The following is a 72089-nucleotide window of genomic DNA, read 5'->3' on the forward strand; positions in this document are numbered from 1 at the left end:
AAAAAATCATTGGATCAACGTGATTTTATCATGCCACCTAAATTCCACGTAAACAAATCATGTTATGTCAGCGAATCTTAATCATGTTATTTGAACACATTGTACATGTGTAGGTTGAACATAATGTTAATATTTTCATTCAACTAATTTGCATCTTGTTGAATTTATTTGTTTGTACTTCATTGAACCAACATGATTTTATCATGCCACCTAAACAAATCATATTATGTCAGCGAACCTTAATCATGTTATTTGAACACATTGTACATGTGTAGGTTGAACATAATGTTAATATTTTCATTCAACTAATTTGCATCTTGTTGAATTTATTTGTTTGTACTTCATTGAACCAACATGATTTTATCATGTCACCTAAACAAATCATGTTATTTGAACATAATTTTAATATTTAAATTAAACTAATTTGCAGGTTTTTTTTATCAAATAAATTTAAATGTATTATATTATTGGTCAAACAACTTAGTCCAACATAATTTCACCTTGTTGTAGTAATTCATGTGGGGTTTGTCAGTTTAACTAATGTTGATCTTGCAAGTGTTTCTTTCATTCCTAGTACAAGAATGTATTGTATACGAACAAATGTGCATAATAGATAGCATACAAATTCAAATTTTACAATTTTATTCAACATTTGGTCTGAAAAACCGATGTAATGCAGGTGCACACACACACATACAGACTCGTATTGTTTTTACCCAAATGCATGTACACGCAGGTACACACACGCAGGTACGCACACACGCAGACGCACACAAAAAAAAACCCAGGTACACACACGCAGCTACGCACACGCAGGTACGCACAAGCACGCAGGCACAAAAAAAAACGCAGGTACACACACGCAGGTACGCGCACGCAGACGCAGGCACGCATACGCAGGCATGCAGACGCACACACAAAAAAAAAACGCAGGTACACACACGCAGGTACGCACACGCAGGCAGGCACGCATACGCAGGCACGCAGACGCACACACAAAAAAAAACACAGGTACGCACACGCAGGTACGCACACGCAGGCACGCGCACACACACGCAGATGCAGGCACGCATACGCAGGCACGCATACGCAGGCACACAGACGCACACAAAAAAAACCGCAGGTACGCACACGCAGGTACGCACACACACGCAGGCACGCAGACGCACACACAAAAAAGAATATTTGTACGGTATCACCATAGATTTTTTTACCCAAATGCATTTACACGCAGATATACACGGGCAGGTACACACGCAGGTACACACGCAGGTACGCACACACACGCAGGCAGGCACGCAGACGCAGGCACGCACACAAACACACACCATCATCAAAAAAAGATTCTCTGCTCAACAAACATGCAAGACCCTCTGAACTAGTTTTAAACTTATAAAAATAAAAATAAATCTCCACAGACTGTCCATCTGGAGGGAATTCACTCCATCAGCTTATTTTTTATGAACTGTGCCTTTGAGGACAGCCTCTGCCCATCCAGATTGAGAAGAATTTTCTGTACCACTTCGAATGTACACTTGAGGTCTTCTGGGTAGGTTAAGTTAAGGCAGTAAATCAGTCCAAATAAAAGCACGAAGGCCATCCCGATGTTGCCAAGATCGCTGATCACCTCCTCTCTCTCGATGAGGACGCCAACGTCCTCTAGTTCGTCTCCAGGCTCCGCGCCTTCCCTTTTCATTGCATAGACTCCCAGCACAGTTTGTGCCTTGCAGGCGCTGACCTCGGTGTCTGTGTTCTGTGGGATATAATATGTACATCGTTTACATCGAAGAAATGTATTGATTTTGACTTCACCTTGAAGATAACAGTCTATGATGAGAACATGATTGGGTTGATTGTGGGTGTGAATACTTACAAACATTACTCCCATTATCCGTGCAAGTTAGTGTGTCTCTTCAGAGAAACCAGACGCAGGCATCCCACTGAATAGGCAGCTAACGGGTAGTCATCGAGTAGTTCCCCATGCTCAATCAGAGCCACCCCTCTCACATGTGACGTGTCCAATTCAAAAGCTCGAAAATGCTCTCTATACCAACTAGAGAACTTTTTTACAATAAAATGTATCTTGCCTTGCAAAATACAAATCTGCAGAATTTCAGCTAACTCGGGCAGACCAAATAATTGCCTATGGACAAGAATCATTCCTTTGTTGTAATTCATTCCATTGTATGAAGCAAAGTTTGTAATGTGGACATCAGTCTCATCTGGTAATCTTTGCTTAATAGCAGCTGCAATGTCACCTTGCAAAACATCCACGGGTACTGATGAGACACTTGTTACCGACAAAGGTGTCCTATGGTGAAGACAGTGCAAGTCAGAGGCAATTGCAAGCTGATGTTTTCTTGCAAGAGTGAGAGATATGTTTTTGAAACAGTTGGTATGGCGAGCAATCTGTTTGAAGACACTATGTTTTGCCTCAAATCTCATAGTCCATGCATGGACAAGAGGGCCAAATTGGCGAATCAGAGCAGGATAGTGCTCCAAAAAATGATGTTTAGGGAGAAGACGGTTGTTGGGAAAAAGGTCTTGGTATCTCAGGCGATGTTCATCAATTTTGAACTCGAGGTAAGCTATTGACTCATCAGAGTGGACAGGGGCTACAACAAGCTCCACTATGTCCTTTAGATCCAAAACAACATGCCATACAGGTTCATCCTCCGGAACAAGTGGACCAATGATCAGAGGCAACAATCGAAGCAGAGCCCAATTCTCGTGTGCATTTCCACCAATGCTTTTTTTTACAGAGAAAGTCTGTGGTATTGCAGCAGGACGATTTGTTTTATCTGCCCATTTATATTCAAAAGTTTTGATCAAATTGTTAAGTTTTTCTAAAGTGAAATACTTTTTTGAAATCAAAAGAAACAATGAGCTAGCTCTACAGGTATAATGCCCTCAAAAAGATCATGGGCAAGATCTGGAGGATAACCTGCAGTAAGATGAAAATGTGATAGAGCCTTGCTCAGAACACATTCACGTTTAACACCACAGTATGCACTTGCCTTTTCCAGTGCACACTTTAAGTGTGCATCATGAAGTTCCAGCGTTCTGCGCTCAAAACGACCAGCTGTCAACGACTGAATTTCTGTTTTCTTAGCTGTACAGAATCTACAGATGTATTCACCAGAGAAACTTTCTACAAAACCTGCCAGGCCATGGGCACCTAGGTTATCAGCTATTACGCAACTCACAGTGCCTTTGATACACTTATTCAATTGACTGATGAACAAACCATGCTCCTCCAGAATTACCAGATCTTTCAAAAGTGGATCCAACACTTCTTTGAAACCGAATTTCCTCAAATCGTCACTTTTACAAAGAACAGCTAAATAAATTGATGAGAGAGCAGAATGAGAGCCAGGCGGCAAATTGCCCAAAACCCAATACACCCCACAAAGCTTGTGCTTTTTGCGAGAGGTCCCAAGAGGATTACAAACCTCAAATTCGTCGATGTAAAGTTTTATGGAAATTCTCAACTCATCAACAGCTAGAAAGCTATTTGTTTTGTCATTTTCACCATCTCGAAAAGACCTGTAAACTCGTTGATCACCATGCAAAGCTTCTCTATTTATTTGAGCTGTGTGTTCTTCAATCACTTTATCCAGTATTTTATTGTGACTCAGTACTTCCTGCAATAACTGTAATAATGGGACATATTGAAATGACCTCCTTTGTTCCACAGATAAAATATACTCGGTCGCTTCAACAACTCTAAAATGAACCTTGTAATATTTTTTTCTTTTATAGGATGTGGCAAGAGGGCCAGACCTTTCAAAACTTTTAGAGACAGGGTTAGAGACGCATACAGAATTAGCAAGTTCTTCGACAACTGCCGGACCAATATTGAGGTTATGGCTCTTGAAGATTTCTGTAATTGTATGCTTTGTGACAGGTACACTAGCTGAACTTAGAAAATGCAACTCTTCCAATAACTCATCCACACCTTTTGCAGGAATATGAAATATATGTTCTAATTTTAACAATATTGCTGCTATTTTCCGCTCAATAACTTCTGGCAGATTTTCCACAGCTCCAATTTCCTTTACTGTCACTGTCTCAGCCTCAACTTCATCAAATGACACATCAGCTGGATAGCCAGTCCCAACACCGTCAGAGGCAACCGGTCCTTCAACGGGGTTCACAAACTTAATCACACTGGTTTTAAAATCTTGCAGTGTGTGTGGATGATGCTTTCTCTTTTTGTGAGTGTTAAATGTACTATTAATATTGGTTTGGAAAGAGCATCCAATAAATACACAACCAACCGTCTCACAACTTCGCAGATGTGTCCCAATGTGAACAAAGAAATCCCTCTCAGTAGAGAGGTCACTACGTCCGCATACCTCACATTTAAATGTTACTGAATTCAAAGCAGTCTGTGTAGGTTGGAATGAATGAGCTTTATAGACATGGGTTCGGAGTCCAGTCCACGTCCTGAATGTGCAAGGACAATTTACATATATGCATTGATATTGTTGGCCTCTCCCATAATGATGATGTAGTTTATAATGTTTCAGTAATTTGTACCTGCTAATCTCTCTGGTTACACAATGTCTGCACTGCCACATAGAGGTCAGGTCACTGTAACAAAAAAAATAAAAATAAAGATTAGCAAATAATTCATATACAACATGTCAAGGGAATGTGATCTTGATAAATAAATAAATAAATAAGCAGGATATTTATTATGACGAAAAAGGACAGTACTTTGCATCCCCCCCACACATGCATGCCACACAACACGTTAATGGCGGAGTTTTATTGTTATTTTTTTTGCTAAATAAGTGAGACTCAATATTGTAATTTCAAGCATCATTAAAACATTTAAGATATGATCATAAACAACATGCAAACTACATTTCCTCACATGAAATAGCAAGCTACAGGTCAGCACTTTAACATCTTCTGAGCGAAGAATCTAGGAATTTTGCAAGTGGACTTTTTATTTTAGCTTATATATTGATGCAGGTGATGAGTTTGTATTAACAGCACAATGTAGTATCAAATGTTGAACAGATAAATCTGAAGGAACTCTGTTAACAGCAAGGCCTTATAAAAAAAATTGAGCAAATACTCATAAGGCAACCTCAGGAATGAGTAAATTCAGTTTGCAAAAATTATTTAACAGTGATATCAGCTTAATGTTATGTTTATTTATGTTTGTACAAATGGATAAACAATTTGATACAAATATTAACTTACCATGTGAGGCTAAAGGTATCAGCAGACAAAAATCTGAGCAGGGGGACAGCTACTTTTCTGATGTATTTCTGGTGAAAAAAAAAGAAAGATGAACAGTTTTAAAATGTTATAAACACAAGCAATGTTTATATTGTGAAACGAATGGCGCGGTGATTCGTCTTCAAAACGAGAGCTGGTAAATTGTGAAAAATGAATTAAACTGTAATCAGACAATGTGGTTATATGCTACAGACCCTAGTATCGGACAAATTTCGAATTATAAATAATTATAACTGGTAAATGTTTTTTATTATTATTATTCACGTTATCCCCATATCATTTAGCTATTACTGTGTTGGGAAATAGATAAATACAATGCAATACAATACAAATACAATACAATAGCCCCATTGGTGATGAACTCTCTAACTTTAATATGCATAAAGACTGACGGTCCTCACTGTTCCTCACTGTCCTCCTGTCGAACCCGACAAGCATGATTGGCCGGCCCACGGGAGGCCGCGGCCCCTATCTGCCCGAATGCCAGACCGTCGCTGGCTCTAATATATATATATTATCGCGCTGGAGGCAACGCAACTGAAGATGAGAGATGAGACGCGACTAAAATGTTGGTGGTGTGCTATTTGGACATTCAAAATGCATGATATTTTCCAATCATTACCCTCCCGTAAGGTTCTTATGCAACGGAAACATGAAACAATGTTCACTCCTCCAGTAAATAGGACGGACCTTAGCTACAGAGGCGGGCCATCAGGGCCAGCAAAGCCTTCTCTGCTGGACTAGAACCTTTCAGAACAATACATTATTTTTATTAAATATATAATTGATACCTTTTAACACACACACACATATATATATATATATATATATATATATATATATATATATATATATATATATATATATATATATATATATATATATATATATATATATATATTTATTTATTTATTTATTTATTTTTTCATTCTATTTTAATAAGTTTGTTCACATAAGTCTAAATACGTATTTATTTATTTTTCCTTCAGTTGCGTTGCCTCCAGCACGATAATATATATATTAGAGCCAGCGACGGACTGGACGGTCTGGCATTCGGGCAGATGCCATAGGGGCCGCGGCCTCCTGTGGGCCGGCCAATCATGCTTGTCAGGTTCGCACGGCCGCTTCGTCGCAAAATAGATAGAATGAAAAAAAATATATATATTAAAAGGTATCAATTATATGTCTAATAAAAATAATGTATTGTTCTGAAAGGTTCGAGTCCAGCAGAGAAGGCTTTGCTGGCCCTGACGGCCCGCCTCTGTAGCTAAGATCCGTCCTATTTACTGGAGGAGTGAACGTTGTTTCATGTTTCCGTTGCATAAGAACCTTACGGGAGGGTAATGATTGGAAAATATCATGCATTTTGAATGTCCAAATAGCACCACCAACATTTTAGTCGTGTCTCATCTCGTCAACGAAAACTAAACTTACATTTCGTCATAGTTTTTATTATCAAATAACTTTTTTTTAGCTCGTCAACGTGTCATTAACACAACGAAATTAACACTGATGCACACGTGCACTAACACCATGGCTATGACCATGTGCTAGCACTCCCCCACTACCCATGCACACGTGTCTCTCGCATGAGTACTTACAAATCTGGTTGTACACATACATTGCCATTTCTTTCAATACGAAGCACGAAAATCAACTTTGAGAATACTCGGGTGGTCCATGGATGTAAATTATAGAAACCTAGCAAGGCGGAGTTGAGCTACTTACCGCTAACTAGGAAACGAGTGACAGATGTATCATAAGGGCTAATAAGTACAATTTAACACTCACACGGTTAAATAATATACATTCGTGATTATAGATATGAATTACTTACCTCGTAAATTGAAGGATGCTATACGATAAATATGGAGCAAGTGCTAGTCGTCCGTAGGTATCAGTCCGTGTCATCCGGTCGGTCAAGGGCGGGAACGAGCATGCGCAATAGCTCACAGTACAACAGTCATTGTCTTGATTAATCCACTTCACATTGGATTGATATATATGTTTCTAATTGATCTGCATTTTCTTAAAATCAGCTATTATGAACAAGAATGAATCATGTAATGACGAAAAACATGTTTCAATCATTTCATGTTAACATAATTCTAGCTTGCTAATCAATCACATGCCCTAGTTCATTTTTTTGAGTGTGTGTGTGATGGAGGTCAATATAGAACATCCTGTGTGTGTTAGTGGGTGCTACATATTGGTGGTGGTTAGTGAGGTCCCCCCTTCACTTTAGGCGTCTTTGAGTGTTATTAATTATTATTATTCTTCAGTGTTAACCTCTGTTTTCCTCTTATTCCTAGTCTGTTTTACATAGTTTTGAATGATGACTATATGCTCTGTAAGGTGACCTTGGGTGTCTTGAAAGGCGCCTCTAAATTAAATGTATTATTATTATTATTATTATTATCCATGCGCTTATACCGTCTTCTGCGTAGTTTTTTTTCGGGTCCTGCATGCGTTGAGACGGATGTAGAACAAAACATCCACGTGCTTGTGACTGCATATATACTTTGAGGAACAAGGAAGGGAAAGATCTTCTGAAAATGACTGATATGTTGTAATAATATGAACGATGGTAATGATGATGATGAGGACGACGTTGACGATGATGATGAAGAATAATGTTGGACCATCACTGTGTTGGACAGTGATGATTCAGTGACTTGTAGTGAGAGTCCCCCAAGCACGTGCAGAGAGACTGAGACTTAAAATTCCTGAGCTACATGATTATAGGATGACGGGACAAAAGAGCATTTAAGTTATAGTTTGTTGAATGTGAGAGCTCTTCATATGCTTACATCTGATTAATGTATTCATTATCTATCCATCTCTCTCCTCTGTTTTGGAAGGGAGCGCCCAGACAGGAGACTCGTCTATTGCCTCCGGTGCAAAAGGGGGTCCGTTGCACTGTCCGTCCACCTGAGGAGGGTCTGCATGAAGGACAACACGGCTGAAGAATGCAATGCAGAATTGCAGCGTGCCAAAGAGTCCCAGAAAGCGTGGGCCAGGGTTGGTAGACGCTGGGAATACCAGGAACTCTCCGCCATGGTTCCGGATGAAGCGTCTCGCCGCTCACTGGTCGACCACCTAGAAAACAAAGGGTTCTTTGTTGTCGGTGAACCGTTGCGCCCCGCGCATTGTGCAGTGCCCAGGTTGGTTGCGCTCAGGATTTGATTAGCATTTGAGGGGACTCTTCTTTTTTTCATGTCTCAAGTGTACATTGCTTTTATGAATCTGTGATGCATGTCAGCTCTCAGGAGACGGGGCACAGGCCTGAGCACCAGCGTCTGCTGGAGATGGCAGAGGGTCGGACGGAGGAAGCTTGCCATGGGCTCCTAACGGGAGAACGGTTGCCGCATCAGCAGATGACGATGTTTCGCTACTTTTGTATGGCCACCCTGACGATCACGCACCGTGTACCGGTAGAGACGGTGGTGGACTTCAAGGTAACTCATTCCAATGTTCCCTCCAGCCGGTTTCTGTTTCCCTCCAACTTTGACTCTGCTCGGTTCGAGTTGTTTGTATCCTCGCCTACAATAATAGTCCCCCTGTAACAGGTGACTGAGTGGAATGACAGGCAGGTGAGCGCCGGTGTCGGGGCGACTATCTACTTCCGAGACGGTGCGGACAGAGCTGTTATCAGCGTGGACGAGGAGAGGGTGTGCAGAGCATGTCTTCCTTTTTGTTTTCATGTTTTTGTTTTGGTGTTCACATTCAAGTGAAGAAAGCGTTTCCGCGGACGGGATTTCACAGCTTGGCCTTTCGTTTCCCACCGACAGTGGTTAGGTGCCTACTTCACGGTCATCAGGCCGCTCTACCTGTCGTGGCAAGGGGAAGCAGCGGACGACAAGGGCTGCTTCTTCCTGGGGACCACAGGACGTCCCGTGGCCAATCCCAGGTCCGATTTGTGCCGTCTCTGGAGGCGGTGAGTGTACTCTTTTATTACTTAAACAGGGGTGTGGCAATCGCCCTCACTAAGCGACCAGAACTAGCGGGTTGCTTGTGTAACTGGTAATTTTTTAGTGCTAGTACTGTTGGTTGGTTTGTGTTCTTCACGCCAGACGAGGCATATTGCAAACCGCTGAATATATATGCTCTGACTTAAACAGACATTTTTCTCGGTCTCTGTTTTTCTCTTCCCCCTCTCCTCCACGACACAGCTGCCGGAAGATCTGCGAGGCAGCGGGCCCGACTCCGCCGCCCCTTACGGCAGAGGCCGCTGGGACGTTTTCCCGGGACACGAGGTAAAGGCATAAAAGCGCTTTGGATAAAAGCGTCTGCTAAATTCCCTAAACGTAAGCCTCGTGCGTTGCGGCGCCGACTCAAACGCGTCCGACATCACAGCCGCCCGATTGACGCGTGTGCTTTTCTCTTCCTGCAGTTCTGTGTCGGGGAAGGGGTCGCGTGACGACCAATGGGACGCTTTCGTCAGTGAATTCCCCGTGACGATAGGTGCCCTCGCGCCCTCCAAAGAGGACCATGACGGTGCCGGGTTTGGCGATGAACGGACGCACAACTTCAAATGGAGGCGCTTCCAGTTGGAAAAGCGTGTGCTACACGTCGCCGGTAGGCACCGGCTTTGTCTTTGTCAAACAGATACTGTATGCCGTCTGTGAAGAGCTGCCTAGTGTCTCGCTATGACTGCATCTCCTTTCCCCATAGCCAGTGCGTCTCACCGACTCGCATACACAACGCCTCACTCGCTCACTCCCAGTCTCACTAACTCACTGCCTGCCTCACTCACTAACTCACTGCCTCACTAACTCGCTCCCTCTGTTCTTACCAGATTCCGCTGGCAGGCAGCGACCGACGGAGGCCAAGGTGGCAGCCGTTGTAGCCAAGGAGAGATGGAAAACCAATGTCCCCTCCCTCCCGGATGTGCTCGAGGCGTGGGTCTCCGTGGGTCTCCCCTTTAAAAACCTTCAAACCAACCTGAAGCGCCTCAGAAACATCTGTCTACCTATCGTCGCATCAATTGTTTGTGAGTACAGCATAGATTGTTTGTGGCTACAGACTACACAACCTACAAAATGACAACATCACCTGAGGACTCAATCCTCCTGCAAAACGCCCAAAACAAGATAGCTTACCTGACTGATGACATCCGTAGACTTTCTGCTGAGCTGCGAAAGAAAGAAGCGATCCTCTCCAGTTTCAGTGAAACACTCCGGGAGAAGCAACTTTTACTCTCCAGCTTCACTGATATCGCAACAGATCAATCAAAGCAGATCTCCACCCTTAGTGCAGCCCTCCAGGACACGGTCCTCTGGGACCCATCAGGCATCCGAGCACCTGTCTCCTCCACTCCTGGCCCTCAACCCTGGACGGAGGTCATCGTTCGCGACCGAAGAAGAAGGCACACTAGGGCGGTCATACCTGCTCTGCCCCTCGGAAATCGGTATGAGGCCCTCGCCGCAGTCGAAGCTTCAATCGCTCCACCGGCCGGGTCGGACGAACAGCAGGACCTGCCGCGTGCCTCGCCGGCACAGTCATCACCTCCGGCAACTTCCCGCTGGACGCTTGCCAGTGTCCCGGCGATTGGGGCTGCTCCTCCGGTCGTTTCCTCCCTGGGGGCTGAGGTTATATCCAACGGCTGTCCAGGGGTTCCTCCGGTGAAGCATCCGTCCGTCGCCGCATCTACCATCCAGTCCGATCAACCAGGCCAACAGCAAAATCGATATTCCTCATCCCGGCGAAGACTGCTGCAGGAGGCAGTCTCCAGGCGATCGGCACCTGAGGCGGAGCTTCCTGAGGCGGAGCCCGACGGTGCCTCTCCTCTCCAGCCCTCGGTGGAACAGCCGCTGCAGGGAGCCTCTGGAACCACTGCCACCACACACTGTATCCCCGTCCCCAAGATCCCAGTCATTCAGCCACTGTTCCCACCATCCACTCTGATTATCGGCGACTCCATCACTAGACATTTGCGCTTCTTCAACGTTATCACGCGTTGTATGCCAGGCGCCTTGGTTGCTGATGTCCTGGCTGAGCTCCGGGATATGCTACCAACTCTCCCATCCACAATTCGGAGGATTATCGTCCATGTCGGGTCAGATGACTCTGCCCGTTGTCAGTCAGAGCTCACAAAAACTGACTTCAGTGTTCTCATTAGCTACCTTAAGCAGTGTGATAAATCTGTATTTGTCTCGGGTCCAATTCCTACCATTGGACGCGGGAACGAGCGTTTCAGTAGACTTTTGAGCCTTAACACTTGGCTTCGGGACACTTGCGGGGAAACCAACGTGGGCTTTATTGAAAATTTCGATGTTTTCTGGAACAGACAATCACTCTACTTGAGGGATGGATTACACCCAAACACGAAAGGCTCACGCCTACTGGCTGCAAATATCCACTATACCATGACATGCATAGACACATCCAGATGCAGTCACCATGCACAGAAATGACTTCCTGCCTCTGACTTCCGCTCCTCTCCTGTGGAAACTACGATCCCCCTGCAGCTTACAGCATCTAGCGCCCTCTGCTGGCCCATTCCGGCATTGACAACAAATAGAAAAATACCCAAGACTAGGCAAAGTGGAAAATATGGAGGTCATCGCCGCGTATTAAGGAGCTTGCAGAGACTTCTACCCTCAGCTCTGTCTCCTATCACCATGGAGCTGTTTAATGCACAATCCCTCACAAATAAATCCCTCCTCATAAATGACCTTATTATAGAGAAAAGGCTTGACTTCATGTGCCTAACTGAAACCTGGCATAAACCAGCGGACTACTACGTGCTCAATGAAGCATGCCCACCTGGATACAACTACATGGAGAAAGCCCGCAGCTCTGGTCGTGGTGGTGGACTGGCCATCATACACCGGGCGGAACTAAAACTATCTCCTCTGCAAATGCCTGACCTTTCCTCTATGGAATGTCTGGCCTTCAAATGCAAACATCCATACCCCATGACAGTGCTTCTCATTTACCGTCCTCCAAAGCCAAACTCATCGTTAATACCAGAGATAAGTGATCTGCTGACTTCACTCTGCAGTATCTCAACAAACATTGTCATTGTTGGTGATCTTAATATCCATGTCGACAACCCCTCCTGTCTGTTTGCAGCAGATTTCCTGAATGTGCTTGAGTGTCTTGGCCTGCAGCAGCATGTTGAGGTCCCTACTCACACCAAGGGGCACACTCTGGATCTGGTCATTACTGACACTGCCCTAATAAATAACATACAGGTCTACGATCTTGGTGTATCTGACCACAAGGTGGTCTCAATGGCCTTTACTTTTATGCTGCCAACCACTACACTTAGGCGTCAAATGTCTTTTCGCAACTGGAAAAAAATTTACGCAGCCACTATGAGCATGGATCTCCAGCTCATCACCTGCCCAGCATCTGCCTCAGCGGATGAATTAGTGGAGATCTATAATACCTCACTGAGCAGTGTTTTTGATCTCCATGCCCCGGTCAAATCACGCATTGTTAATTTCTCACGGTCTGCTCCATGGTTCACTCATGAACTGAGGAAAATCAAAACAGCTGGGCGTGTCTTGGAACGGCGATGCAGGCACTCTGGGCTCACAGTCCATAAGCTGGCCTTCTGTGAGCATCAAAAGGCATACTCAAATTCGCTTAAAGATGCTCGCTCACAGTTCTACTCCAGCCTAATAAATGAAAACCCTGGAAACTCTAAACAGCTTTTTTCCACCATAAAGCATCTCCTGAAACCACAACCATCCTCCTCAACTGAAGCTACAGAAGAGCAATGTAACAGCTTCATCGACTTTTTAGATCAAAGGTCGACAGCATTCGCTCTGAGATGTCCAGCTCTCCATCTCTGCTTCCCTCTGACGCCAACACCCTATCTGCAAGTGTGTTGTCTCCCCTGCATCTTACTGAGGTTCAGGAGAGCCATGTTGAGGAAATCATCAGGAAAATGAAACCCTGTACCTGTACCCTGGACCCCATTCCCACTGCTCTGCTCAAGTCACACATCCCCATTCTCAGTCCTCTCATCACCAAAATTGTCAACCTTTCCCTTCAGTCAGGCTGTGTCTCGCCGGCTCTCAAGGTCGCTGTCATCCGTCCCCTTCTCAAGAAGCCCACCCTGGACCCGGAGGTCCTAGCCAACTACCGGCCTATCTCCAACCTTGCCTTCCTGTCCAAAGTGCTAGAGAAGGTAGTTGCTTCTCAACTTCAGGACCACCTCAAACACAACAACCTGTTTGAAAAATTCCAGTCAGGATTCCGTTTAGCCCACAGCACTGAAACCGCCTTGCTCAGGGTGACGAATGACCTGCTGATGACAGCCGATGCAGGATCACCCTCACTCCTCATCCTCCTGGATCTGACTGCTGCATTCGACACAGTGGATCACACAATCCTCCTAGAGCGCCTCCACACCACCATTGGACTGTCAGGCTCTGCACTCAAGTGGTTCCAGTCATATCTATCTGGCAGAACTGAGTATGTCTCACTGGGAAGATGCAATTCCAGACAGCTCCCTGTCTCCTGTGGTGTTCCACAAGGGTCTGTCCTCGGCCCCATCCTCTTCATTATCTACATGCTCCCCCTCGGCTGTGTTGTCAGCAGACATGGGATGTCCTTTCACTGCTATGCCGATGACACACAGCTGTACATCAAAACTGCCCCAAACCCCTCTGCTGCCATGTCATGTCTCACTGCCTGTCTTGGGGAGATAAAGGCATGGATGAGAAACAACTTTCTCCAGCTAAACAGCAGCAAAACCGAGGCCCTTCTTGTTGGCACTCCACACCAAGTTCAGTCATCCTCCATAACTCATCTCGCTTTCGACAGTCAGGTCATACCCCTCTCCACCACAGTAACAAATCTAGGAGTTAGGTTTGACCCTCACCTCACCTTCAACGATCATATAAAGCATCTGTGCAAAATCTCCTTCTACCATCTCAAAAACATCGCCAAGCTCCGCCCCACTTTAACCCTGCCAGATGCTGAGAAGCTCGTCCACGCCTTCATCTCCTCAAGACTGGACTACTGCAATTCACTGTTCACTGGGATCACTGGCAGGAACATCCAAAAGCTGCAGTACATCCAGAACAGCGCTGCCAGGATCCTGATGAGAGTCAGGAAATACAACCATATAACCCCCATTTTACACTCACTGCACTGGCTCCCTGTCTCATCCCGCGTCAACTACAAAGTCCTCCTACTCACCTACCAATGCATAAACGGTCATGCCCCCCCTTACCTGCAAGAACTCATCACTCCCCAAACATCAACCCGCCCCCTCAGATCCAATAACAGTCTGTCCCTGCAGATCCCAAACACCAGGCTACGCACCATGGGCGACCGGGCCTTCGCCGCTGCAGCCCCTCGACTGTGGAACAGCCTCCCGGACCACTTAAGGGCAACACAAACACTAGCCTGTTTTAAGACTGGCCTAAAAACCTTTTTATTCATAAAGGCATTTCCTACTTTTTAAAAATTGTATACTAGCACTCTGAGATTCTGCTAGAATGAAGAGTGCTCAACAAATAAAATGAATTATTATTATTATTATTATTATTATAAAGGCAGCCATTGAGGACGACGAAGGCGTCCTCAAGTCAGTGGTGGAGCAACGGTGGAAGGGGATAGATTTCAAGGACTTTGGAGAACACAAGGGCAGAGGTGAGGGAAGACGGGGAAAGCACAGTGCAAACTTTACTGTGATGACTTTGCCTTGGCAGCAAAATAACAGCTGTTTACGTGTTTGTGTTTCTCTCTCGCCCTTCTGTGCAGGCGTCATTGCCACCATGCCGTTCTCCAAGGGGGACGTGATATGCGACTATCACGGAAAGCTCATCTCTGAATCCGAGGGGAAGAGGCTGATGGATGCAGTGCAGGAGGGAGAGATGTGCTACCTCTTTTTCGTCAGGGGCAGGCTAGGCACCAAGCTGTGCGTCGACTCCCAGAACTTCCCCTGCGAGTGCCACCCTGGAAAGGACACATTTGGTAGGCGCATGAACCACTCGGGCAAGGCGGCCAATGTGAAGCCTGTGGTGTTCCAGTTGAGCTTTCCAGACGGAGCCAAAGACACTGTCCTGTTCTTGGCCCAGAGAAACATAGCGGTCAACGAAGAGCTCCTTTGGGACTATGGTGTGAGACGGAGGTCTTTCGGAGAGGAGGGCATGGACCTGACATGGCTGGATGACTGAAACGATTCGCGTTGGTTCATACCATCGCGTTCGTCCCCTTACGGCAGAGGCCGCTGGGACGTCTTCCCGGGACACGAGGTAAAGGCATAAAATCGCTTTGGATAAAAGCGTCTGCTAAATTCCCTAAACGTAAGCCTCGTGCGTTGCGGCGCCGACTCAAACGCGTCCGACATCACAGCCGCCCGATTGACACGTGTGCTTTTCTCTTCCTGCAGTTCTGTGTCGGGGAAGGGGTCGCGTGACGACCAATGGGACGCTTTCGTCAGTGAATTCCCCGTGACGATGGGTGCCCTCGCGCCCTCCAAAGAGGACCTCGTCGGTGCCGTGTTTGGCGATGAACGGACGCCCTACTTCAAATGGAGGCGCATCCAGTTGGAAAAGCGTGTGCTACACGTGTCCGGTAGGCAACGGCTTTGTCTTTGTCAGACTCTGAGGAGAAGCAGGGCTTATCTTCTTATCATCTTCCTCGTCACAGAGCCGAGGAAGATGTACTTTGTTGCTTGCTTCTCTGAGAACATCTTCAATCAGTGTATCTGTGCCACTTTAATTGCCATCTAAGGCTAAATACTGGCACGAGACCGATAGTCGACAAGTACCGTAAGGGAAAGTTGAAAAGAACTTTGAAGAGAGAGTTCAACAGGGCGTGAAACCGTTAAGAGGAAGGGTTTGGGGGTGAAGGTGGCCGGTGGCTTCGGCCTCTGGCTTTACAGCACCCTCTGTAAAGCCAGAGAGTACACAAGCGTTTCTCTGGCTACGATGTGGAGAGGACCCGCAATCAAGGTCCTTGTGTCACTCTGAGAGTCCACACACGATACACCTGAAGCTCATAGAGCAACGGAAAGATCCACCAATAGTGAAAGAATATGATGTTCCAGTGTTTGCTAAAGATAAAAAAGACCACTTTGTCAAATCCCAATGGGACCTGACCACTCAGCAGATCCTGCCCTATATTGACGGGTTTCGACACATCCAGAAAATCTCAAACCATATAAATCGTTTTGTAGCTAAAGTCCCAGTGCTGCAGACGATATTACGGGATTGGACCTACGCTTTCTTGGCTGTTTTTTGGCTTTGAGCTAAAAAAATAAATACAATATATGAAGATTGCCTATCCACCTTGGAGCTTTTACATTCACGTGAACTTCTAAAAGGATGTATCACTGCTAATATTTTACAGAAGAATTGGAAAGTTTTCCACCAAAATGGAAGGGACTATTCCATGGATAATCTTTTCATTTGTGTTGTTAATTTGTCATTGTGAAGGTAAGTCCACGCTGTGAATGACTAAAAACGGTTAGTCTTTTCAGGGCAATGACTGCCCTCTTGCTCTTTCTGGGAGAAATCCCCACTCTCTCCTTTACCTCTCTGGCCAACCGTTGGGCCACAGAGGGCCTCTTCTTCAAGGAGCCAGCACAAGGAAATTCCAAATCTATGTTACAACTTCCAAATCTAAATATGTTGAATGGTGAGACTAATTATTTGTTAAACGAATAAACTAAACCAGGGGTCTTCAACGTCTTCCCAGCCAAGGACCCCCAAACTGATGGAGAGATGGAGCAGGGACCCCCTACTTATATATTGTATAAAATTGTGTTTCATATTAAACTATCCTTCTTCTTAATTGAAGGAGCAGGCAGAGAAAAGCTCTCTCCATCGGATCAAAAGTGTCCATGTAAACGCGGCTAATGTGTTGGATTCATGTTAATGTGTGGTTAAAGACATTTCGATTTGTGGAAACAATTGCGGGGGGAATATAAAAAAAATGTCTAAACAACATAACTTTCGCGACCCCCCCTGCAGTACCTCCGCAGACCCCCTAGGGGTCGCGGACCCCCTGTTGAAGAGCCCTGCTCTAAAGGTGCGGCCACACCAAACGCGTTAGGGGCGTCCAAACTCTGCATTTTTGCATAGGGAACCATTGGTACATGCGTTGAAGCGTCGCGTTAGGCGCGGCAGACGCACGTAATTACGCAGTAACGCGCCCAACGCCCGGAGTTCAGAAATCTGAACTTTCAACCCTCCAACGCGTGGCGCTTAGCCGCGATAGCCAATCAGCGTGGAGCTTGACCCGACGTCACTGGGAGACAGAACAGAAGCAGAAAGAAGCAATGGAGGACGCACTTATAGTGGCGGTGTGCGGTCAATCTGTCCTGTACGACACCACGCTGGTGTCGTACAGGGACAGAATTAAAAAGGAGCAGGCGTGGGTCGTCGTGGGCCAGGAGACGGGGATTCCTGGTAAGTTGAGTGAATAATTTGTATATTGCTTGGCTTCAGCTATCGGTTGTGTTTACTATGATACAAGTTCGCGCCGGTTAGCGGTAGCACCAGTTAGCACTAATATAAAGTGATACTACTACAACAGACTATCCCGCTTGTCAGGCTACACAACTTAATATGTTTATTACTTTCTTGTCAGTGGACGTATGTCGCAGGAAATGGAAGTCCCTCAGGGACAGGTACATGAGGGAGAAAAGGAGGGAGAAAGAGGAGGGGAAAAGGAGCGGGTCAGCGGCAAGGACAGGGAAGAAATGGAAGTTCTTTGCGGTCCTGTCCTTCCTCGACCCCTTTGTCACACCGAGGGAGACCAGCAGCAACCTTCCTCGGTGTGCAGAGATGGAGGTAGAGATAGAGGATGACGGGGCTGCAGAGACTTCAGGGGTAGGAGAAGCAGACGAGGAGCGTGATGAGGCAGCAGCAGCAGCAGGGCCATCGCACAATACAGGTTTGTTGAAGTGAACGTATACGTATACAGCTTCTGCATTATGGCCACATTCTGTATTGAGGAAAGGTTTATAGTGCTGCACGATTCTGTCTCCATCTTTAATGTGCTGTAATATAGATCACTCGTATATCTTCCAAGCCAAAAAAAAACCCAAGACTTCTTACTCAATAACAGATCAGCTGTCAGGAAATGAATCGGACCCTGTCGATGTTCCTGCTGCTGCTGCTACTGCTGCTACTCCTGCCCCTGCCGCTGGCCCTGTCCCTGCCGCTGGCCCTGGCCCTGCCCCTGCCCCAAGTCCACCGAGCGGTATGTACAGGACAAAGATGTATAGCTTTAATTTCAGGTGTCAACTATGTTTATTGCTAACCGTTTAAGCTTTAACTGATATGAATACTGTTAACGGATTACTACTATAATTGACGCTTCCAACCAACCACACATGCAGGTTAAACAGGTGTTTTGATAACTACAAATTATGGTGTTTTACATTTCATACAGGGAGGAAGAGAGCAAGCGGGGTACCATGTGGGAACACCCCGATACAGGAGGCCATCCTCCAGGCCCTGCAGAGGGATGGAGAGTTGTGCGCGGACGCAGAGTTTTTAAACGGCCTACTTCCTTCCCTGAAGAGATTGCCACCAGACGCAAAGGAGTATGTGAAATTCCAAATTCACAAAGTCATATTTGACGCCACCCAATTCACCCTTAATTTGGAACCCGTCTAATCATGCTCCTGCTCATTAGCAAGAGTGGTGGTGACAATCTCTCCAGGGAAAGAACTGGGCTGCTGTGACTAAAAAAGAAGCTGTTTGTGAGAAAGATAGTTAGTTAGGTAAATCCTTTCTCACAAACAGCTTCTTTTTTAGGAAGATGTTAATGTTCTTGTTCTTGTGTTCTGTTTTACATTTATAATATATTGTTCTATGTTGTTTTGTTAGTCGTTTTGTAAATAAAATATTTTTAATAACTCTTCTCTGAGTGATTTTAAGATCTAGCATGCACGGACACAAATACACATACATTTTGCTACTTAATATAACAATTTTAATAACAACTTAATAATAATGAAGGAATTGCTGCTTATGTTTGTGTGGGTGGCTCTTAAAGAGCCGTTTTGGGGGTTGCTTGTGCACTGCACTAGATGTCGCCCTGCCACGAGACGGTTCCTTCTTCAGAGAAGTAGGAGGTGAAGGTCTCGCGGATCCGAATGGCCTCTCTCCCGGCGTTGTTTGCAGCCACTCTCCCCAGCCTTGGCAGAGGCTCCACCGCACCACCCGGGATGCACTCCCTCACTGCTGCTGTTGGTGCTGTTATGCGGAGGAAATTGTGGAGCACACAGGTGGCCTTGATGCATCTCTCTGCCAGCTCAGGTAGACCTCGATGACTCTCCGGTAGATCCGCCACTGAGAGGAGAGGATGCCAAATGCGTCCTCCACCACCAACCGAGCCCGGGACAGACGGTAGTTAAAGACGTGCCGCTCTGGTGGGAGGACGCGTCCGGGGAATGGCCTCATGAGGTTGGTCCGTAGCGGAAAGGCCTCGTCCGCTACAAACACATGAGGCAGGGGTCCTCTGTGCTCAGCCCCCGGCAGTGCTCTGTCAGCAGGGAGCTTGAGATCGCCAGCGTGGAGGGCCTGACCAAATGCAGAGTTGGCCAGAATTCCTCCATCACTGGTTCTCCCGTAGCCCCCCACATCGATGACCCGGAAGCAGTAGTCTGCGTCGACAACTGCCAAGAGAACGATTGAAAACGTTCCCTTGTAGTTGAAGAACTGCGAACCGCAGGGGCCTTCAGAACTACATGCTTCCCATCTATGGCGCCACAGCAGAGAGGGAAGTTCCACCGCTCCTCGAACCGCTCTGCAACCACTCTCCACTCCTCTGCAGTGGGCACAGCCATGAACTCCTCCACCAGGCAGTCCCAAATAGCCGTGACCACATCCGAGACGATGGAAGCCACGGTGGAGGCCCCGACCCGGAAGCTGTTGGCGATCGTTCGAAACGAATCACCACTAGCCAGGAATCTGCATCACATGAATAATTTATTTTAGCCTTATTGATAATTTCAGTTGTATAGCAAATCTGTAGGCCAATTATCTCACTGCACAGGTAAATGTCTTTGACTAGTGTTTACAGTGGATTTGCATCAGCTTATTTTACTTTCAAAAGCATGACAAGGAGGTCAATGTGGAATTTACTCACATAGTATAATATGAATTAATATTTTGAGGCCATGATGCATTTCTTAATTTTGTTTGTATAAAACTCTGGTGACATGCATGTATGAAGATTTGCGTTTAGGTTGAAATACTGGGTGGAGCATTGACAGGAAAAATGAATAGCAGGTAGGCGCAATGGGGAAAGCCAACTCATCACCACCATGTCATGTCAGCACGCTTTCGTTTGCCTTGTGTTGAATTTAACTCAATGAATATTGCCTTTCATGTTACAATGGCCTATGCCATGGGTGAGCCTAGTGCACGATGCTTGAATAAATGGGTCACTACTCAAATATAAACAACACATTGGAAATAGATGAATGCACTTTCCGATAGTATATGACTACAGAATGTGCTGATTTTAATAGAGTAATTAGCCTATGAACCGCAACTTACCGGAGACAGATGGACAGGCGCTCCGCCGCTGATATGGAGCGCCTGTAGTTGGTGTCCTGACGGGAGATCATGGCACCAACCCGGGCTAGCAGGTCATCGAACATGGCGACAGTCAAGCGCAAATACCGCTTGAACCGGCCGTCATCCAGGCGGAGTTTCCTGGAGGAGGTGGTGAAACTCACCCAGCTCTGAGCACCTACGCATGATCTCATGCACCCCAAACACGACGGCGTTTGGGTTTATTTCTCTCTTCCAACTTCCTCAACTCATACAGCGCAGCGATGGTGGTGACGTTCATATTTGTGGAGTTTTGGAAAGAGAATGAGCGGGAGAAAATGGGCGGGCTCATCTAGCTGCGTTGACGCGTTGGAAGCGTTGAACCACCACACAATGATCAAGCGTCAGGTTAGGCGCGTTACTCGCGTTATCCAACGCGAGTAACGCGTTTGGTGTGGCCGCGGCATAAGTATTTGAAGCTGATTGGTGCTAAGCTGAGCTCCCCTCACTCTCCCCTCCCCACCGTCTCTGCAGAGAGCCCCCGGCTGTCCGCACCAGTCCCCCGCCGCCCAAGAAGGGCCGGAAGGTGAGGCCTCATGTGGGATTCTGATCCGTGTTGAGGACCCTGTTTGGCAATAAGGTTCTGTGTGGAGATGCTTCACCCCAAAGAGTTTTATTGAACGAGGAATAGAATACAGAATATAGAATAGGCTGAATATCAAAGAAGTGTGCCGAGGACTGAGACTTCTTTTTGGAGACTCCTGATGAAAGCTTCTGCTAATCGACCAGACGATGCATGTGACGATTGTGTCTAATTTGTTTTCAGAAGTGGACGCCCTTCATGGACGAGGGTCTGCTGAAAGCTTCTGCTTTTATGTGCTGATGGTATTTTGTTTTCAGAAGTGGACACCCTTCTTGGACGAGGTTCTGACCAAGGCCGTGAGGAAGCACGGCGAGGGCAACTGGAAGCGCATGCTGCTGGACCACGACTACAACGGCCGCACGGGCGTCATGCTGAAGGACCGCTGGAGGATCCTGAAGAGGGACACCGTGGCCTGACCCGGCCCCCCTACCCCCCCCCCCCCCCCCACCCCCAAAGCCATGTATATTGATAATTATTTTTTTTTAAACAGTGTGTGAGCATATGTTGTAAGAATGCCTTTGTAATACAAAAGGGACCCTTTTTTTTTTTCCAATGTTCTCATAATCGTTTGCATAATTTTCTAATTTATGTTTCATTTTCACGTTTTATGTTTGCGCTCCTTGTGTTTTCACTCGATTCCCCCGATGGATGCTGACGTGTTCAAGCGCCAATTGCGCTCAAATGCTACTAGAGGACTAGCATTCAAGCGCCACTAGAGGGCCCTCTAAACAGCAGTAGAAAGTTCTGTGCTGCATTTGTATTAAAAAATATTTGACATTTTCTTTGTCAAATATTCCACCAGAATAAACGGCTGGCTGCCAATGGTTCCATCGGGTCTCAATCACACAACGCAACGAGAGAGTACGCAACCGCTACACGTGCAAGGTTCACAGTGGGCAGCCGCAGCCATGAGTTTCACCCTACTCTCGGCCCAAAGATCACCTATCAGGTGCCGGAGGAGTACATCTCTCGCGAGCTGTTCGACACTGTGCAGTGTCCAAGCCAGAACTACAAAACAAACTCATCACTGTCACACCAACTTACTACGTGCAAGGTTCACAGTGGGCAGCCGCAGCCATTAGCAGCACATTCTCATCCTCACATCTTTGATGTGAAATCTCCGGATGGTGCAATCTGTCCCACTGAGTCAGTAGAATGGGTCTCATTTTGTAACGTGTATATTAACACTTTAAAGCTCTGGGTCTGGTGTTATTTTTTCACTCCCTCTGCGGGGTGAGGTCTAGTTATTGTGTTATTTGAAATTACTTGAATATCTTATGGGAGTTTGGTTTGTTCTAGTTTTGAATCAGATTGGTGAATCAAGAGGAAGCAATTGGGAGGCATTGGAGGAATAGGCTATTTGAATGGCAGGTATTCATTCCTTGGTGCCTCTTAACTGTTGGTTACGGGGGACGATGGAAACGACGACGATAGTCTTCAGCTCTGGGCTCCTGTATAAGAGGGGTGAATAGGCTATTTGAATGGCAGGTATTCATTCCTGCCATTCAAATATGGCAGGAATGAATACCTGCATGAATACCACTGTTGGTTACGGGGGACGATGGTAACAAATTTGATTCAGGGGTCTAGGGTGACTTTACTCAATGTTTAATTGAATTGTCTGTTAAGAATGAGTAACTTTGTCAAATGTAATTATAATTTGTAACCTCAAACTCTTTTTATTAAGTTGATGGAAAATAGTTTATCAGTGCAATTTTAAAGGTACATGTTTTCTGTGCATCCTTGTGTATTTTTATTTTATAGGCTGTTCCTTAATACAGTAGTTATTCTAGCTATATGACGAGGCAGTTTTGTTCTTTCGACAGGTAAATCTCATTTTCCATGCTTTGTTAAGCAAGCCTTTTCCTGTTGGATTATGTTTCCCATCTTCTCTCGGAGCTCTGAATATCTATATGACTGCAAAACCTGTTATTACTGATGTACAAGAAGGAAGCGGCCAAGAAGAGCCCCCAAGAAGGCACCCAAGCCCGTGTTGTGTGCCCTATCTTTGCAGCCAATTCCAAAAGATCATGACTGAAAAAAAAATCTGGATTTAGCAAAACAAAATGAACACTTTGACTGCAGGCAACACAACGCAGATTCAGCCGGTCACACTTTGATCTATAAATGCCCGTAAAACCAAGAAAGCCTTGTGTCCGTACCTAACCCTAACCCAGAGAACGAAGATCACGGCCGACCATCGCAATATGGACACCAACAAGGCCACTCCTGATTTGAAACCCAGTGCGCAACCACCAAGCCCTGAAGACTTGATGGAAGCCCGTCGAGTGGATGAAGAAGGGAGCAAGGTGCCTGCTCGGGACAGGCCTGTGGAGGAAACGACGGGGGCCGACATGAGGAATAATAAAAATAGATCACGGCCGAATAATAATAATAGGTCACGGCTGACCATCGCAATATGGACACAAGAGTTGGCAACTTTTACAAAATCAATGTGAATTGAAAGAATCTTTACATTAGTGAAAATTAATATGTGTGGTTTTATAAACATTTTATCTCAAGCACTTTATAACCTCTTTTTGTCTAACCAGCTGATGTCCGTGTCCATCCACAGCTATCTATGGAACTAGATGTTTTGTACTTGGATGTGTTTGTTTAAAATAGAAAAAGTGTAACACATTTGTCATTGAGAAAGTTAATATTTTAAACATCTTTGAGCATTTCTACATTGTCGTGTTAGGAAACGACGGGGGCCGACATGAGGAATAATAATAATAGATCACGGCCGACCATCGCAATATGGACACCAACAAGGCCACTCCTGATTTGAAACCCAGTGCGCAACCACCAAGCCCTGAAGACTTGATGGAAGCCCGTCGAGTGGATGAAGAAGGGAGCAAGGTGCCTGCTCGGGACAAACCTGTGGAGGAAACGACGGGGGCCGACATGAGGAATAATAATAGATAGATAGACAGTCTTCTCAATTTCATTCACAGAGAATTCATAGGAAAATGAATGACATAGCTAGACCTACATAGTGGTTATGGCCATAGCCACTTTTGTAACGCGTTACTCCCAACACGATGGATAGATAGATACATAGATAGACAGATAGATAGCCACTTTTGTAACGCGTTACTCCCAACACGATAGATAGATAGATAGATAGATAGCCACTTTTGTAACGCGTAACTCCCAACACGATAGATAGATAAGTAGATAGATAGATAGCCACTTTTGTAACGCGTTACTCCCAACACGATAGATAGGTAGATAGATTGTAACGCGTTACTCTCAACACGATAGATAGATAGATAGGTAGATAGATAGATAGCCACTTTTGTAATGCGTTACTCCCAATGTGTCAAAGTAATTTTATAAAATGATAGCCTATATTTTCTATTGTCTAGGTCTATACGTTTTATCACGGTTTTCAAAAACAGACAAATGTAGAACTTTAGTCCTTTATAAATATATAGTGACGATAATAAACAATAAAAACATCCTACTCGTCGTGCTCAAGTTCAACACTCCATCTTCGGAATTTAATGGTCGACTATTAAAGCGTCTTAGAGTACCATATTAAGCGCTATATAAATGTCATTTCTATCTATGGGTTAGGGTCAACCCCTGGACTATTTGGTCTGGCCCATGGAAGCCCCACTGCATATTTGCGGTGGTGCTCCAAGGGGCACGCAAGCCCTCACGCCACGTCATGTAATCTTGGAAGGCCTTCTTACAGTCTGGCTCGTTCCAGTCAGCCATTCGGAGCTCCTCTTCGCTCCACGCGCGACGGCTGCTGGCTGGTATGGCCCTCAAAAGTGTCCGTGGTTGGACTGGCTGCTCCTCTTCCTGATCCACCTCCTGGACGTCTTCCAGCACCTCTTCTTCCTTCTCCTCATCCTCCTCCTCCCTCTTCCTCTTTGGTGCAATCTGTGGCCGGTGGACCAGGCCCTGGTGCTTCGTGCTGATGTCTGGGTCCAGACGAAAAATGGTAGCATTCCGGATCTGAGTAACCTGGAACCCAACCTGAATCCTCATCTTCACCATCTTCGACTGGGGGATCGGCAGTTCAGCCAAGAGGGATTTGAGGTGTTCGTAAACGACATACTCCCCCCTCATCAACATCCCCACGCATGACAGGAACGTGAGGACAATGATCCTCTCTTTATCCGCCATACGCGGGGAGAGCCGCTGTAGGAGCTGCCGCATCCATGGGAAGCCATTTTCCCTGAACACCTCGATGCTCTTCGGGAATGAGAGAGACCTGGCCTCGATCTCCCTACAGACCGCCTCCGTCAAGCCTGCTGCCCAGCTCTCGGCCAGGGCTCCAGACTAACTTTTTCCTTGGGTGCACTGGTGCGCCTACATTTTTAATTTGGGTGCACCAGCACGTATTTATGGTGCACCCAAGTTTTGAGTTGTTGACGGGGGGGGGGGGCAACCGGGCAGCTGCACCGGTTGCACCGTCGATGTTTACGCCATTGATTAATAATATTTTGACCATTAAATAAATGCCTTAAATAAATGCCGAATCTGTATCTCTCATAAAGAGTATCGTCAGACAATGCCAAGGGATCGGTTCTGTCCCGAAAAACCCTCTGTCTCCGGAGAGACGCCTGTACGATAAGTGCGCCGGGGTCCATGGGAACACCCACAAATGGTGACGCCATTATCGGAGGAGGGGCTAGGAAGCTGCGCACGCCGATATAAGTAGCCGATCTCCGGGTAGACTCGCTGGAAAGCTGCTCCCGACCATGTTTGGTTGTATCTGTATCACCACCAATGGTGATACAGTGACGCTTTAAGAGATCGACTTTCATGGTACTGCTAACCCATGCTTTCAGCTCAACATACCTCGCTAACCCTCTAATCGAGCGTCGTAGTACAGGCCCCTGGATTGGGCTTTGCGGGTTTGTTTACCGGCGTTGCTATTGTTACCGGTCTTGCGTGTTCCAACGGTTTATTAGGTATCTAATAAATCGCTGTCTAATCAATACTTCATTCACTGCCGTGGTTATTACAATATTATGAATAGACTGCTCTGTAAAATAAATAAATAATAATAATTATACCAGATAAATTTTCAGTCGCACCGGTGCGCCCAAATAAAATATTTGGTCGCACTACCCCGAATTCTAGGCGCATGTGCGCCCAAATTAGGCGCACTCTGGAGCCCTGCTCTCGGCACAGGGCTTTTGCCCGGGCCTCAGCACCTCCACAAACCTGCCGTCTTCCCACGAAAGCACTTTCTTCTTTCTGATGTCCCTGAGGGTGTAATGGGGCAGGAACTTCAGGTCGAGCTGGTCCAGGCCTTGGGTCAGCAGGTCCTTAATGTCATGTCCTTGGGCCTTGGCAATTTCCCTTGCCCGACCAAATGCACTGGGGTGGCGGAAGGAGTCCGTGTGGCAAGGTCCTCTGTCACCTTTTCCACCTCCAACGACTTGGCAACCTTGCCCGGTGGTTGCGGTCCCTGCAGCGCCCCACGGCGGGTTCGAGAACGTCTTCAAGTAGCAGTCCTCGAGGAAGACCATCCACGTGCACCCCCCAGCACCGGAACGGTCCCCTCGATGGACTCACAAAATCTGAAAAGTCTCTATCCACTCTGCTTGCTCCCTGTCCCCGGTCCAGTTTCTCAGGGGTGGCGGCTCGATCCCAGCTGCTGCAGCAGAAGGGAGGGCCTGGGCAGGGAAGCCTCTGTAGTGGGTGAGGGAGTTGGCGTCAATGCTCGCGGCCCCCAGGCTGACGGAATAGACTGTCTTCCTGGCACAGCGGGTGGCCCCAGAACACCTCCTCCAGAGCCAGCTCAGCCTGGTAGGCGGACCAGGTTGAGAGGAACCCCCCGAGTCCCTTGCTGTTCCTCAACAGGCCGGTTAGGTTCACCACATAGTGGCTGGTGACCGCCCTCAATGCGGTCATCACCCCACTCCCGTCAGCAAGTGTCCTTGAAGGGGACCACCAGCAGCCTGGTCCTCAAAAGGCACCGAAGCTCCTTCAGGCCGAAAAGGCTCTGCGGTTCCAAGGACGCAGGCACCCCCTCCACGCCAGCCCTGTATTTACAGACCTGCTCCAGCCTCATGGACATCCGGTTACCTGTTGCATGTGCCCGCACACAGCAATACAAGGCCCTGAAAGGGTGGCTGTGAAGGGCCCTTGAAAGCTTCCTGTGAGGGCTGTCAGTGTACAGCTGCAGGAACAGCACGTTCGGGGCCTTCAACACGCTGCTCAGCTCAGCAGACCAATCAGCATCCAGGCTGGAGGCAAAATTGGCAGCCTGAAACATGGACATGCAGCTGAACAGCTGCCCTCGCTACCCCACCAGTTCCTGCAGCCCCCCCCCCCGAGACCACATGAGGTGTGTGCCCTCATCTGCACTAGAAATAGTGAGGCCAGCATGGATAGAAACTGCCTCCACTGCTTCCCCGGCGGCCATTACCTCGCAATACCAGGGCTCCTCCGACTTTTGGCCAAATCTGCTGAGGATTTTCAAGATTTGGAAGTCCAGGTTCTCCGTCTCCCCAGCAATGGCCTCATCGAGGATCCCCAAGAGGAACCTCTGGTCCTGGGGCAGGACATCCCACTTGGAAAAATCATAAATATTGTTTTTCCTCACTGTGGCCCTACCTTTGTCCTTCGGGCCAAGTGCCTTCACTCTGTCCTTTAAGGACAGGAACACTCGTCGCTCCGGAAGTCATCCGTGACCACGTTCAATGGCATGACTGTGAGGTTCATAAAGAACCCCCCGTCTGTAATGGCTATGTAGGTGCCATGTACATGCCTGAGCATTCGCTTCTCCTTTCCGCTGAGCCCCGCAGAGTCAATGTGTTTTTTGATGAAGTGGTAGTGGGGAACCACCACTGGGGGCCACTTCATCGTCAAAAAATTGACCCCGGTATTGAGGGCGCTGAGCTCCCTCACTTCCAACACAATCCCATCAATGTCGAAAGTGAATTCGAGGGATGCCATCTCGCCATCAGAGCATGCCGCTGATAGGGGACAAACAACCTCCTCGTCTCGTAGAAATTCTGAGGCCAACTTGGCCTTCAGAAAAGGTTCCAGCACACTGCTGGTGTTGTCCGCAGCAACCTCAAGAAAAGCCGGGACTTCCGGCTCTGGGTCCTCCCAGAGCATCTTTTACCTGCAACCAAATCTACCCTCGGGTACAAATAAAGTATACTTACCTTACCTTTCTTTTACCTGCAACCAAATCTACCCTCGGGTACAAATAAAGTATACTTACCTTACCTTACCTTATGCCGCGTTTCCACTGCAGGGTGCGGAACGGATCGGATCGCAAAGGGGCGGTAGGGAGGGGGCGGTATAGCCCAGCTCAGTTCCGAGGTCGCGTTTCCACCGCCGACAGTACCCTTTGTGGTAGGCCGGATGTCGATCGCCGTGGCAGCTACGTAAACATCGTAAACAACGTCTTCCTCCGCAAGAATGCAGACGAACATCTCCAACTCCTTGTTCGCCCAAGCAAGCTTTTTTCACGCCCACTTTTGGCGGTGGAAACGTGATCCGACCCGCACCTTTGCGATCCGATCCGTTCCGCACCCTGCAGTGGAAATGCGCCATTACCTTACCTTACCTTAATTATTATAGCACTCAAAAAATTAGAGATATAGTGATGAAGGATGTCAATCTCAGAGCAGAGCAAAAAGCAGCTTGTCTCTAGCCGGTCTGTAGACTGAATGAGCCTGCCTGCCTGCCTGCCCGCCCGCCCACCCGCCCGCCTTTATCCTTGTATTTTGGATTTTAAAGCCGTCAAGCAGACGGTCCTTCCCCCTCTCTCCGCACACCGTCACCTCCAGCTTCCCGAGGGCCAGCACCCAGCCACCTGCTCTTGCCCGCCTCCAGCCGCCTTGCCGTTTCCATCTCCCCCGCTCTCTCCTTCTCTCCTTTCTCCTCCCGACTCCCCCGCAATACTCCTTCCTCCTCTCAACCCGCCAGCTTTCTCCCTTTTTCTTCCGTCCTCCTCCACCTCACGGTCCTGCTCCATTCTCCGTCCCTCCAAGCTCGCTGCCTGCCGGCACTCATTTCTCCCGGTGGCTTCACCGAAGCTAGGCCCCGGATCATTCTAGCCTCCACAGTAGCAAAAGAACAAAAAATACTGGAAAAATATATATATATTAACTCAGGGCGATCCCCCAACAGTCTACGACTGCGGGGGACGAAAAAAACACAAAATAACTGGGTTGTAAAACCAGATAACAACACTCCAAACAACTCTCTCTACCCCGGAACAAACAATTCACCATGCGGCTATCCAAAAAAAACACTACGTACTCGACACTGTAGGGGGCGCCAGGGTGGTATGGCCGTAAGCAATTATAAACTTGATTAAGCTTTTATACAGGAGGAGGACGTAAGGAGTGAGAGCGCTGCCGTGGCCAGAGACGGGACTTGTACAGAAACAATGATTAGATCCATAATGAATGAATGAATACGTTATTCCAGACTCAGAGTTACATATTTGAACGCAATGCATTACACTGCTTGGGCGTCATCGTTTGCGTGATCTTTTGAAGAAACGTAGCGTTGCAAATCCTGGGATGGACTAAGGTGGACCGCCGTCATTGCAGCTCTCTGCTACGTCACTACACTGTCCACATGTTTCACAAATAGAGTTTGAGGAGACGTCGTCAGAGTCTGTATGTTGCTTAAATTCTCCAAAACAGTGGGCGCTAAAGATCAGCGCACGGTAGGCCATTGCATCCAATGAGCTCGAGTTGAAAAGTAATAATGCTTACAGCACCTGGTATTCCCAGGCGGTCACCCATCCAAGTACTAACCAGGCCCTACCCTGCTTAGCTTCGAGATCAGACGAGATCGGGTGTGCCTAACGTGGTATGGCCGTAAGCAATTATTGTCTGGACCATATTAGCTTTTATACAAGAGGAGGACGTAAGGAGTGAGACGTTATTCCAGACTCAGAGTTACATATTTGAACGCAATGCATTACACTGCTTGGGCGTCATCGTTTGCGTGATCTTTTAAAGAAACGTAGCGTTGCAAAACCTGGGATGGACTAAGGTGACCGCCGTCATTGCAGCTCTCTGCTACGTCACTACACTGTCCACATGTTTCACAAATAGAGTTTGAGGAGACGTCGTCAGAGTCTGTATGTTGCTTAAATTCTCCAAAACAGTGGGCGCTAAAGATCAGCGCACGGTAGGCCATTGCAGCCAATGAGCTCGAGTTGAAAAAGTATAATGCTTACAGCACCTGGTATTCCCAGGCGTTTTTTTATTAAAAAAAACTACATATCATTTCACACACCGTCCCATGTACACATAATTAACACAAATATATACATATAACATCAAACAGAGACAACAAGAAAAGGGGTACTGTGGCTTAGCTGGTGAAAGCGCCTGTCTTGTAAACAGGAGATCCTGGGTTCAACTCCCAGCAGTACCTACACTTTTTGCAACAGCATCATCTGGTGTAGATGTGATAAAAGTGTTTCTTGCAGTTTAAAAAAACGGAATTGTCCCAACTGGCAATCTTGCTTGTGGTTGTAAACTTGCAATCCATCAATGCAATAGACTTTCCATCAATGACAACGGCGGCAGGCAAGCAAAATTCTCTATAAAATGTATGACACCCCAGTGCCAACTGATGACCTATTTGTCCCTTCTATCGTTAAGCAAAGCTTCAGGAAACGGTTTTACATATGTACAATTGAAGTAACACAGGGGACTTCTCTCAACGGCAAAGCGTATGCTTCTCATGTAGAAGGCCTGAGGTTCAATGCCTGCCGTCTCCAAGATGTGATCAAAGCTAGCTTCAGTCAATTTGAAGACTATTTCAAAATTAGATCAAGCAAGGCTTAACCTACCCTAAGTGTTCCAGACTCTTCCTGTTCCAAAATGCCAGAGAATTGGAACCCTAATAGTGTTGTATACTTTATTGCGCATGCACATTTATTTTCATAATGCTTTACCTAAATAAAAAAAATAGGCAGGTAATTGCATTGAATAGCTACCTGACTGCTGCTTATCCCCAGACATCTAAAGTTCCATTCAAGTTATTTAAGAGTAAAATGAATACAAGTGAGACAGACCTTACATTACCTATATCAGGGGTGTCAAACTCATTTTCACAAAGGGCCACTAATCACACTAAGGGCCGACATGGAGTTTACTGACATGCCTTCTTTTTAATCCAAAAAGTAAAAATAACATATTTATGAAATATTGTATACAACCTGCGTAGAGGGTCATAAAGGCTAGCAGGGCTGTCACTTTTTATTCGAAGTTCGAATATTCGTTCGAAGGTGGGGTGAAAAGTTTGAATTCGAAGTGTAATTCTCCATTCGAACTGCGTGTGCTGCCGTCTCATAAGAACTTCAGACCATTTTAAGTAGTCTGCTTTCGATCCAGCAGAGGGCGCGCTAAAATTGTATATCAGTTTGACCTGTTGCCGACCCTCTTGGCCTGGCTATCTGTATCGAATAGGGATGTCCGATATTGGCTTTTTTGCCGATATCCGATATGCGATATTGTCCAACTCTAAATTTTCGATTCCGATATCAGCCGATACCGATGTCGATATTTGGGTTATTTTTCCTCAAACCTAATTTAGGTAACATTACATATCTCCTGTTGTGGAATTAACACAACATGCTTAATGTTATTGTGATGCCCCACTGGATGCATTCTTGAATGCAACAAGGCTTTCCAAATGTTAACATTGTCTGTGCAAAATAAGAAAAATACTTCAACTTAATTTAAGGGAAAAGTGCCATGTTTATTTTTATTTTTTTAATGGTCTCAGACAACAGTTTGGATTACACTCTCCCTGAGATAATCTTGACAATGCCCACAACAAATAGGGCAAACTTGACTTCACAAATGATAAAGCATTGTACCTGAACAACTATATGCAACATAGCAGTATGTTTCTTTAACTAAAACTCAATAACCTTAATTGAATAAATGCACAAATATGAGTCAATTACAATGTGCACTGTACTGCACAATTTTGAAAACATTTATTTGAGCTATAAAAAAATAAAAAAATAAAATAAAATCGGTTTTAAGGCAAAGAAAATCCGATACCGATATTGACAGATATTAAATTTTTATGCTAATATCGGGCCGATAATATCGGTGGGCCGATAATATCGGACACCTCTAGTATCGAATGTTGAATCAACATTCGATACAGATAGGCCAAGAGGGCTTTGAAACAAAACGTAACTGAAGAGAACGCGAACCGAGATCGAATGTATTCGAATGTATTCGAATTAATTATGGACATTCGAAATTCGTTCGAATTTCATTTTTGGAAAAAATGACAGCCCTATAGGCTAGGTTTCATTTCAACATTTTAGGGGACAAATTATAGGTGGGGGGTATGGGGGTGCTCCCCTAGAAACTTTTAAGCGTCAAACACTTAATTTCCTGCATTCTGGTGGATTTTTATTCATCTATCTGTGCCTGCAGATAGTCTGCATCATTTTATAGTGGAAATATTTTTTTTTCTGTGAAGGAAAAGACAACATTCAGGTTCCTAAAGAAACAACTATTATGGAGTATAATGCAGTAAGGCTCTCAGGCATCCTGGATTTTTCAAAACTTTCTGCAAATTGAAAACACATCACATGTTTTGGGTATTTCTTTTTTAGGAATCATGACTCAGCACCAGTGTTAACTATTTATGACACTTAACATTGGTGATGAAATGACAGCCACCATTGGAATTGAAAAGGGTGGGCAGCTAGCTAGTTAGCTAAATTGTAACTTAAGGTCAAAGTTGGAAACAAATCATGTTAGCATTCATCCTTCGACATGTGACACAATCAGTCATCAATATTGGCATGCTATTTAGCCTCATAGATTGGCCTATTTACAGCCCACAGAAAACTGACATATTTTCTTCAATGCAAGTTCATCATTGTCGGGGCCGAGTGGTTAAGGCGATGGACTAGAAATCCATTGGGGTCTCCCCGCGCAGGTTGGAATCCTGGCCAAACGGTTCTATTTGAATACGATCTTTCATTCCCGTGTTCAGCCAACACATACACATATTACGGTGAAACTACATGAAATCAGTGCAAATATGTTAATCTAAGCATGTAGAAGGCACCATATTTAAAATCTGGCATTATCTGGAAAGGCACTTAGCAATCGATATTTTCTGACAACATGTTCTCCAAACATAAAATGTCAATATTTAAAGGTCTGATAGATCCGAAGACTAGTGTTGTCAGGTCCAGGTGCAGAATGCCATGGACGAGAAAACCCTTGGTGTGTTCCGAAGCAGGTTTAAAATGTAAATTATTGAGCAGAAAGGGGATGTAGCTCAGTGGTAGAGCGCATGCTTTGCATGTATGAGGCCCCGGGTTCAATCCCCGGCATCTCCATTTGATTGCCCTAGAATAGTCAGGTGAGTGCTATTTTAATCAAATGAGGTCACGCAATGCTTAACCTACCAAAGATGTTGCCGAATGCTAATGTTCGAAACAAGTGAGAGAATTGAAACTGTGTTGTCGTCAACGACACAGGTTCGTGCGATTTCAAAAGTGCACGCTTTTGTGCGCTCAAAAGCTAGTGTGCGCTTAAAAGCTAGTGCCGGTCAACACAGTGATATGAGTACGGTACGTTTATGCACTAAGTGTTGACAGCCACAGAAGAGAAAAACATTGTTGCGTCACGACGAAGATTCAGGCCTGCCGACAAGCGTTGGCCAGTTCTGCTGTCTGTACGCAGACTACTTCTCTGAGAAATGTATGATACGGTACTGCCAGTCGATAACCGATTTCCCCTCTTGTATCGTTAAGCAAACTTTCATGTATCGGTTGCCACATGTGCAATTGAAGTAATCTGTTTTCGGCTCATCTGTAAAGCTTCTCATGTAGGAGTGCTGAGGTCCGATCACTAAGATGTGATCAAAGCAAGCTGTGGTCAAGGGTTTAGGACTATTTCACAATTTGATCACACAGCCTCAAGAGTTGCAGTCTGTTACTGTTCGAACAACTGATAGACTTGAGGTCGATAAGCACCATTGTCCTGGCCAAGCGGTTAAGCTGATGCACTAGAAATCCATTGGATCCCCCGCTCCATGATTGAAATCTGCCACACCAGTTTACCACCTCTGCTTTTAGCAGGCAGGCCAAATATCTTCATCTCTTAGGATGGCCTAGTGCAAGTCAACCTATTGATTGGCTGTATCATTAAGCAAAGCTTCAGGTATTGATAGTAGAGATGTACTGATTATTACAAAAAGGGGGTGTAGCTCAGTGGTAGAGCGCATGCTTCGCATGTGTGAGGTCCCGGGTTCAATCCCCGGCATCTCCAAATTGTAGTGAAGGTGATGCGATGATTATGAATGAATCCCTTATATAAGGTAGAAGTCAAAAATAATCAGATCACGAAACATTGCTGAAAGTTACTGTGTAATGAATCTTTAAACAAATGAGGTCACGCAATGCTTTACCTACCAAATATGTTGCAGAATGCTAATGTTTGAACATGATAGAGTAATGAAATGTCGAAACTGTGTGGTTAAGGTGATGGACTAGAAATCCATTGTGGTCTCCCCGCGCAGGTTCGAATCCTGCCGTCAACTGTACAGGTTAATCAGTGTATGTTTAAGGGACTGTTTAAAGGATCAACACAAATATGTCATGGTACTGCAGACATCTTTCGTTGTCTTCCCAATCATTTGCTGAAGCATTTCTCCTGAACTGAGAGGGGTGCTGTGGCTGGGACTGTCATAGTGACTGTCTAGTTCACAGAAGAGGCAGTGTTCTAATCACATCAGTAAGTTGTATAATGTAAGTAACCTACTCAATTGGAATTCCTTTAGCCGCCAGTTTTGAGAGCTTAACACATGATCGGGTCACGCTACATGAGACCTTTTTCATTGGTGTCTCAAGTAAAGAATACAATAGGGGTACTGTGGCTTAGCTGGTGAAAGCGCCTGTCTTGTAAACAGGAGACCCTGGGTTCAACTCCCAGCAGTACCAAGCAAAGGCAAGCAAAATTCTCTATAAAATGTATGACACCCTAGTGCCAACTGATGACCTATTTGTCCCTTCTATCGTTAAGCAAAGCTTCAGGAATCGGTTTTACATATGTACAATTGAAGTAACACAGGGGACTTCTCTCAACGGCAAAGCGTATGCTTCTCATGTAGAAGGCCTGAGGTTCAATGCCTGCCGTCTCCAAGATGTGATCAAAGCTAGCTTCAGTCAATTTGAAGACTATTTCAAAATTAGATCAAGCAAGGCTTAACCTACCCTAAGTGTTCCAGACTCTTCCTGTTCCAAAATGCCAGAGAATTGGAACTCTAAAAGTGTGTTGAGTACCTGTCACTGAATGGACTGCCTAACAGTTCCTAACAAAGTCCTAACAAGTCCTAACAGTTCCTAACAAAGTCCTAACAAGTCCTAACAAAGTCCTAACAGTTCCTAACAAAGTCCTAACAGTTCCTAACAAAGTCCTAACAAGTCCTAACAGTTCCTAACAAAGTCCTAACAGTTCCTAACAAAGTCCTAACAAGTCCTAACAAAGTCCTAACAAGTCCTAACACAGGCTCCAAACCAGTGGGGCAAAAGAGCCAATCAGATCCCGAGAAATCTCTGGGTCGACGGACGTGACAGGTCCCATTCAACACCGTCGGATGACTACAGTGTTATCTTTCTCCGAAACCTTTGACGCTAATTTATCAGGTATACTTTTAGCGATTTACAGGAAGCTTGATGAAAAAGACATCATAAGTAAGTATACATGCGATCAGTCCGTACGCGTTACAAATGCTTTAAAAATGTTTCCCAAACAATGCTAATGGAAGCGATCTCTGCTGTTATCTATCCCGTATATATGCTATGATTAAACAGGGAAATCGGGAAATCGCTGCTTTTACTATACTGTAGTACATGTGTTATGTCAGGGGTAGGCCTATGCATATCCTATTTCTGAAATCTTGATCGGACTATAAACCGTGCCTTTTTTCCCCATTTTTCGAATCTGCGGTTTATATAACGGTGCGGCTAATCTATGGATTTTTACAGCTAACGGCCACTCGGAAAACTAGTATTCGAAGTTTAAATCAGTAAGCCTACACATCATTCCATTTAGCTGCTGCGGTTTATACTCCGGTGCGCCTTATAGTGCGGAAAATACGGTATATAGTTTTACTTACAAGGTACACATCTTGCTACTGGAAACATTGGACCCGACGCTTGTATGTGTTTTAATTATGTGTGTATTATAATTGATAATGCCTAATTTGCATTCCGTCTTAAATGTTTTATATTGTTTTATATATGTGTGTGTGTGTGTGTGTGTGTGTGTGTGTGTGTGTGTGTGTGTGTGTGTGTATTTATATGCGTATATATATGTGTATGTATATGTAGTGTGCTGTCTATGTGGACCTTCCTGTGTCTTGAATAAAGTTATAATAATAATAATACTTGAATGATCCGTGATGAAGTAGTCTAAGCCAGGATATTTACAGCTTTTGCCTTATAACAGCTGTTTTTCATGTCCTTATCTTTAGAAATGACGAAGACTGGGAAACCAGACTCACACTGGGCAGGTGTGATGACCCTCTATGCTCAGGGGAAATATACATTTTCCACAGGCCAGAGACCGGGAGGCAGGAGATGGAGGGCGGTAATACAGCGTATTAATGCTTGTCCCTTGACCCCCTTGTTCAATCAAACTCCCCGCAAATATGATATTTTTGGGAAAAAGATCAACTGTGAGTGCGGATATCATGAGGTAGGTGGTATTATACAACAATTGAGTTGTATATATGGAATGTTTCATTTGTTTCAGATTTGACAATAGACATCCCATGAATTGTAATATCCCAGGACATTCCCAGTCTGACTTTTCAATACAATAATCTGGTGTTTTAAGGTTAATTAGTTGACAGTAGAATTGTTGTATAAAAGGAATATATGCTTATGTACTCGGCCTCCGGCCTTGTGGCTACGGCCAAACAACACGCGGTGGTATATCCATTACAAACACCACTCATGCTATATTGCTTAAACATTTTTATCTGTGATACAAATGTACTGGAAAAAGGTTGTATTTGATGTCAGTGTCTAACAGTGTGAGTACATAATTATTTGGATGCAGACTACTGTCTGGCTTAAGGGAAATGTACTGTAAATGTAAACCCAGTTTTGTTCTCCCCAGCCACCAGAGAAGGCTGGCGCAGCATCAGCCAGTTCAGGTCAGCTGAGTGCCCCGGGGGCAAGTGCTGCAGCGGGAAGAGCTCCTGAGGAACCAGCCAGTGCAGCGGCAGAGGGGAGGGCTCCTGGTGAACTGGCCAGCACAAGTGCAGCAGCTGTAGGTCAGGAAAACCCCGCTTTTGTCACGTGCTCGCTGTGTACTAAGGAGGTGATGGGTGAGGACTACACGCAGCACCTGTCAGACTACCACGTCCAGGAGCGATGTGAGCAGTGTGGCACAACGGCCTGGGGACTCGTTGGATTGTCGGAGCACATTGAGAGTGCTCACCATTTGAGCTGTCCAACAGAACCAATAGATGTTCCGGCTCCAACAGAACTATACACAACACCGGCGCCACAGCAACACAGCAACCCACCAGTTGTTCCCGTCCCTGCTCCTGTCCCTCCCATAGCCCAAGAGACGTCACCGGCGGCACCACAACAACAAACACTATCTCTGCGGCCTCCTCAAGTGAACTGGCTGAGTTTTCTGCCGAAGCAGTTCTTAAAAGTCATAAATCAGGCTGACCGGGAGTGGATCGCACAGATCCTATATGACCGAACAGGACAGCTAAAACAAAAGCACACTCAGAACTGGTACCATCCTCCAAGCCCCACTAGATCCACCTCACCTCCAGATCCACTGCACTACTTTAGGCAGCGGATGTTCCTGTGGGCTCCAATGAGGATGTGGAGCATCCCTCTTAAATGCACGTCGTGTAAAAGGAAGATGCACCACTCTGGCATTTACACCAAAGTGAGAGAGGTGATAGATGTGGACTCCAGGTATTATCTGATAGGTGGAGACTACCCAAGGTGCAGCAAATGCATGATCCCTGTCTGCCCTTGGAGTAGTGAGATCTTGCAGCAGCTGGATCCCTCCCACCGTAACAAGTTTCCTGCTGTCCTAACGACACAGCAGGCACTTGACAGGAAGTGTGTCACAATGTTGCGACCACGCACGGTAGGGAACAGCTCCAGCTACTCGCAACAGGTCTTGCAGGAGGTGCACAGCGAGGAGTGGGCGAGGCGTACTATCGACTACCTCACTGATTGTGAGGTCCATAAAAAGTTGCGCGTCCTCACCCAGTCCGAACCTGTATATCAACAGCCACCCACCTTCAGTCGTCTGCCCCTGGCTCAGTGGTTTGAAACCGTCCACACGAATGAGGTTCTTGGCCACCTGGAGGAGTTGAAAGGTGTTATAACATCAACTTATGGCAGAATCCTAAAGCTGGACTCCACCAAGAAGGCAAAAGTTAACTGATGTAAATTTGTTCTCATTCGTGTTTATTAGTATGTCCAATGATTTGCTAATTTCTTCTGTAGATCACTAAAAAGCTGGCAGGTGGCATTGAGAACACGGCCACGTGGATGAGCAACATCGGCAATGAACTTGGCCAAGTTCTCAACTCAGTGCTGACCACTGGTGAGGGGGCTGGCCTTGATGACCTGTGCCAAGGCGTTGTCCGGAGGTACAGGGATGCTGGTGAGCCAGAGCCAGATGCCATATATGTGGACAGGGACTGCTGCAGTGAGTCAGGTGTGTTGCCTTCAATTTGTGCTGGGATGTTTCTTATGAATTTGTTGTTTGATGAATAGTTTTAGCAGTATATTAATGAAATTGGTAATGTGTTGACTGGAAACAATCTGAATTACATGTATTTATGGCGTGTTGTTTATTATAGGGGAGAGCCCAGTTCTCACTTGGTTTCGTCCATGGACCTTCACAGTGAGACTGGATGTGTTTCATTTCATGAGGCGTTTTACCAATGGCCTGACCACTGAGCACCATCCACTATATGGCACATTCTGCTCAAAACTTTCCAGCTGCATTTTCAAATGGGACAAAGCAGACATTGAAAAGTTGCAGCAGGCCAAGAGGGCAGAGCTGGTGAAAAAACACCCGGGTCACAATCCTACCCACAGCCAGGTGTTAGCGAGCATCACCACCAGCGAACTCGCTAAGCACTGCCGCAGGAAAACGCGAGGGGTTGAGGAGACTCACGCCCTCATCCAACAACTGTTGGACTCCATGTGGGACCTCACAGACACCACAGGGTTATCGCTCATCAACCAGGAGAGCATGTCTCGTGTGTGGGAGGTGCAGCAGAAGCACTTGCCCTGCATCCAAGATCCAACTGGTGTACAGTTGTACATCAACACCGGATCAAAGATGGAGAAGGGGGATAAAGCACTTGACGTCCTGAGATGTGCCAGAGGGTCATCCTCTCTCTCTAGCTTTCATAAGCATCAATGCTGTTTCATCCCAGGCAAGTTGAAACACTTAACATTTAAAATCCTTTGTTAATGTATTAAGATATGATCAAGCTGTGTCTTAAGTATTAAAATCTGCATTTATTATTACACTAATGTCCATGTTGCAATGTATTTTGAATGTTATATCTCCCTTGTGAGTCGCTTTGGATAAAAGCGTCTGTTGAATGACTAAGGCCCAATCCCATTTCTACCCCTTACCCCTTACCCTTACCCCTCCCCCTTGTTTTGAAGGGGTAAGGGGGAGGGGGAAGGGGAGGGGGTAAGGGGTAGAAATGGGATTGGGCCTTAATGTAAATGCAAGTTGTTTTAACATTCTTTTTTTTCGTTTTCATTAACACCTTTTTCTTGCCAGGGTGGAGATGTAATGCTCTGCACACGCAAATGTACATGCTAGAGGGGTTGTCCAGATGGAACATCAATCGGGCCCAGCAGGCTCTGAATATGAGTGTCACGTCACAAACTCGAATTTATGATGTTCGTCTGATGTCCAGTGTGAACGCCCTCAGCAACAGAGTCCTGGGAAGTGCACTTCTTCAAGAGTTTACACCCCCGGGTAAACCTACCGGTAAGATTCTCATGGCAACAAAAGAACAGATGCTGAACAATATTCTATTAATGCCAAACTGCCAGATCATGATGGTTACACTCACTCTTTCTACTTCAATCTTATTTTTCCTGGTGACTACTTATGGCAGGTGAGCTTATTGCGGTGGAGTATTTGCTGGCCCAGTCCAACAGAGGAGATCTGCTGAGTGCGCCTGACGCAATTGGCGCCAACCTGCCAGAGGGGCCGGAGGAAGTTCAGGAGGATGAGTTTCCTGATGAGACAATACCTCCGGCCACTGATATTCTTTTCCCGTCTTCTTCTCCGGTAATGATGTGATAGCCCTTTGATAATCTATCAGAACATCCTCCTCATCGTTACCCGCTTATCCGGGGTCGGGTCGCGACCTATCTATCAGAACATTTTCACTGTAAATCTAATTTGATAAGGGTAATTCCTTTGTGTTACATGGGCACAACAAAGTTCACCTCACTGTACTCTCATTCACTTCTTTCAAATAATTCCCTTTAGGAACCTACGGCTGAAAGTGAAGGTGCATCTCGGAGTCCTGTCAGCTCCCCATTTGAGGACAGTGGGCCTATCACTTAAACTCCGGTAAAGTAGCTAATGTCTGACCATTAGAAATGCTTATTCCTTCAGTGTTTCTCTTAATTTAGCTATACAAACTGTTTTTGTTTTCATTTCATATGACAGGATAGTCGGTGTGATCCCAGAGGCATTCCCGGATGGGAGGCAGTCGATGCCTTGGCAGGGTACCTTGTCAGCCTCAACCGGACGATAACTGCTCTTTCGAACCAAGAAATAGCAGATATACTGAGGTTGTACTCCAGCCTGGATGGAATCGACAAGTCCCCAACAAAGTACTCCCTAAAAAATAAGAAGACGACCTTGCCAGGGCCATGGAGAGCTTCTCGGAAACGCAGTGGCTCTGCTCCAGGCCAACAAGCAGCCGAGAGGTACCTGCAAACAATCAGCTTCAAGTATATGTGTGTAGCTGTGTGTTCATGTGTAATTAACTGCATACACATACACTTTAATGGTGTGTGTATGTATACATTTAATATACTTGTAATATATGTGTGTAAAAGTGTGTTTGTACATTTGTATGTAACATACAGGGGTATATATATATTTATATATATACACACACGCACCCACAAAACAAACACACACATTGTGTGTTTACAGTACACACACAATGTTGGTTATATCATCTTGTCTTTTCGCAGATTGTTCATGGTTCATGGCCAGGCTGCCCATAGACCCGATTACACCAGGGTCTCTGAGTGTGTTGCACTGAAGCTTTTCAAGGAGTTCAAGGAAGGCAGAAATAGACCAAAAGACCCTAAGGGGAGGACATTTCCAATTCCTCAGGCTATTGTTATGACGTATGGTCATATTAAACAATTAATTGAGGATTGCCAACAAATCCTGCAAAGCACCAACCTGGTACTGGTGACCATAAATAATACAACAGTCTCTTCTTGGTGAGTTCATTTTTACTGCTTCATATATTCCCTTCAAAAGGACTTATATTAAATTCATAGGCACATGCATTCAAAACGTATAATGACTAAAAAACAATGTGAAAAACTCTGATCCCCCCCACAAATAGGCTGCAGGATCGGCAGAAGAGGGCCGACCGCGATTCTCTGCTTCAAGGGGTGGAGCTTCCTCAGCAGGTCCACGTGGCCGAGGAATCCCTCCTGGAGGCCCTGGACCTACCATCTGAGCCTGTTCCACATGGGCATGCAGATCTGGAGTTCGAGGAACCTGACAACCGTGAGGGTGAGGCGGTGATTCGGCGACGCCGACGCAAAACTTAGGTTTCCAGCGAAGACGCTGGAGGAGATGATGCTTGGACTGTTCCTTTCCCCTCTTCATCTGACCTAGCCTATTGTGAGCAGCGTCAACACCCAGCTCCTGTGTCTCAATCACAGAGCTGGTACCCATACCAACCACCTTCAGCTCCAGCGTCTCAATCTCGTGGCTGGTCCCCATACCAGCTGCCTCCAACACCGGAGTCTCAGTATCAGGCCTGGGCCTCTTACCAACGGCCTCCAGCCTCTCACTCTCAGGGCTGGTCGGGGCCCTCATACCAGCCGCCGCCACCACCACCAGCAGCCCACTTTCAGAGCTGGTCCTCAAAACTGCCGCCACCACCACCTCCAGCAGCTCACTCTCAGGGCTCTTACCAGCTGCCACCAGTGCCAGATTCTCCACCTCAGGACGGACCTTCTAACCAGCCAGATCCAGCGTCTCACAATCGCTACCGGGAATGGAGGTTACAAAAGGCAGCCTTTGAGGATCAGGAGCGAGCGATGAGGGGTGAGCCCCCGAAGAAGCGTCAAAGTAAGGAAAGCTACCACTACCAATGCAAAATGTGTGGTAAGGCGAAAAGCAAACTTATTGGCCACACACAGCTACGGGGGAAATGGTACTGTCCAGCATCTGGAAAGACCATTGCAGAGTGGAAAAGCTCCTTGTAAAAATGTAAGCAATGTGTACATTTGTTTCTAAGATATTTCTATTGGTGTTAAATCATTTGTTTTAAGTGTTAAATCATTTGTACAAAAAAGTTCAAACAGTTGCAAGTTCACAACATTTGTATAGATTGTTAAATTCTGCAACTCTAATAAAACAACAAAAAAAACAACTCTTGTGGTGTAACAGCAACACAGCCATCCTTTGGGTGGAAGATTCCAGGTGCGAATCCTGGCAAGAGTGTGCGATTTGTTGTATATTAATTAAAAAATGATAGTAGAGCGTCAATAATAATGGAATAATAATATAATAAATAAATACCTAATATAACAATAATAGGAAAACAAGTAATGATTTTTGTGATATAACATCTGACAGCTTAAGACTTTAAGCTGAATTGTTCTGATATTTCTATGTATTTTCTCCTTTTCCCCCTTTCTCCTTTCATTTTTTTTCTTTCCCCCTTTCTCCTCTTTCATTTCATTTCTTTCCCCCACCTCTAGCAGTCCCTTTTGCCAGCCAACACATACACATATTACGGTGAAACTGCATGAAATCAGTGCAAATATGTTAATCTAAGCATGTAGAAGGTACCATATTTAAAATCTGGCATTATCTGGAAAGGCACTAAGCAATCGAAATTTTCTGACAACATGTTCTCAAAACATAAAATGTTAATATTTAAAGGTCTGATAGATCCGAAGACTAGTGTTGTCAGGTCCAGGTGCTGATTGCCACGAGAAAACCCTTGGTGTGTTCCGAAGCAGGTTTAAAATGTAAATTCTTGAGCAGTAAGGGGATGTAGCTCAGTGGTAGAGCGCATGCTTTGCATGTATGAGGCCCCGGGTTCAAACCCCGGTATCTCCATTTGATTGCCCTAGAAAAGTCATGTGAGTGCAATTTTAATCAAATGAGGTCACGCAATGCTTAACCTACCAAAGATGTTGCCGAATGCTAATGTTCGAAACAAGTGAGAGAATTGAAACTGTGTTGTCGTCAACGATACAGGTTATTCAGTCCGTGCGATTTCAAAAGCGTACGCTTTTGTGCGCTCCAAAGCTAGTGTGCGCTCAAAAGCTAGTGCCGGTCAACACATTGATATGAGTACGGTACGTTTATGCACTAAGTGTTGACAGCCACAGAAGAGAAAAACATTGTTGCGTCACGACGAAGATTCAGGCCTGCCGACAAGCGTTGGCCAGTTCTGCTATCTGTACGCAGACTACTTCTCTAAGAAATCTATGATACCGTACTGCCAGTCGATAACCGATTTCCCCTCTTGTATCGTTAAGCAAACTTTCATGTATCGGTTGCCACATGTACAATTGAAGTAATCTGTTTTCGGCTCATCTGTAAAGCTTCTCATGTAGGAGTGCTGAGGTCCGATCACTAAGATGTGATCAAAGCAAGCTGTGGTCAAGGGTGTAGGACTATTTCACAATTTGATCACACAGCCTCAAGCGTTGCAGTCTGTTACTGTTCGAACAACTGATAGACTTGAGGTCGATAAGCACCCATCTTCTGAGAGGGGTGCTGTGGCTTGGACTGTCATAGTGACTGTCTAGTTCACAGAAGAGGCAGTGTTCTGATCACATCAGTAAGTTGTATAATGTAAGTAACCTACTCAATTGGAATTCCTTTAGCCGCCAGCTCTGATAGCTTAACACATGATCTGGTCACTCTACATGAGACCTTTTTCATTGGTGTCTCAAGTAAACATTACCATAGGGGTACTGTGGCTTAGCTGGTGAAAGCGCCTGTCTTGTAAACAGGAGACCCTGGGTTCAACTCCCAGCAGTACCTACACTTTTTGCAACAGCATCATCTGGTGTAGATGTGATAAAAGTGTTTCTTGCAGTTAAAAAAAACGGAATTGTCCTAACTGGCAAACTTGCTTGTGGTTGTAAGCTTGCAATCCATCAATGCAATAGACTTTCCATCAATGAAAACGGCGGCAGGCAAGCAATTCTCTATAAAATGTATGATACCCTAGTGCCAACTAATGACCTATTTGTCCCTTCTATCGTTAAGCAAAGCTTCAGGAATCGGTTTTACAGATGTACAATTGAAGTAACACAGGGGACTTCTCTCAACGGCAAAGTGTATGCTTCTCATTTAGAAGGCCTGAGGTTCAATGCCTGCCGTCTCCAAGATGTGATCAAAGCTAGCTTCAGTCAATTTGAAGACTATTTCAAAATTAGATCAAGCAAGGCTTAACCTACCCTAAGTGTTCCAGACTCTTCCTGTTCCAAAAAGCCAGAGACTTGGTACTCTAACAGGGTGTTGTCGTGGCCGTACCTGCCGGTTTTTTCGACTGCCTCCGAGGTCCTAACACATTACAAAAGGTCCGAACAAATCCGAACGAGGTCCTAACCTGCTCCTAACCAGGTCCGAACATATTCCTTCAGAGATCAAAGAGTTTCGAATGAGATCCGACAACAGTTCCTAATAGTATAGGTCACGTGACGCGGGAGGGGGCGGGAATATACGATGAACATCGCGTTAGAGTGGCAGCCATTTTTTCCACCGCTTACGGGAGATAAAACATCGGTAGAAAGGTTTGGAAACTTTATTAATACTCATAAAAGCGACACCATAAAAAACAAAACAACAAAAGAAAGCTCTAATAGTATTAGTGTTATAATGTTCCCGTCCCGTCAGCACGATATTCAAGTTGTATTTCAACTTTCTTGTTACGTCGCTTTAATAACGAGCTTCTGACTGTAATAGCTACATACCAGCTGATACATGCTAGCACTGTGTGGCTATGGTGGGGATGATTTGACAGAATCAATAATAACTTATTTATTTGTTTATTTGCCGTTTGAACGCTGGCGATTTCTCGGGGAAAGCCATAATAAATGAATAGCGAAGTGAATAGCGTCGCTGTAGCCTACATAGCCTACTCGCTGTACATGCTAGCTGTGTGGCTATGGTGGGGATATTGCTGATATGACAGAATCAGACCAATAGTAACGTATTTATTTGTCGTATAAACGAAATAGTTGTGCCAAGTTTCATCCCCTCCGGTAATGGAGTCTTGTTATGTGCTTGAACAGCGCAAACAGGTGTATGAAACAAGTTTAATTTTGCCAAGTTTAATTATTAACAATAATGATCCTTTAGTTTGCCTGCTTTTATTTTGTGAAGCACTTTGTGCTACAATGTCTTCGTATGAAAATATTGATTGATTGAATAATACAAATAATGATGATAACATTAATATTATTAGAACTTTATTTGTATAGTAATAAAACAGTGATGCAAAACATACCTACCCACCTACAAACATACATATATATATATAAATACATACACATGTATCATTTCTACCAATCTGTCTGTCTGTACACACACATAGCCTAGCTCGACATGAACCTGTTTTACATTTGATGTTTGCAGATGAAGGAAGCAAAGCCTGATTCCTATTGGAGGGATGTATGCCTTAAGTATGCTCGGGGCCAAATCCATTTTACCACAGGCAAACGGCCAGGGGCCACAAAATGGAAAAAGGCCTTAGAAAAAATAGATGCTTGCCCGCTGCAGAAGCAAATGAACACCAAGGATCTGTTTGGGAGAAGCCTTAAGTGCTCCTGTGGGTTCCACAAGGTAGGTGAAATTATTTACTAATTGATTGTTTGCTGGTTTGTTTGTTTGTTTTTTCCTCTGGTGGGCTTCAGTGATTTTGCAGTAATGCCTCTGATGTTTTCAAAGCCTGTTTGCTTTTTATTGATTTTCTTTTAACATGTCAGAATAAACACTATTCAATACATCATTCTATTTTGTGGATTTATTTATTGAACAATATGTATCTGTACCATTCTGGAGAAAACTAGTATAGTAGTGTAGGATTCTTAGTTGCATGTAGCATAGCATGGCCCTCTTTTTGTAACCCCCCCCCCCCCAGCCAGCAGATCTGTCATCAGGCGCTGCTGGGTCTAGTGAGGCAGGAGGAGTTAAGACGGACGAGGCAGGGAGCACGGAGGCAGCTCCACCACCTGCAGCACAGAGGGTCAACTGGAAAGGTTTCCTGCCTGACCAGCTCAGAAGGGTGATCCAGGAAGCCGATCAGGTCTGGGTTTCCAAATGCTTGTATGAGCCTACAGGCCAACTAAAGCAAAAGATCCAGGCCTGCTGGTTTCACCCTCCACTGGAGCCCAAACCATCCCCTCCTGAGCCTGGCTGGTACTTCCGGCAGAGGCTGTTGATCTGGGCACCGATGATGATGTGGGGGATCCCCTCAAAGTGCCCCCAGTGTTCCTCAAAGATGAACAGCTCCGGGATTTACCGGAAGGTAAGGGAGGTGATCGACGTGGATAGCCGCTATTATCTTGTGGGACCGGACTATCCACGTTGCTGCAGGTGCTCGCAGCCGGTCTGCCCATAGAGCCGCGAAATGCTCTCGCAGCTGGATGTGGCACACAGGAGCCTGTTTCCCGCTGTCCTCACAACACAGCTGGCTCTGGATAGGAAAGTGATGACCTTCCTGAAGCCGAGGACCAGCGGGAACAGTTCCTCCTACCTCCAGTCTGCCATAGAGGAAGGTCACAGCGAGGAGTGGGCACGGCAGACCATCCGCTACCTGGCTGACTGCGAGCTGCACAAAAAGATGGCTACATTTGTCCCCTCTGCAGCCATATACCCTCCTCCACCACCCTTCAGGCCCCTTCCACTCGCCCAGTGGTTTGAGACAGTCCACTCCAACGACATCCTCAGCCACGTGGAGGAGATGAAGGGTGTGATCACTTCAACGTATGGGAGAATCCTGAAAATGGACTCCACAAAGAAGGTGAGGGTTTCAACAGTAGAAAAATATGCAAAATTGTATAATTACAACCAAACAGGAAATTGGTTTACTTCATAGTGCTTGTGTTTGTTTTACAGGTCACCAAGAAGCTGGCTGGTGCAATCGGGGACAGTGCCGCCTGGATGTCGAACATCGGCAACGAGTTTGGCCAGGTGTTGAACTCTGTGCTGACGCAACCCAGTCGCCAAGAAAAAACGTTGACGGTGTACGTTTCCATGAACACTGGATACGTAGCATTTCAACGTAAAAAATAGCGTGTTATACCTACAGTATCCACGCGTGCCGCTGTGGAGGCGGGTTTCGGGGTTTGGGTTTCACGGCTTTCGCGGCAAATTGTGGACACGATTGTTTAGGGGGGGGGGGGGAGGTAGACTGTTGTTGACCGGGGAGGGGGGGGGGGGGGGAGACACGTTTGTTGAGGGGGGGGGGGGACGACACGTTTGTTGAGGGGGGGGGGGGGAGACACCTTTGTAGGGGGGGGCACGCTCGACAACGAGAGTTGGTTTTTATTGAACGCTCGACAACGAGAGTTGGTTTTTATTGAACGAGACTTCAACACGGAACAGCTGCACGAAACGATGGTCACGTCACTCTCGGTGACGGTGTCGACAACAATGAACACACGAACAATGTTAATAGAACAACACACAACCACATAACATCCCGAACCCATTAACCCCACTTAATCCTAACAACAAAACAAGTTAACAAAAGCCCCATTTGTCAACTGACAACCCCAATTCCCAGAATCCCCCGCGTCTCCGGAACACGGCGTAGCTTATATTAATCTTTATTATCTGAATGGGAAATGCAATATTTTAGGACAGATACACCATTAAACCCGTTTCTAATGACATTTCTAGCGAGAAATGTACATTTTCCTTACATAATCTTCAGTCAGTGAATGTGTATGATCTTTATTAATCTTTATTATCTGAATGGGAAATGCAATATTTTAGGACCGATTCACCGTTAAACGTGTTTCTAATAACATTTCTAGCGAGAAATATACTTTTTACTTGCATAATCTTCAGTCAGTGATTTTGATCGGCTCGCTCGCATGTTTCAACGACGTCAGGTTGTTAGGAATAGGGATGCTGCTTTCGCTAAACTAGCAGCTCACGTGCTTCCTGCGTTTGTGTTATTAAACTGTTACTTTATGTAACTTTTAATGATATCATCTTGTTAGAAACACGTATATCTGAGAGCCAACCCAGTCGCCAAAAGCATACGTTGACAGTGTACGTTTCGTGAACAGTGGATTACGTCGCATTTCAACATAAAATAGCGTGTTATACACACACACGCACGCACACACACACAAGCACACACACGCACACGCACGCACAGACACACACAGACACAGACACAGACACACACACAGACACACACACACACACACACACACACACACACACACACACACACACACACACACCCACACACACACACACGCACACGGTGCATTTCGCTGCTAAAACAACAACAAAAAAATATTCCCTCAAATATTATTACTAAAGAACCGTTTTCCAAAGAACGAAATGTAAACCAATGCATTCTGAATGGGAGTGTTTCTCCGATTTTTCCATGCTACACAGAACGAAATGTAAACCCATGCAAATAAAGACTTCATGGTCATAATAATTTAAATATCATTAATCTCCTGAGTGTGTTGGGTGGTATTCTATTTTTTTCAACGGGGCTGGTGCCGTCTCCTTTTGACCTTTTGACCCCAGACTTCTGGGGGAATAGCTGAATCAATTCATTAGTCAATCAGAAGCATCTAAATATCTTCCTGGTGGCGTAGGAGGACGAACAAGGTGTCCTCTAACATCTACGCTTCCAGACGATTGCAACGGTGCCACAGATGAGCATATTCGAACATGTTTAATGGTAGTAATTAGCTGTCGAAATTGGAGGCCTTAATCAAAATGAGCAGCTATTGATTTGCTTCCCGATAAAATTTTGTGACAAATGACATGTTATTTAGCATCTACACGTTGAGCTGAGTCCAATGACACCGAGCATGACACTCTAGCTAATGGTAACATGTATTTTACATGGTACACCTAGGTCTAGGACATGATCTCGGTGTAGCAAGAGGGCGAGCTTGATCTCATTGGACTCAGCTTAACATGTAGATGCTAATTAACATGTAATTTGTCAAAAATCTCCATCGGGAAGCAAATCTATAGCTGGTCATTATTGATAAAGGCCTCCAAAATCGACAGCTAATTACTACCCCGAAACATATTCAAATATGATCATGTGTGGCACTGTTGCAATCGGCTCGAAACGTAGATGTCAAAGGACACCTTGTTTGCCCTGTTGCACGACCGGGAAGATATTTTCATACTTCTAATGGATTGATTCATATTTTAAGGTTCTCGGAGTGAGACTTTAAGCGGCTGCAGCAGAAGTGTTGAGACGAAAGATGATATCAAGACATTAATAGAATATTCCCATTCACATTATGATTCTTCGTCATAACATCCGACCAAACATCCTTTACATTCACCGAGCGAAGATTATGAAAGTCCAGGCCCCCCCTTCCTGCACTCGGGGTCCGACCGGGCCAAGTTTCGGTGCGGGGGTCCCAGTTAGGCCCTAGAATATGGTATTCAAATTTCAGGGCGGTAGGACCTTCCTATCTCAAAAACTGTTTTTCCACCACATTCTGAACCATTAGGTCTCGCAGGCAACACTTCTGAAGGGGCTTTGTCCAAATGACAGTCCATTTGGGAAAACTTTTTTTCTCTATGGGCTAGAACTACAAATCTTGGATATGTCGTTCTTGGGGCCCCGGGAAATGTGTGTAAACATTTTAGCATCCCTAGCTATCTCGAAAAGGCCGGAAAAGGGGCGTGACCTCCAACAGTACAGTCACTGTACATAAGACAGAGGTTAGTTTCTAGGCCCCATTTTTTGTGGGATGGAGGTGTACATTTGTGGCTTAATGTGTGTAGACACAGCTGGCCTGTGGCCACGTCTTTGAAGTCTGGGGTCAAAAGGTCAAAAGGAGCCGGCACCACGCCGCTTATGAGATAACAAAAAGTGAATCTGTATTTCTCTCATAACATTTTGTCATTATTGAAGAGAGGCCTGATTCTCAGATATGCATGTTGGACTGTTAGGGTATAGGTCTGGGAAGAACTTCAGGCCAAAATCTTGCAAGCGAGCCGCTGGGTGCAGGTGCAACGAGATGGAGCACTTGCTGAGTCATTTCCTGTAGGGCTGGAGCCACAGGTTGAAGCGTATATGCGTCCTTTGAAACCCCCTTTGATATATAAGAGACCCCAAGGTACAGTTTACTTAAATGTTCTCGCCTCAGTCACCTATTGCATCACTTACTTTAGGGCTTCGGCCTCCTAATTCATCATTGCAGTATAATTGAATGCCCTCTTTCATATTATATGATACTTCCACCACTGGGACGTGGCAACAACCCTCCAAATCCATATGGGGGGGGGGGGGGGATGCTTTTGGACAGTAGGGGTGTACACTAGACATAAATAGGAAGCAAACTCAGGAGAAGGAATGACCTCTCACAAATATTTATTGAATAAATTGTTTCAAATAACCCTGCCTCGTTAAATCAATGAACTTGGTGTTTTGCTTTCAAAAATAGGTTATAGAAGAAGTCTAAACTGCAGAAAATAAAAACATCCAAGCTGCCTTTTAAGGATACCTCGGAATATCTGTCTATTTTTTAACCGTCGGACCCCAGTTTACGACAAAAACAACACAATTTACGGCAGCTCCTTTGCCGCGTGGTTTTTAGAGCCATGTAAGGATTAGAGGGGGCGGTCGATAGCAACCACCATAGCAACCATGACGGTCAAGTGACTGGATGCAGCCCCGTTGAAAAAAATAGAATACCACCCAACACACTCAGGAGATTAATGATATTTAAATTATTATGACCATGAAGTCTTTATTTGCATGGGTTTACATTTCGTTCTGTGTAGAATGGAAAAATCTGAGAAACACTCCCATTCAGAATGCATTGGTTTACATTTCGTTCTTTGGAAAACGGTTCTTTAGTAATAATATTTGAGGGAATTTTGTTGTTGTTTTAGCAGCGAAATACACCGTGTGCGTGTGTGTGTGTGTGTGTCTGTGTCTGTGTGTGTCTGTGCGTGTGTGTGCATGTGTGTGTGTGCGTGCGTGTGTGTATAACACGCTATTTTATGTTGAAATGCGACGTAATCCAGTGTTCACGAAACGTACACTGTCAACGTATGCTTTTGGCGACTGGGTTGGCTCTCAGATATACGTGTTTCTAACAAGATGATATCATTAAAAGTTACATAAAGTAACAGTTTAATAACACAAACGCAGGAAGCACGTGAGCTGCTAATTTGGCGAAAGCAGCGTCCCTATTCCTAACAACCTGACGTCGTTGAAACATGGGAGCGCGCCAATCAAATCCTAATAACTATAAAACTAAAGATCAGACACAATCACTGACTGCTGATTATGCAAGTAAAAAGTATATTTCTCGCTAGAAATGTTATTAGAAACACGTTTAACGGTGAATCGGTCCTAAAATATTGCATTTCCCATTCAGATAATAAAGATTAATAAAGATCATACACATTCATTGACTGAAGATTATGTAAGAAAAATGTACATTTCTCGCTAGAAATGTCATTAGAAACGTGTTTAATGGTGTATCTCTCCTAAAATATTGCATTTCCCATTCAGATAATAAAGATTAATATAAGCTACGCCGTGTTCCGGAGCCGCGGGGGATTCTGGGAATTGGGGTTGTCAGTTGACAAATGGGGCTTTTGTTAACTTGTTTTGTTGTTAGGATTAAGTGGGGTTAATGGGTTCGGGATGTTATGTGGTTGTGTGTTGTTCTATTAACATTGTTCGTGTGTTCATTGTTGTCGACACCGTCACCGAGAGTGACATGACCATCGTTTCGTGCAGCTGTTCCGTGTTGAAGTCTCGTTCAATAAAAACCAACTCTCGTTGTCGACCGTTCAATAAAAACCAACTCTCGTTGTCGAGCGTGCCCCCCCCTACAAACGTGTCTCCCCCCCCCCCCCCCCTCAACAAACGTGTCGTCGTCGTCCCCCTCAACTAACGTGTCTCCCCCCCCCCCCCCCCCTCCCCGGTCAACAACAGTCTACCTCCCCCCCCCCCCCTAAACAATCGTGTCCACAATTTGCCGCGAAAGCCGTGAAACCCAAACCCCGAAACCCGCCTCCACAGCGGCACGCGTGGATACTGTAGGTATAATAACACGCTATTTTTTACGTTGAAATGCTACGTATCCAGTGTTCATGGAAACGTACACCGTCAACGTATTTTCTTGGCGACTGGGTTGTTTCATAACATTGTTGTTGATGTATTCATAATATTGTTGTTGATGTGTTCATAACGTTATTGTTGAGGTGTGTGTGTGTATCTATGATTGTGTACATATGTATATGTATGTATGTGTTCATATCTATATATATGTACACAGAGCGCAGGAGAACTGTGCTAGTGATGATGATGATGATGATGATGAAGAGCGGTTCAGCAGCTCATCATGTCTGGTTCTCCCTCAGATGCCTGTGAACTCACACTGGACCCCAACACGGCCAACAGACGACTCTCTCTGTCTGAGGACAACAGGAACGTGACGCTGGTTGAAGAGGACCAGTCGTATCCGGATCGCCCAGAGAGATTTGACTACTGGTCCCAGGTGTTGGGTAGAGAGGCTCTGACTGGCCGCTGTTACTGGGAGGTAGAGTGGGAAGGAGGTGTTGAGATAGGAGTTACATACAGAGGAATCACAACGAGAGGAGGGGGTGGTGACAGCGGGCTTGGACGGAACAACAAGTCCTGGAGTCTTTATTGTTATGATGAGAGTTACTCTGCCCGGTACAACGGTAGTAGAACAGCCCTCCCTCTCCGCCCCGCTGGCTCCACCAGAGTAGGAGTGTATCTGGACCGGCCTGCTGGCTCTCTGTCCTTCTACAGAGTGTCCCCAGGTGGAGGAGGGTCCTCAGACACACTGACACTCCTCCACACCTACTGGTCCTCCTTCACCCAGGAGGACCTCCTCCCGGGGGTGGGGGTATGGGGGTGGAGGGCCTCAGCGTCGCTGTGTCGGTTGTAGACACACACACATAGTCTCTCTCTCTCTATTTCTCTCTCTTTCTCTCTCTTTCTCCCTCTCCCTCTCTCTCTCTCTCTCCCTCTCTCTCTCTCTCTTCTTTAAAGTATAACATGATAAACCATGAAAAGACTTTTAAGATCTCTCATAGTTAGTCATTATTGAAAATGTATATAAAATACCTATTGATGGTAAATCTTTGAATATTTTCGGACGTCACCAGTTTTGGTCATCAGGACTCTGATATATTTTTTGTCATAATCCTGATTTACAACCTGATTTAAAGCAGATTTTATATTTTATTCATAATAACCAAGAGGTCTGTGGGATAATGTTGCATGTTGTAAATTACTTTAAACCTAATCTTGATTTTTTTTTGTTCTGTTGGGATCCAAGCGGCCGAAGAACATGTTCAGTTATTAAAGATACGTGCACAACTGTTGATGTTTTGTAAAGTCTGCTGCTTCCATTGTTTTAGTCCTTTGTTATAGTGTTTATTGTGTACATGTAAGGGACTATTTTTCTGTCTTATTTGTTAATGAAGCATAATTGCAATAAACAACTCAGTGGATCCAACTGAATGTTCTTGTTTGTTTAGCCGATGATTTCTCGTTTTATTAGTAAATAATGTTTTCTCTGTGTTGGTTGTAGAAAGAAACCACAGACAGAGGGCTGGATACACACTCTCTGTCTCTCTTTCTCTCTCCCCGTCTCTCTCTCTCTCTCTCTCTCTCTCTCTCTCTCTCTGTCTCTCTTTCTCTCTCCCCGTCTCTCTCTCTCTCGCTCTCTATCTCTCTCCCAGTCTCTATTATTTTGCAATAGTTCAATTAAAGCCTGTATATAAAACACAATGAGAAAGAATACATGTCTCGTATGTGCCGTCACGCTCCTGTAACTAGCGTGGACAAGACCGACAATCTCCCCACCGGCTTAACTGAAACTCTCCACATGCCCAAACTCATAATGGTTTTCACCTCTTTGGATGCTTTTATACTCCCCTTGGAAAAAACCTAACATTATCAAACTTCTTCACGAAAATGTTTAGTTTTCTTTGCATGAAAAATTATCATTTAAATCCACAAACATCATATGTGTAACCTGGGGCATATAAAGACTGGGACCAGAAAATAATTACTTTCTCTCCATTGAAACCCATTCATATTTTTTGATCTCATAGGTCCCATGGGCTCTACCGGAAGGGGCATGGCTTCGCCACTCTGTAGGTCCATGACTAGCCCTAGGCTAACGTCTTGCCCAACACTTTACCCGGGATAACGTCAAACGCACCACCCCTCCTAATCCCAGCCGCCGGCGTGGCCGTCGACGGGCCAGACGTCGGAGGGCGGCGGAGGAGGGGGTCCCCGACCACGCCCCCAGGGCTCCTGCTTACTCTGGGGTCTGGCAGACGAGGGCCTTCGCTAATGGCGCGTTTCCACTGCAGGGTGCGGAACGGATCGGATCGCAAAGGTGCGGGTCGGGTCGCGTTTCCAACGCCAAAAGTGGGCGTGACCCGGACTTTGCCGTACCCGTTCCGGCCCCATTCTCGGGACTCCTCCGTTGCGGTACCCAAAACGAGACCAGACGCCTGAAAGGGTCCCGTGAAATTCTAGCTACACCCCCCCTCCGTTGATTGGTCGACAGAATCGTCACTTCCGGGTGACGCGGGGATAAAAACAAACAAACAGTAGCCTCGAGGTATTATTCTTTACAATTAACATGTCGCGTAAAAAGCTTGCTTGGGCGAACAAGGAGGTGGAGACGTTCGTCTGCATTCTTGGGGAGGAAGACGTTGTTTACGATGTTTACGTAGCTGCCGTGGCGATCGACATCCGGCCTACCACCAAGTGTACTGTCGGCAGTGGAAACGCGACCTCGGAACTGAGCTGGGCTATACCGCCCCCTCCCTACCGCACCTTTGCGATCCGATCCGTTCCGCACCCTGCAGTGGAAACGCGGCTTAAGGATTCTGGGGGTTTATCGATGTTTGGGTGTGTTTGTGACACTTGTGTTCATGTTGTGTTCATTGCACCATTACTGAAAGTGTTAGTGTGGTTGAATGGTGGCGTGTGCTTTAGTGTGTACCGTGCTGGTGTTATTAAAGGCAGCTCCGTTGTCCAGCGGTGTATGGGGCGCGGAGCTGCGGCCGACTGCTAAACCTGGGCTCACGTCTCGTCCTTCACCTGCTTCTCGCCACAATATGATTGTTGAAGTTAAACGCAGTGGCGTAACTATCGGTAAGCAGGGTATGCGGGTGCGTACGGGCCCGGGGCCAATCAGGGGCCCCAAAAAAAATAAAAATAAAAAATAAAAAAATAATAATAATAATTGCTCCCCCCCCCCCCGTCAACAATCGCTCCGAACCTTCCCCCCCCCCCCCGGTCAACAATCGCTCCGAACCCCCCCCCCCCCCCGGTCAACAATCGCCCCGAACCCCCCCCCCCCCCCCCCCCCCGTCAACAATCGTAACGGGGGGGCGGGGCCCGCCTTGAACACCCTGCATACGGGCCCGTCGTTGCCTTGTTACGCCACGGATTGAATTATGGAACATGATTGTCTGGTGGGCTCATGTTTAAAAGGATTATGGTGGGATATTTAAATAAGAAGTAAATATTATATATTTATAATTAGAACTAAGTTTAAGTAAAAAAAAACCTGAATAACATTAAGAATGATAAACAGTGTGAGAATTTATTTTACACTTTGAATAGTTTAAGAGAAATAATGGAATCATTTTAAATATGTTTATTTTTCTGTTTGCATTTGATTTCACATTGTGAAATCAATGTTTCCTTTTTCTGTTTTTTGATGGTTTTTCACCTTGCTAACAACTGAATTACTTACAACTGACCATCAATTGAGCCTTCAATTAAAGAAGATAAAGAGGAAACGTTTGTTTATTGAGTGTAACCATGAAGGAACTCTGAGTGGATGCACCAATCTCGTTCAAGTGGAGAATGCACAAAAAAGGGAGAGAACTTGACAATAGTAATAATATAAAAGTATTCATTAGTGATAATAATATTATAACAGTATTCATCAGTGATAGTAATTTTATAACAGTATTCATCAGTGATAGTAATATTGTGATAATATTCATTAGTGATAGTAATATTGTAATAGTGTTTGTCAGAACTAAAATTATATTTACTGAGACCCAGTTTAACAGTTTAATTTAATAACGGCTTGTATTTCCAGTTGGTCTCATCGATGTTGAGGCTAGAGTGTGAGGTCGTTCTAGATGGCGCTCTATTCCGAGGTGGCTATCACTGAAGCTAACATGAAGCTAAAGGCGTTGTGTACGTTAGGTGCAATGAGCTCACAGGAGTCCCAGCGTTCTGCTCTCAGCGCTTTATTAAAACATTCCTGGACACGACGCTCGGTGATCATGAGTGATGTGATGATGGGAGTCGATCAGGAGCCCGTCCTCTGGCCGGGTCACATGGGGCTCCAGGTGGGAGGTCAGAGGTCAGAGCCCGTCCTCTGGCCGGGTCACATGGGGCTCCAGGTGGGAGGTCAGAGGTCAGAGCCCGTCCTCTGGCCGGGTCACATGGGGGTCCAGGTTGGAGGTCAGAGGGCAGAGCCCGCCCTCTGGACGGGTCACATGGGGCTCCAGGTGGGAGGTCAGAGGTCAGGGCCCGTCCTCTGGCCGGGTCACATTGGGCTCAAGTTGGGAGGTCAGAGGTCCGAGCCCGTCCTCTGGCCGGGTCACATTGGGCTCGAGGTGGGAGGTCAGAGGTCAGAGCCCGTCCTCTGGCCGGGTCACATTGGGCTCCAGGTGGGAGGTCAGAGGTCAGAGCCCTTCACATTAATGCGATTTATCTCCAATAAATATTTTAATCGCTTGACTGCCCTAATATAAACATATAGAGAGAGACACACACACACACACACCCATAAATCCACGCATCCCGACCCACCCATAAATATCCTCTCATAAATAGTGAATCATGCGCGTAAATCGTAAATATAGGAATAAAAAGGAGCACACTGCAATCTGAATCAGAATTCATGGTTGAATAATGCAGGAACCCCTTTAATGTAACAATGCAAACACACATACATATCTATAAAGACTGGGTAAAAGGATGCAAGAAGTATTCAAAACACACAGGGAAAAATATGTGCTGGCGAATAAGATAGAAATAGATAAAATAAAAAAGACAAAATAGATGACATGAATAAGTAAATAGGTCAATAAATATATATTAAAGATAAATAAGGCATAGTGAAACCATTCACACGTTCATACCATCCTTTCACATAACAGAAGCCTCCAATGTAATAAATGGGGCAGTAAAAGAGGTGGAAGGCCTCAATAACATCATGATGTAAAGGAAGCACACAGTGAAGATAAAAACATGCAGCATATTAAAACACACAATGGACCCGACGCCATGCAGGGAACCCCCAAGGAGGAGTCCCAGGACCCCCCAGCGCCCCCAGCAGCGTCCCAGTGCGGCCCCCACTCCCTGATGTTCAAGGGGGGACCCTGAAGAGGGTCCCGGTCGCCCTCCAAATGTCCGTCTCCTCCGGGCAGAGTCTGTGAAACCCGATGCTTTGTGATTTAATAATACCCACCAACGTGGGCTAGGGGTGAGAGCTACTTCATGGAGGAGTGCGTGAGGGTCGCTGGTTTCAGACCAACTTCTGTGTGAAGGACTGTGTGTGGTGCGTTTGTGTCTGGGAAAGAAACGGTTGTGATTAGAAAATCGATGTGTTGCATGTTGTGTATATTTAACCTTAATAGCAGGGTGATGTGTATTGAATAGGTGTATGAATTGCAGAAAGGGATCCAAGCTATGTGGCCGGACCCCAAAGATGTCGTCCAGGAACCGTCAGTTCACCTTTGGCAGCAACGGGCAAGACTGCAGAGCAGAATGATGGAACCACGCCATGTAGACGTTCTCATAGCTGGGAGGGACCTTGTTGCCCGTCGCCGTCCCGTGTGTCTGGAGGTAATGCTTGTTGTTATAAACAAAGTCCTTCCTGCAGGTTGATGGTCAGTGACTCCAACAGGTGGCTGGGGGGCCTGTCGGGGTCTGGGTACTGGAGGAGGGCAGAGCGGACAGCCCGCAGGCCAGAATCCATGTCCATGTTGGTGTACACTGAATCTAGATCAACTGTAAATAACAACGCTTGTGTTGAAACCGGTGTGCTATTCAGTGTTTGGATGAAGTGGTAGGTATCTTGGGTGTAGCTGGGGTGTTTCCGGGAGATGGGGTTGAGGTGGTACTCTATAAACTCAGCTGCTGCAGAGGACTCTCTCCCACAGTGGGAGATGATGGACCGCCCCGGCGGCACTAAGAAAGGGACCGTCCAGGACTCGGGCGCCGTGTGGATCTTTGGCAGAAGATAAAACAGGCGTTCGCGTGGAGTGTCTGGACCGCCTAGACATATTTTCTGTCTATGTGTGATGTATTTACGTTGATGGGGGTCAGTAAATATATTGTGAATCTGTTGTTCCCTGACCAATGGGCCTATCTCACAAAAATCGGAAATGACGTCACACCGGGTAAACATTCTTCCGGCGTAGTCATTTTGTATTGCCGTCAATGCAAAAATGGATCGTTACTTCCCTGGTGGGTATTCCCAAATTGCGATTCGAAGATGTGCAGAAGATTGTGGAGACACACTCAGCAACACCACAGCCCAGGCTGACAAAGGGGTACACGTTTTTTGTGGAGGAGTTTGTACACAATTATCAAGGTAAGTTGTCTATGGTGTTTTGTTGTCAGTAGGCTACTCAATGGCCGCCCTGCTCATTCATGTTTTGTGATGACAAGCAAACCATATACGATCCATATAAATCGTCAGAAATATTGTCTGTGTGTGAAATGTGTGTAAAATGATCATATTTGTTACGTGTAGACTATAATATTATGAATATAATTAGCCATGGTGGCTATGAAGTCTCCGTGTGTAGCGTTAGCATTTTAGCATTAGTTTAGCCAAGGATTGGTTCAGCTAGTTATTTGCTGACCAGTTTTCTTCCGATCAGCGACATATTATTAACATTATGTATATGCTTATGTATAAGTATAAGTGTCAAATATAGTTGATGGAAAGGTGGTAGTGAGAGGAAGATGCAACCGCTCGATGAGGAGCCCCACATAATACATGTTTCTGCTGAGTTAGGGCCCGTTGGCCCAAGTCTGTTAGTTTTGATAGTCTGTCTGGACTAACAACTGCAGTTGCAGTTTTCATCTTCTTCTGAAGTTCAGATCATTTTCATTGTTCTTTCTTACAAACAGTAGCGTGCTTAAGACTTGGCCCACCTAGCTTGCTGCAATGTTGTGGCTGTACAGAGTAGACCTATCTATTTTTCTTCCTCTTCATTAAGGCACAAGCCGTAAATAAAGGAAATGTGTTGAGTGCATTAAAAGGACAAACATCTGGGCTAGTTCATGTTATAACATTGCTAAAACAACAGATGTAATGGTGGCCCAAGAGTTTTGCACGGAACTGTACATGGCTTTTCTGCGGTTGCAGGCTCCTTGCCAGTTTCCAATGGCCTTATATCAAGGTCCTACCTACTAAGTTCAGTAACTCAATTCTTATGGTGTTCACAGATCACTCTGGAGGCTGTTGGACAACTGGGTCTCTCAGAGCTGTAGCTGTGCTGCGGGCAAAGGCTTCTGTAGCCATATAACCGCTCTGCTGTTCCAGACAGCGCATTATGTGCAGCTGGGCCTTGATGTGGTTCCACCTTCCCTGGGCTGTACCAGTCAACCACAGATGTGGCATCGACCTCGAGCCCACGTGTGCTGTTGTGTCCTCTGTTCAAATCATACACTTCAGTATTTGTCTAAAGTATATGAGCATTTCCTGTATTGTTGTTCGCCTCAGTGAATCCATCCAGAGGCTGTGAGTGACCTGGTGGTGAAGAAACCCAAGTCGGTGGGGAAGACTGGAGTCAAGTCCACACTCTACAGAGCGTATGCTGGTAAGACATTTGTTTTGCAATTTGCACTCTGTTAAACTTGCTCATTATGAAAAGATGCATATTAGAATACATCTGTTATCACTACAATATAAAAAAAAACAGTCACATTTTTATTTGACGTTTCGCCCTTTGATGTCCCACATCCTAGAGGGAATATCCAGCTTGGAGTTGGTACCATCTCAGCTGTGCTGACCTGGAAGATGTCAGCAATGACCTGTTCTTTAAGGCCAGTTGCTACTCTACAACAGTAGATGAAAAACTCATCAATGACTGGAATCTTCCTTGAAGGGCGTGGTGTTGGAATCGCCTCTTGTCCAATCCTCTGTGCTTTGCTCCAAGAAAGAATATATTGTGTTGAGGGGCAAAACAGACTCCCAAAACACTTGAAACACTTCTTGAGATGGAAACCGAGTATAATATGTCATGGTCTGATCAGACACACAAAACCTGTTGAGGACAGTTTGTGGCCCCATGGACATTTCTTGCAGCCTTGCCTCCAGCTCAGCAATAAACTCCAGGGCATCATCCAGTGCACCACAAAAAAAGAAGACAAATCAGTCTTCATTACCATTCATTCGTATTCACCCTTTCTTTTTATTGTATTGTTATTCTGTATACTTAAGTTTATTTATATTTCTTATTATTTAATTTATTTGTACTGTTTTCTGTTTTTCTTTTTTATGTATTAACTATAGATTGAGTGTTGTACATAGAGTAAAAACCAAAGTCAAATTCCTCGTTTGTTCGCAAACCTGGCCAATAAAGCTGAATCTGAATTAATATTGTGCATTGGCCCAATGTCCAATGCACTCTTGCGCTGTAGAAGGCCACTTATTATGGCAACCTACAACGCAAACACAGTGAGGGAAGAGGCGAGGTTGGAAGAACTAGCGCACTGTGCTGAGGATAGGGGAGTGGAGATCCTGGCAGTCCAGGAGCATAGGAGAGTACACACAGACCAGACAATTAACTATCGCAGAGTGGGGGGACGCACGTTCATCACCTCATCTGCATGGCGTAATGATGCCCAGGCAGCAACGGGTGGCGTGGGACTCATGGTGAGCCCCCAAGCACGAAAGGCCCTCCGTAGGGTGCACCCGCACACCAACAGGATCCTTAGTGCCGATTTCGAGGGGAACCCAGTAACAACGGTCATGAGTGTATACTCTCCCACCAACGTAGCACCGATCGAGGAAGTGGAAAAGTTCTACGATGACCTAAGAACAGCGATCCAACATGTGCCGGCTCACAACTTCCTCATAATCCTGGGGGACTTCAACGCGAGACTCGGACCGGAAGACGCACCGTTCACGTACCACACCAATACCAACCGCAACGGAGAACATCTAGCTGCCCTTCTTACGGAACATGAACTACTGGCCGCCAACACCTTGTTCCGTAAGAGAATGGGCAAGAGATGGACATTCCAGGATCGAGCCAGCAGTATGCGACGTCAGCTGGACTACATACTGGTAAGGAGGAAGTGGAGGAAGTCCATCCTAAATGCAGAGTCCTACAGCACGTTCGATTCTGTAGGCTCCGATCACCGTGTGGTCGCCACGAGGCTGCGCCTGAGCCTAAGGGTCCCCAAGAGCGCCCCGAGAGCCCGGCCCGACTGGGAGGCCTTCGCGGGAAGCCCTGAACTCCAGGCCAAATACACAGCGGAGGTGAGAGCCCACCTACATCTGGCCGAGGAAGGGGAGCCAACGGCCTACGAGCGGTTCCTATCCGCCAACGAAGAGGCAACCAGGAAATGGGTGCCAACAAAGGGGAGACATAGAGCCTCTCCTAGGTCCAAACACCCGGAGGTTGTGCGAGCGCGGACACTGGTGGAAGAGGCACGCAGAAGCTTTGAGAGAGAGGGGACCGCAGAGAGTAGGGTGGAGCTGAACAGCGCCAAACAGCAGCTGTTCAGCACCTACGACAGGATCAAAGGGGAAGAATTGATGGAGAAGGTGAAGAAGGTGGAGGCAGAACATGGCAAACAGAGATACAAGGAGTCATGGAAGGTCATAAACGAGATGAGTGGGCGCAAGAAGACGAGAGAGGGACAGCTAGCAGGCTGCAGCCCAGAGGAGAGAGTGACCTCCTGGTTCACCCACTTCCGGGATCTCCTAGGCACCCACCCAACAGTGGACGGAGCTGAGGAAGAGATACCTGCAGTCCTCACAAACCTCAACATTGACGATGGCCCCTTTACAGCTACGGAGTTTGCCACAGTGAAGTCCACCCTGAAGCAAGGAAAAAGTGCTGGGCCGGACGGTATCCCCCCAGAGGTCCCTAAACACTGCGATCTAGATAACATCATACTGGAGATCTGCAACCAGGCTCTGATAGAAAACATCAAACCCGATATATGGTCCCTCTCTAATATCATCCCGGTGCCCAAGTCTGGAGATCTGGCTAAGCCGGACAATTATCGTGGCATTAGCCTGACCTGTGTCATAGCGAAGATGTACAACCGCATGATACTAAACCGGATTAGGGACGCCATTGACCCACACCTGAGGGACAACCAAAATGGCTTCAGAAAGGGAAGAGACACCGTAGGCCAGATCCTGGCCTTAAGGAGAATCATTGAGGAAGTGAAGAGGAACAACTTGACAGCGGTGCTATGTTTCATTGACTTCAAAAAAGCATTTGACTCAATAAACAGAAGCATGATGCTGAAAATCCTTAAAGCTTACGGGGTCCCCCCGAATCTACTCCGGGCCACAGAGGCCATGTACAAGGGCACAAGAGCCAAGGTGGTAACCCCAGATGGCATCAGCGAGGAGTTCGACATTCTGGAAGGGGTGCAGCAGGGGGACACTCTTGCCCCCTTCCTCTTTATCATAGCCCTTGACTACACGCTCAGGAAAGCCATCAACGGGCGGGAGCAGGAGCTGGGCTTCACAATCACACCAAGGAAGTCTAGAAGAAGCCCTGCTGTAGCCCTGGCAGACCTAGACTACGCAGATGACATCTGCCTGGTGTCTGACCGCGTGGAGCAGGCACAGGAACTCCTGAACAGAGTAGAGGTGGAATGTGCTAAGGTTGGCCTCAGACTGAACATAAAGAAGACTAAGGTAATCACCTATAACATCTGCACAGACCATCTGCCGATTACAACATCAGAAGGCAGCTCTTTGCAAGAGGTCAATGACTTCAAATACCTGGGTTCCTGGGTAAACTCCACAGAACAAGACCTTAAGGTCAGGAAGGCAATGGCGTGGAGAGCCCTGAACGTTATGTCAAGCGTGTGGCGCTCAAATCTCCCCCGTCGCATAAAGCTGAGCCTATTTCATGCCACTGTGGAGTCCGTCCTTCTGTATGGCTGCGAAAGCTGGACCCTGACGCCCACCCTGCAGAAGTCCTTGGATGGGTGCTACACCAGGATGCTACGAGCAGTGCTGAATGTAGACCAGAATGCCCACATTACCAACAAGGATCTGTACGGGCGGCTGCCGAGGCTCAGCCAGAAGGTAGCATCCAGGTGGATGAAGCTGGCCGGCCACTGCCACAGACATCGGGAGCTCCCGGCCAGCAGGCTGGTCCTGTGGGAACCAACGCGCAGGCATCGATCGCGAGGACGTCCCGCGCTAACGTACGTGGACGTGCTTAAGAAAGATGCGGGAGCTGAAAGTTCTTCGGAGCTGGCCGGGTGTATGGAGAACCGAGAGGATTGGAGACTCCGATGGAAGCTCGTCTGAGGACGACCGAGAGAGAATATGCAACCCCAGTTTAACAGTACGTCTGTTGATTGAATGTTTTAACGTTAACCATGCCATGTTTGGCAAAATTATACAATAGCCCAACAAGTGTTGAACACAAATAACAAACATAACAGCTAGTTAGCACACATCTACTTACCGGCAGGGGGGCGTGTCGCGTAGTCATGTTCCCCGGTACCTCTCCGGTCCGTTTGTGTTTTGTCCTCTCCTTCAGCTTTTCGAGCTGACACCCGTTTATACACGGGTGTTTTTTTCGGGGCTGTGGTGTAGCTGTTCCAGTCAAAACGACTAGGAACAGCTCCAGTATTCAGCGTAGCACTCCCGTCGTCATAATCAGCCGCTGAGAAATGCCGACTACAGACCAGTGTACTCCCCTTCTGAATTACGAAATTAACTCCTTCATTCCGTCTGATCGCCACTGCTGTATTGGGTATTATTTGGGAAGTCGTGGGAATGTAAATACGGTTGTTTTTGTTTTGAATTGGCGCATAGAGGTACACAACAGAAGCTTTTGTTTTTTGACCGCGCCATTGTCAAATATCATGGACTACGCGACCGGAAGTCACTTTACCCGGTGAAGGCAAAATCGAACGCCGAACCAGGAAGTTGTGAGATAGGCAAATTGGAGTGGATCCTGTATGGGTCTGTAATGTAATGTGTTCCCTGACTGTCTGTGTGCTTCTAAGAGGTATTGTTGTGTATCTAAGATGACTGTCTGGAGCCTTGGTCAGCAGGTTTGATAACTATGTGTTTGTAATTAGGCAGGCGTCTAAGTGCTGTGTAATCTTGTTCAGTAGGGCTGGGTGTTTCTAAAGTGTTGCTGAGTGGTTATGCATGGCGGTGTGTTTATTGGTACGGAGGAGTGGGGTGAGGTTCTCCCACAAGGCACCCGGCGTTGGTCCCCAGCTGGACGGCCCCTGAAGCGGTGGAATGGGCCCACCGGGTCGGCCATGGAAGGGTTCTGTTTACTTAAGTGACGGGTTGTAATGGTGGACATCTCTAAGGAACTCTAGTTTATCTGAGATACGGGGGTATGAGGATGAATCTGAGGCCCTTCTCCAGCAGCTGAGTCTCCGTTTCCGACAGATGGAAGACGGTGGATAGGTTTACAGTATTAGTCTAAATGGAGCTAGATGACGTAAGGGCACGGAGCCGTGAAAACAAGGCGCGTACAACGCCTCAAAACGCCCCTGGGCCGACGGACGCGTTCCGCAGGTAGCACACGACGTGATGAAGCAGACTCGGAGAACGCGGTAAAAGCAGCGACCTGGTCAGAAGAGACTCACGTCCAGGCCTAGCGGGAGGGCCAGCTCCGGAGTCCTGGTCCCCAAGGTGTAGTGGCTGGGTCGGTGAGGCTCCGGGCCCCCCACCGGGGGTCCATAGGGGCTGGGGTCAGGTCTGTAGCAGGGCCGGCGGAAGCCAGGGGCAAGGGTGGGCTCAGCCCACCCAAATGTGCGCCATGCCCACCCAATCAAAATAGAAGAAAATGAATGAAAAAATGTTGGTGGAAGTCCAGACCCACTATCGGACGGAGCTGTTCGTTTGCTGTCCAACAAAATGTCAAATCTAATTCAGACAATTAATCAATACTAAAGAATATACCATTACCATGCATTGCTTCTAATTGGGTGGGCCGGACAGCCTGCCCCCAAGTTACCCACCCGCTTATAGTGGATACTGGTACACACACACACACACACACACACACACACACACACACACACACACACACACACACACACACACACACACACACACACACACAAACACAAACACACACACACAATGCATTGACCAGTGCCATCACTATGCCATTTTATTCGGGGCTAAAGCCCCGGATATTATTGAATTAGCCCTGAATATAATTTTTGGGTAAAAAAAAAATATCTATAATAAGTAGCCTAGTCTAGATAGTCCTTCTGGCAAGAAAATAAACAGTTTAAAAATATAACCTGTTTACCACCTCAAGTGAATTAACTCATCCTATCCCCAGTCAGATCCATGTGTGTGTCTGTGTGTGTGTGTGTGTGTGTGTGTGTGTGTGTGTGTGTGTGTGTGCGTGTGTGTGTGTGTGTGTTTGTGTATGGTCTGTCTCACTTGTATTTATTTTACTCTGAAATAACTTGAAAGCAGCACAGCAGTCAGGTAGCTATTTAAAGCTATAATGAACCACGTATTTTTTTAATTTAGGTAAAGCATTATGAAGAAATTTGCATGCATAATAAAGCATAGGAATATATGTTTGAACCTTTACTCTGAAGGAGTGTCTTCTTGAACCTTTACTCTGAAGGAGTGTCTTCTTGAACCTTTACACTGAAGGAGCGTCTTCCTGCCCTCAGAGGGTTCAGCGTTAGGGTTGAGTCAGGGTTTAGAGTCAGGGACAGAGCTGGTCAGGGAGGACTGCTTTAACACAAACCTCTTCACCTGCCTTCTGAATGGTTGGGACATTTTGCAATGATTAATTTGGGAAAATGGTTTCCTCTGCTTTTCTTTGCTAATGTATTGTATGCATTAATGTTCTGTCAGGTGTTTTTGTTTATACTGTATATTCAAATCCTACATTGACTTCTGCATGTTTGGTGCGGTTCATTAATTGTCCTTTAACTTGGTTAATGTCTAGCTAAACTCCTGCAATACATTTAATATACATGATGAATGTTATTCGGCAATGTTCACATTATCCATTTTGTAATAATATAAAACATTCATGTTACTACTAAATTGAAGCCTATTCATGTATTTAACAACGTACATTGTTAAATACATGAATCATTTTGATTAGCCCCGAATATAATTTTTGGGTAAAATAAATAAAATTACAAATATTTAAAAGTAGCCTAGTCTAGATAGTCCATCTGGCAAGAGAATAAACAGTTTAAAAACATAACCTGTTTACCACCTCAAGTGAATTAACCTATCCTATCCCCAGTCAGATCCGTGTGTGTGTAAGGTCTGTCTCACTTGTATTCATTTTACTCTGAAATAATTTGAATGGAATTTAAGATGTTTGGGGATGAGCAGCACAGCATCCAGGCAGCTATTTAAAGCTATAATAAACTGTATTTTGTTTATTAAAGGTAAAGCATTCTGAAACAATTTGCATGCAAAATAAAGCATACAAATGCCCCGGATGTTTATGAAACTTAGAAACACCCCTATTTTTTTTACTGTAAAGCAAATAGGCCTATTTAAATCACTATTTGAGGCATCAAATGAAAATGGCCAATCAAACATTTACATCACAATCATTTATTTGATATATATATATACAAACACTATATCTATATAGTCTGTATAGTATATAGCTGTGGACAACCACAATCCAGGTTGCCCATCAGTGTGTGGAGGGAGGATATGACCACACACACAACAGTGGAGTCTCCATCACCTCTTCATCAGTGTGTGGAGGGAGGATATGACCACACACACAACAGTGGAGTCCCCATCACCTCTTCATCAGTGTGTGGAGGGAGGATATGACCACACACACAACAGTGGAGTCTCCATCACCTCTTCATCAGTGTGTGGAGGGAGGATATGACCACACACACAACAGTGGAGTCTCAATCCGTGTGTCTAAAGTAAGTTTGGTTTTCATGCGTCCTATCATCACTAGTCCCATCTTTGTCCACTGGGTGGCGCTTTAGAGACTGATTCAACTTGTGCTCCAGCAGCTGCTCTGTGTGGAGAAGCTTTAAGGTAGAACCTTAACACTAACTTAACCTCTTTCTTATTCACTTTATGTCCCCTCTTTGTGGTTCCAGTCTTTACTAAAGGCCTTAGCTGTTCAACAACCCCATTACAGCAAGTTTATGAATAACTAATATCTCTGACAATTTGACCCAGTTATAAGATCACCTGAAGTAACTGATTAACTAATATCACAGACTATTGAGCCCAGTTGTAAGATAAGTTAATGAATAATGTATATGTATGACTGTAGCAGCCAATTCCTTTGCATCGTGTGTGTGTGTGTGTGTGTGTGTGTGTGTGTGTGTGTGTGTGTGTGTGTGTGTGTGTGTGTGTGTGCTTGTGTGTGTGTGTGTGTGCTTGTGTGTGTGTGTGTGTGTGTGTGTGTGTGTGTGTGTGTGTGCTTGTGTGTGTGTGTGTGTGTGTGTGTGTGTGTGTGTGTGTGTGTGTGTGTGTGTGTGTGTGTGTGTGTGTGTGCATGGCCTTGTACTAACCTATTTAAATGGCATTCAAATAGGTGGCAAGAATATATATCTCAAACATTACAGGTATATCAAATGTAGATCAGTGAGGTACTCAGGGATTAAAATCAACTTGTGAATTTATTAATTCAACTGATTTAAAAAATACATAATTTGCGTGTTTTGCATGTGTTACATGTGTAAGACGAGCCATGCATAATCAAATAAAACAAATCCCTATACCACACACATGGGTTAACATAAAGAGGTGATTTGCATGAGCATAATGACCATCACTTCTACTGAGACAATCACCATGTATTCAAACAATTGACAACAATAGCACTGTATGTGATCGTGGAACCCATTCATACAACAGGCAGTCTTTGACTCTAACTATAGCATCAAATAGTTAACTTTAACCTATAAGTCAATTCAGAGCATCTGGATGATGATGATGATGATGATGATGATGATGATGATGATGATGATGATGATGATGATGAAGAAGAGCGGTTCAGCAGCTCATCATGTCTGGTTCTCCCTCAGATGCCTGTGACCTCACCCTGGACCCCAACACGGCCCACAGACAACTCTCGCTGTCTGAGGACAACAGGAAGGTGACGCGGGTTGGAGAGGACCAGTCGTATCCGGATCACCCAGACAGATTTGACTCCTGGCCCCAGGTGTTGGGTAGAGAGGCTCTGACTGGCCACTGTTACTGGGAGGTAGAGTGGGAAGGAGGGGTTGAGATAGGAGTGACATACAGAGGAATCACAAGGAGAGGAGGGGGTGGTGACATTAGGCTTGGACTGAACAACAAGTCCTGGAGTCTTTATTGTTATGATGATGGTCGTTACTCTGCCCGGTACAACGGTATAGAGACAGCCCTCCCTCTCCCCCCCGCTGGCTCCACCAGAGTAGGAGCGTATCTGGACCGGCCTGCTGGCTCTCTGTCCTTCTACAGAGTGTCCCCAGGTGGAGGAGGGTCCTCAGACACACTGACACACCTCCACACCTTCTGGTCCTCCTTCACCCAGGAGGACCTCCTCCCGGGGGTGAGGGTAGGGTGGGGGTGGGGGTCCTCAGCCTCTCTGTGTCGGTTGTAGAAAATGAAAACGGGCGCGGGTCCCCGGGGCCGCAGTGATCCCTCAGATGTAGAAAAATGGGGGGGCAGCGGGGGGCAGACTCAGTGTCGTAAAAAAAAAAAGTGCAGCCCCCTCCGCCCCGGCGCACACACAAACACACACGCACAGGCACGCACACACACACACACACACACACACACACCTACACCGACACACATACACACACATAAAAAAAACACACACACACACACACACACACACACACACACACATAGTCCCTCTCTCTCTGTCTCTCTCTCTCTGTCTCTGTCTCTGTCTCTCTTCTTTAAAGTATAGCATGATAAACCATGAAAAGGCTTTTAAGATCTCCCATAGTTAGATAAGCACATTTATTATTTGAAATGTATATAAAATACCTATTGATGGTCAATGTTTGTATATTTTTAGACTTCACCAGTTTTGGTCTCAAGGGCTCTTATATCATATTTTTTGTCATAATTCTGATTTACGACCTGATTTAAAGCAGATGTTATGTTTTATTCATAATAACCAAGATGTCTATGGGATAATGTTGCATGTTGTTAATTACTTAAGACTGAATCTTGATTTTTTGTTTTCTGGGAACCAAGCGGTCGCAGAACATGTTCAGTTATTAAAGATACGTGCTCACCTGTTGATGATTTGTAATGTCTGCTGCCTCTATTGTTTTAGTCCTCGTGTTAATTGTGTACATGTAAGGGACTATTTTTCTATTTCTATTTTTGTCTTATTTGTTAATGAAGCATAATTTCAATAAACAACTGAATGGATCCAACTGAATGTTTTCGTGTGTTTAGCCGATGATTTCTCGTTTTATTAGTTAATAATGCTTCCATAAGTGCCTTAAGAAAAATTATTAAAGGTTGGGTATGGAATTCGCTTTTTTGGCCATTTTTGCAGAATTACTTGAAATCCTTATCATAACCCACTTACAGCCACTGAGTTAAAAGTACTGACATGAAAATTAAACAAGTCAATCATCTGTGGAACGGGCAGGGCTCGAAAAAATCCAGCCAATGATTTCCATAGCCACCGAGTTGCATTGGACAGTAAGTACGTCAATCAAACGGTCATACTGCACTCCCCCTCCCCCGCGCCCCGCGCGCGACCCCTTCGTGCAGTACTCGTGACCCAGAGCTCGTGACCCAGAGCAAGCTCCTGTTTGTTGTTATCCTGCGGTAGCTACTGGAACTAGTTAATCCACATTTGGATCTAGCAGTAGAAGACAATTTCCATGGCAGACAAGACGCCACCATCCCCATGTTGTTGTTTTTAATGTTGCCATGTTGTTTAACGAAAACCTACGCTAGCCTGGCTCGCTCTCGCACATCTGTGTTCGCGCTCGTGCATGATTGCGCGTCCAGGTACTTGGAATGGGTGGAGTCAGAGTCAGCGTTGAAGGAGAGGGGGTAGGACCATTTAAGTTGTGTATTTTGAAAATCTGCTGTCCTTTCGCAAATCCCATACCCAACCTTTAATAGAACAACTAATGTTTTTCCGATATTATTCTTGGACCTCCTCCCTGGGTTTTGGTTGGGGGGGGTGCCTCAGTGTTTCTGTGTCGGCTGTAGAAAGAAACCACAGACAGACGCCCTGATACACACTCTCTGTCTCTGTCTCTGTCTCTGTCTCTCTCTCTCTCTCTCTCTCTCTCTCTCTCCCTCTCCCTCTCCCTCTCTCTTCTTTAAAGCACCGCTGGACTGGGCATAGGGCATGGCGGGCATATGCCCGGTGGCCTGAAGCCTTTTATTTATTTTTTTATTCATGCCAAACTCGCGTCTAACGTAGCAGGCCACGTTAACTTCAATGCAGGCCACATTAACGTCAATTCAAGTTAATGCAAGTTAAACTGGCAGATCTGCCCTTTATCATGATTGATTGAAGCCTGGGCCAATGAGGTGAGGGGCAGGCCAATTTCGCCTACCCCTCCATCTCAGCCTCCGTTGGTGACTTGGTTGGTTAGCCACTGCTAGCAGGCAGATCGAAAACGGGCAATATGGACCCTAGTTGGAAGAAAAGAAAGGGTGGCGCTGAAAGAGCCAGGGACCAGAAAAAAGCAGCCCTTCAGGCAGATGCTACGAAATGCCTAAACATAGCTGATATGTTTGCTGCTCGTGGACATGGAGCCTCCACATCTGCAGCAGCAGCATCAACAGGTAGTGGAGGAGAAGATGCTCGACAGCAGGTGGACGAGGCGGCCATGACGGTAAGTCAAGGTTAACTTCAGCTATTAATTAATGAACAGCAAAATGTTTATAAATCAGACATCTATGTGTGAGAAAGAAATATTGATCGTCTGTCGAAGTTAAGTGCTGTCTAACCTTGTCACTCAGATATGAATTAATGTCGGACCGTCGGATATTATTT

General features: G+C 45.8%; 1 protein-coding gene, 2 long non-coding RNA genes and 7 other non-coding genes across 10 annotated transcripts in view; 9 read left to right on the forward strand and 1 right to left on the reverse strand.

The window, feature by feature from the left end:
* The first annotated feature begins 17832 nt into the window (after positions 1-17832).
* On the forward strand, positions 17833-18920 carry LOC115546783 (nischarin-like). The gene is made up of 3 exons (XM_030360538.1): positions 17833-18123; positions 18298-18432; positions 18625-18920. Exons 1-3 carry the CDS (start codon positions 17862-17864, stop codon positions 18849-18851), a joined length of 624 nt encoding a protein of 207 aa, XP_030216398.1. The 5' UTR covers positions 17833-17861; the 3' UTR covers positions 18852-18920.
* An 11165-nt stretch (positions 18921-30085) lies between these two features.
* Positions 30086-30203, reverse strand: LOC115548066 (5S ribosomal RNA). Its single transcript, XR_003977503.1, has one exon. It is a non-coding gene; the product is annotated as a 5S ribosomal RNA (ribosomal RNA).
* A 485-nt stretch (positions 30204-30688) lies between these two features.
* On the forward strand, positions 30689-30762 carry trnat-ugu (transfer RNA threonine (anticodon UGU)). The gene has a single exon. It is a non-coding gene; the product is annotated as a tRNA-Thr (tRNA).
* Positions 30763-33640: 2878 nt separating this feature from the next.
* trnaa-ugc (transfer RNA alanine (anticodon UGC)) lies at positions 33641-33712 on the forward strand. The gene has a single exon. It is a non-coding gene; the product is annotated as a tRNA-Ala (tRNA).
* An 862-nt stretch (positions 33713-34574) lies between these two features.
* On the forward strand, positions 34575-34646 carry trnaa-cgc (transfer RNA alanine (anticodon CGC)). Its single transcript has one exon. It is a non-coding gene; the product is annotated as a tRNA-Ala (tRNA).
* A 597-nt stretch (positions 34647-35243) lies between these two features.
* Positions 35244-35317, forward strand: trnat-ugu (transfer RNA threonine (anticodon UGU)). The gene has a single exon. It is a non-coding gene; the product is annotated as a tRNA-Thr (tRNA).
* A 5766-nt stretch (positions 35318-41083) lies between these two features.
* LOC115546787 (uncharacterized) lies at positions 41084-43091 on the forward strand. Its single transcript, XR_003977273.1, has 3 exons — positions 41084-41338; positions 41612-41869; positions 41998-43091. It is a non-coding gene; the product is annotated as an uncharacterized LOC115546787 (long non-coding RNA).
* A 570-nt stretch (positions 43092-43661) lies between these two features.
* Positions 43662-43733, forward strand: trnaa-ugc (transfer RNA alanine (anticodon UGC)). The gene has a single exon. It is a non-coding gene; the product is annotated as a tRNA-Ala (tRNA).
* Positions 43734-44595: 862 nt separating this feature from the next.
* Positions 44596-44669, forward strand: trnat-ugu (transfer RNA threonine (anticodon UGU)). Its single transcript has one exon. It is a non-coding gene; the product is annotated as a tRNA-Thr (tRNA).
* A 26751-nt stretch (positions 44670-71420) lies between these two features.
* LOC115546784 (uncharacterized) overlaps positions 71421-72089 on the forward strand; it is a 3647-nt gene continuing 2978 nt past the window's right edge. The window contains exon 1 of the long non-coding RNA XR_003977270.1: positions 71421-71928. This is a non-coding gene — a long non-coding RNA (uncharacterized LOC115546784). The remainder of the gene's footprint in view (positions 71929-72089) is intronic.

This window comes from Gadus morhua, chromosome 7 (assembly GCF_902167405.1).
Source record: "Gadus morhua chromosome 7, gadMor3.0, whole genome shotgun sequence".
Taxonomy (NCBI): domain Eukaryota; kingdom Metazoa; phylum Chordata; class Actinopteri; order Gadiformes; family Gadidae; genus Gadus; species Gadus morhua.

Excerpts from the sequence above, each read along its gene's own strand:
- LOC115546783 (XM_030360538.1), top strand. The coding sequence starts at position 17,862 with ATGAGGGAGAAAAGGAGGGAGAAAGAGGAGGGGAAAAGGAGCGGGTCA. Across the intron at positions 18,124-18,297 it reads AGGGCCATCGCACAATACAG|ATCAGCTGTCAGGAAATGAA; the intron begins GTTTGTTGAAGT and ends ACTCAATAACAG. Across the intron at positions 18,433-18,624 it reads TGCCCCAAGTCCACCGAGCG|GGAGGAAGAGAGCAAGCGGG; the intron begins GTATGTACAGGA and ends CATTTCATACAG.